This window comes from Phaethon lepturus, unplaced genomic scaffold, assembly GCF_000687285.1.
Source record: "Phaethon lepturus isolate BGI_N335 unplaced genomic scaffold, ASM68728v1 scaffold9247, whole genome shotgun sequence".
Classification (NCBI taxonomy): domain Eukaryota; kingdom Metazoa; phylum Chordata; class Aves; order Phaethontiformes; family Phaethontidae; genus Phaethon; species Phaethon lepturus.
Window position 1 is genome coordinate 5,065 of NW_010551129.1, and position 62,893 is coordinate 67,957.

The 62,893-nt window shown below is 37.5% G+C and overlaps 1 protein-coding gene across 2 annotated transcripts; it reads left to right on the top strand.

Moving 5' to 3' along the window:
* The first annotated feature begins 1,997 nt into the window (after nt 1-1,997).
* ARMC3 (armadillo repeat containing 3) lies at nt 1,998-52,753 on the top strand. 2 transcript variants are annotated; one of them, XM_010290783.1, is made up of 18 exons: nt 1,998-2,045; nt 10,703-10,820; nt 12,741-12,866; nt 14,772-14,840; nt 15,204-15,379; nt 16,760-16,954; nt 17,746-17,929; nt 22,610-22,762; nt 22,883-22,988; nt 35,473-35,722; nt 36,967-37,103; nt 40,540-40,708; nt 41,573-41,673; nt 42,750-42,845; nt 44,523-44,612; nt 48,286-48,483; nt 50,917-51,079; nt 52,544-52,753. In XM_010290783.1, exons 1-18 carry the CDS (start codon nt 1,998-2,000, stop codon nt 52,751-52,753), a joined length of 2,589 nt encoding a protein of 862 aa, XP_010289085.1. The 2 variants fall into 2 exon arrangements, with proteins under 2 accessions (XP_010289085.1, XP_010289086.1); XM_010290784.1 differs by lacking the exon at nt 44,523-44,612.
* The last annotated feature ends 10,140 nt before the right edge of the window (nt 52,754-62,893 follow it).

A 62,893-nucleotide genomic window follows, 5' to 3' on the forward strand; every position in this document is an offset into this window, starting at 1 on the left:
AAAATTGATGATGATGATGATGATGATGATGATGATGATAATAATAATAATGGAATATACTAAAACAAGTAATGCACAATGTAACAATTGCTTACCACCCGGTGACCGATAGCCCGTCCCCAAGCAGCAATTCCTCCCCTCCAGCCAACTCTAGTTTATGTACCGGGCATGACGTTATGTGGTAGGGAATATCCCTTTTGTCAGTCTGGGTCGGCTGTCCTGGCTGTGGCCCCTCACAGTGTCTTGTGCACCTCCCCGCTGGCAGAGCATGGGAAGCTTAAAAGTCCTTGACTTAGTATAAGCACTACAACTACTTAGCAACAACGAAAAACATCAGTGTGTTATCAACATTGTTCTCATACCAAATCCAAAACATGGCACTATACCAGCTATTAGGAAGAAAATTAACCCTATCCCAGCTGAAACCAGGACACCAATGAACAAAATATTTCTGAACATGTAGAAAAACATATAAGTTTCTTGAAAATATTCTCAGAAGTCGGATGTATTTATACAATGTGAATAAATATTTACAATTAAGGGCATTAGTTATTCACTGTCCTGAAATATATATAATTATTTGAATCTGTGAACATTAATGGCACAGCATTACAAATACTTTTACATTAATTAACTTTTGAATTTGTTTGGTTTAAACCTAATTAAACTAATTCAGAATTAAAATGGCTTTTCATTACTTTAGCTTAATTTGTATCTGAAATTAATTGAGCTGAACTGAATCATTCTAAATAGGTGTCAATATCTCCATACCAGGATTCAGCACAATTTAAATAACCCAGATTTCCTGAATGTCCTTGTAAATCTGATTCTTGTATGTGTGCATGATGCTTACTTTCTACAGTGACTGCATAAATCAGAAGGTAATATGGTAGTAGGAACAATACCTGACAAAATTCAGAGGATTCAAGAATAGCTCCAAATTCTTGTTGCACACAACAAACAATAGCCCTGACTTTTGTAACCAGCCAGGCTACAGCTCATATTGCACTAGAAAATAACCTCACACACAGGAAGGTTGTTGGGGTAGTCCTGGCTGAGGGTGAATGTGTGGTTTCCCTTTGAGAACTAAGCTGGGAGTTACTAAGGGGTACTAACAGTGCACATTTCACTTTTACACAGTGTTAAAACAAACCTAAGTTTCGCATAACTTGGGTTCTGTTCTATGCATAGCTAGTGCTAGTGGGTCATGTTGCTCTTTACTTTTGCCTGTAGCTTAGCTGGAAGGCTCTGCTGAAGTTTTGCAAGCCACATGAAATTAGGTCCACATGAGCTATTACATCCATATGCTTCAGAAGCTACTATTAGATGCAGCTGAGAAGGTCTTCCTGGTTCACGTGCACATGTGCTAATACAAAAAAATGCAGAAGACAGAAGCTGGACTTGGTGTAAATAGATGTAACTTTTTTAGATCAGTGAAATTTGTACTGTACAAAACTGTTTCTTAATACCTGCAGACCTGATTTTTGTCTACTGTGAAATATGAACAGAGAATTCAACTTTAATTTGAACCACATTTTCAAGGTAGAACTTATTTGTATATTCTACAGTTGTATAGAACATTTGCCAACATAAAATGTATAGACAAACATGGGGAAATACCTTAATAGGACCTTCAAGTTCATATATGATTTATAGATGCAGATAAAACTAACTTACAGAAAAGCATGTCCTCTGTATTTGTACCACATTACAACTTGAGCCTGTGATGTCTCACATCTTTCTTTTTAGTTATGTATTTTGTTGACAGATGTATTTTACCAAATGTGTTCAAGTGTTAGAAAGTTTGTTTTGTTTATAAGGGACAACTTTCTGCATAGAAATTACTATGTCAAAGAAATCTTCAAACTGATTAGGTGGGTCAAATGAATGGAAAAAGTCAGTCTTGCAAGCTTTTCTAAATCACTGGTAAACTGATTCCTAAAACACAGAAGGGAGTTTGTTTGTCTGCTTTTATTTTTTTTGTTTTTGTTTTTAGAATGGGTAAAAAAGTAAAGAAGGAAGTAGAGCCTCCACCCAAGGATGTGGTAAGTTTATAAACTGCTATGTGCTATAAAATAAACATTACACAATTATAGGCCCAGCTCTACCATCCTTGCATAGTTCCTTACTCTCTTAGCTTACCCACATTATTCTAAAAATGTCTTTTAAAGATGATTCTGTTTCTGCTTTTCTTGGACAGCATACAAACCAGAGTGACTGGGCATGTGTAGTTCTTTGTGGAGACTGTTGTCTTTGGCAGGCTTTGCAAATAATAATGTATGAAACAATCCAGGCTTCTTTTTATTTTAAGAACAGTATTAGCTTTCCATTTGTAAAAATCAAAGGAGAAAGGAGAAGAGCGACCTGAAATCTGCCTGTCTTTTCAACTGTGGAGACATTCCCTTTCTTTAAGGATGAAAGGGTTAAGAACCTAGACGGATCTGCAGTTTTTTACTGAATACAAAATTTTACAGATATTTTGAATGACAGTACTACATATTCTGGATCTTTTGCAAAGATATACAGTCCTTAGCAGCAGTTCAGGTTTTTGTGGTATCATTGGAAGTGCCACAGTGAGAAGTACAAGAGATGAAGCCAAATATGGAATAATGGTGGTAATGTGACTTTTTTCCAAAAAGTGGAGATTCAAGGTCTGACACTAGCACACTTTTCAAGAGTTTCTATAAATTCACAAGGTACAAAGAGACCCCCCAAAAGATAGAGGCTCAAAATATAGGTATCTTTAAAGTTTAATTGGCTTATTCAGAAAGAAGTAGAGGAAATAAGACAGAAACATTGAAAAGAGTATAATAGAAACTCTGTGCCAGATAATAACTAAGTTAATGAAAATCAGGACCTCAATGAGTCCCACAGAGGAGCATGAAACTAAATGCAAAGTTCAATAGATTGTTTTAAAACAGCAATGCATTTGTCTGTAAAGAGTGATGGTACTGCAAGAGCAAAAGGTCATAGAAAAGTTGATCAGCAAAAACTACATCACAATTTCAATATTAAATCAGCATAAATAATTTTGACTAAGACAGTAATATCCAATATCCATGATGGCACTGAGGCATGGCAATTGATATCAGGTTTTGCCCAACTGTTCTATGGAAAGATGAATATTAATATTAAAAATGTAATTCATAAGCTCCAATGAGTAATAAAGGAGATTTGACATAAAACTTCAACATGAGAGGATAAATTGAGAGGATCTAAAGCCATTTCTGTATGGAATAACCTAGAAAACCAGTCCGAGACACAAAGAAAGTATATGTGCATAAGACTAATTAAAACAGGCCTGAAGAATTAAAACTAATTACCTTTGCCGTCTAAGAAAAAAAATTGAAAGGCATGACAGTAGATTTAAGGCATACAGATGAGCTAACTCCCTCTGGAGTTAGTTACCTTTTCAGTAAATATCTAGAAAGTCACTAGAAGCAGCACCACAATTTCTAGATCCAAAAGACACCATTAGAGTTTCTGGAGAAAAGTATGGTACAGGCTACTAACTACTATAATAAACTGTGAATAATGTTAGAAAAGATATTCAACAACTGAAGAAATTAAACTTACAGAAAAGGTCAGCAAAACTAATAAAAAGGAAAGAATTGGAAAGAGTGAAGTCCGTATGCAGTTTTTGGCTTGGTTTTTACCCTTATTGTACTTCAGGCTAGCATATCTCTTCTAGCAGTCCTATCGGGGAAAAAACCCTGAATGTTGCATAGCAAAACAGTATTAAATATGAAAATAGATAATTGATTAGTTGTAGCCATCAACCAAGAAAAATTTCTAGCTATGACAATATTGTTAATAGTGATCATGTAAAATCAAATCTCAAACCTTTATTTCACCTGGATATTCCAGATAGCAGGAAATTAGATGCAGACAAAATACAAGACCTATTAGCTATTGTATTCTGATGGATAATCTGCTTATGAAAAAGTGAAGTGCAAGGAAAGAAGCCTTGAGATAATGTGGACAAGCTTATAAAAGAGGACCTTTGCATGTGTGGAATGCTCAGAATATATGGTAGTGCAGATGATGACTAATTTTTATACATTTCTAGGAACAGGTGGGAAATGCATCTCTTAGCCTAGCCACTGCTTATATGTTTCAGAAAGTATTCCTGAGGACTCTGTTTTCCCTGCCTTTCACAATTTGTCTTTTACTATTATCTGTTCTGAGAATTGGGCTTCTCTAGGAAAAATACTGCTTTGAGCTTCTATCTCAATATGGGTGACCTTAGACTGTAATTCAGGCAGATGAACTTTTCATATACCTTCATTAATTTGGGTCTAGACAATAGTACAATTTGATCATCAGCTAGGCCACAGAATTGAAAGGGAAGCCTAAGATTACCACTAGAGAAAATACTGAGGCATTATCACTGAAAGAAAGCTATAGATAAACCTACAGATACCTGAGTATTTTTGAAAATGGCTTCATTCACAACACTGATGATAAAATGGTGGAATATATGAAGTGGCACTGTCAAGTCCTGAAATTCAGTCTCCATAGAAACACCTTCTTTTGAGCAATTAATGCCTAAGTATTAATTTGACTTGACTTTAGGCTTTCAACACTGTCTTTCGTAATATCCTTATAGACCAGCTGATGAAGTACAAGAGCGTGTCCAAAGAAGGGCAGTGAAGCTGGTGAGGGGTCTGGAGAACAAGTCTTATGAGGAACGGCTGAGGGAACTGGGGTTGTTTAGTCTGGAGAAGAGGAGGCTGAGGGGAGACCTTATTGCTCTCTACAACTACCTGAAAGGGGGTTGTGGCGACGTGGGCGTTGTTCTCTTCTCCCAAGTAACTAGCAATAGAACGAGAGCAAATGGCCTCAAGTTGTGCCAGGGGAGGTTCAGACCGGATATTGGGAAAAATTTCTTTACTGAGGAAGTGGTCAAACATTGGAACAGGCTGCCCAGGGAGGGGATGGAGTCACCGTCACTGAAAGGACTCGAAAAACGTGTGGATGTGGCACTTTGGGACATGGTTTAGTGGTCATGGTGGTGTTGGGTTGATGGTTGGACTTGATGATCTTGAAGGTCTTTTCCAACCTTAATGATTCTGTGGTTCTGTGACAAGATAAATAGACAGTGTAAATGAATTGAAAACTAGCTGAACTGCCAGACTCAAAGGGTTGTGATCAGCAGCATGAGGTCCAACTGGAGGTCAGTCACTAGTGGTGTGCCCTGGGGGTTGATCCCAGGGTTGGTAACCTCTTCATTAGTGACCTGAACGATGGGACAAAGTGCACCCTCAGCAAGTTTGCAGAAGATACGAAGTTCAGAGGAGTGATTGATAGACCAGATGGTTGTGCAGCCATTCAGAAGGATCTCAACAAACTGGAGAAATGGGAAAATGGGGATTTCATTAAGTTCAATAAAGGGAAATGCCAAGTCTTGCACCTGGGGAAGGAGTAACTAGTACAGACTGGGTGACAACCAGCTGGAAAGCAGCTTTACAGGAAAGGAGCTGGTGATCCTGGTGGACATGCACCAGCAAGTGCACTTGGGGCAAAGAAAGCTGACAAAATCCTGGGGTGCATTAAGCAGAGTGTTGCAGCAATTTGAGGTAGGGGACTATAGTCTTCCGCTCCATGTTAGTGGGTGAGACCACACCTGGAGTGCTGTGTCCAGTTCTGGGTTCCTCAGTTCCAGAGAGACATGAACTGCCAAACGCTTGGGGCATTTGTCATATGAGGAGAGACTGAGAGTTGGGACTGTTGAGTCTTGAGAGAAGGCTTGGAGGACTCTTGTCAATGTGTATAAATACCTGATAGGAGGGAGTAAAGAAGGCAAGCCAAGCTCCTCTCAGTGGTGCCCAGTGAAAGGATGAGAGGCAATGGGCACAAACTGAAACCCAGGAGTTTCCATTTAAACATAAGAAAAAAAATCCTCTTTTACTGTAAGGATGATGGAACAGGTGGCCCAGAGAGGTTATGGAGTCTCCATCTTTGGAGATACTCAAAATCAAACTGTGTACAGGCCCTGAGCTCTAGCTGACCCTGCTCTGAACAGGGCAGTAGGACCAGATCACCTCCAGAGTGCCTTCCAACATCAACTCTCTGTGATTCAGTGGAATATCTTAGCTTTATATTGTTAATGTAGGAGATCAGACAATGACAGAACTGAAACAATTAACATGACCAGGTATATATTAAATCTGTTTTTCTAGGTAAAGGAAAAGAGGTTAAGAATATCAGAGAGTGGTAATGCTTCTAAAAAGTCTACGGAAGGTGCAGGGAGAAAGCAGACCTGTAATCAATTAATTTAAATTTAAAGAATTTTATTTTTAAATGACAGCATGATAAAACAATAGAATAATAGCAGATAAATACACCCTTCAAAAGGTGGGATTTGCATCTAAATGGGAAAACAAAAAAACCCTTGCACTCACAACTGAAAAGTAAAAGCACAGTGTCACAATGCAGCAAAATATTTTGGGAGAGAACTAGCAAGGGTACAAAAACTAGCAATAAAGGTTTTCCAAATTGACTAGAAGAAAGAAGCTTTTTGAAGGGATACTATTAGGTGATTAAAGTCATAAAAGAAAAGCAAAATGACTTATTTTTGTGTCAAAAGACAAAGCTATGTAGCAAATCACTAAAGTAAATGTGAAGAAATTGCCCAAATATGAATAAATAGTATTTGTCCAGGTCTTGTTCTAAGTGAAAAATAACTAAAATCTGAAATTGTGGTACTGTTACTTATGGTATTTAATGTATACTCTTTGTATGAGAGGAATGGAGGGTAGAAAATTTCATTTTCAAAAAGAAATATTAGTTACAGGCCAGAAAGTTTGTCTTCCATGCTGTGTTAATTGGAAGAAATAGTTACCAAAAAAAAAAAAAAAAAAGATGTATGGATAAATATGATAATAATGGGGGAGAATCAATATTGCTTGTGTAGAGCAGAGTTTGATCTCTGAAATCTATTTGAATTCTTTAGAGGAGTCAGTGAGCAAGTGGATAATAATGATCTGTTTGATACAGTTATTTAGCTTTTTCAAAAGTTTTTAGACCAGGCTCTTCCCTCACATAAACACTAAAGGGTAAAAAGAAATTCCTCTCCTGGCAATAATGTCTGGTTATAAAATAGAAAGCAAAGGTACAAAAACAAATTACTGTTCAGGTTTTGTAATGGAGAGAGGTTGCCAGTGGGATGTCATGTGGTTTTATTCTGCAACCTGTGTCATCCAGTCTATTAGAATTAACGTGGATACTTTCATGAAAATGGCAGCCAGTTACTAAGTAGGCAAAAGTGAATAAATACAACATTTCAAATTCCAGATATAAAAGGCAAAACATCATGTCACTAGCAAATCCATTATACATGCACATGTTGAATGCCATTGACAGTTCTGGTGTTTCCATCTCAAAAAAGGTACAGATGAACTATAGAAAAGTAGCAAGAAAGATAAGAAGAATAGTCACAGTGGCTTCTGTATTAGGAAAGATTAACAAGAGTAGGTTTCTTCATCCCCAGAGGAAATAACTGTGAAGAGGAATATTATAGAAACTAACAGAATGATGAATATACAGAGAAGGCAAATGGGTGTTATTTATTTTGCTGTTTCTTATGATGAATGAACTGTGGAGGACAAATAAAATTATCAGGTGACAGTTGTAAAACAAAGAAAAGGCACAACTATTCATATGACTGCTAAGCAGTCATACCTGTGGCTAAAATACAGATGACTTCAAACATTATTTAAGAAGGTAACTGGTGGAAGATTTTTCTTAGACTAAGAGGTAAAATCACTAGCTCACCAGTTCTCTAGGTTGCAGAGTGCTGGAGTCAGGGAGGGAATATAAGCAAAGTTTAATGGCCTGCTTGCCCACATCTGTTACAGGGCTTTGTCAGAGACAGGATGCTGGGCTAGATGGGTCTTTGATTTGACTGGAAACGTATTTTGTATTACCTTCAATTTCAACTAGATTAAGCTGATGGAAGCCAAAAAAACCCCAAATAATCTGCAGTTTCTAACGGCTTTGAAGTCAAATGTACACAAAAATCATGATGAAAAACATATCGGAGTTTTTGAACTATACCTTTCTTTTTCATTTAACTTGCTTTTTTCTTAATACAAACTGGAATGTTGGTTGCTTATAAACCAGTTAAATTTCTGTGTTTAATTCAAGGTTGTTTGTAACTTCAGGTGTATTATTCTAGCACATAATCTGTCCTGTATATGCCATTAAGGGAAGAGTCTGCAATGATGTATGAAGATTTAGGAGCAAGCCTTGTTTGTTTGTTTAAAAAAAAAAAAGGGGGGGGAACTCGAGCTATTCTGGCATTATGATAAACCAAAATCTCATCCAGTGCTATGATAGTTTTGATGAACAGTGTTACTTCCCAGCAAATCACTGATCTGCTCAAGCCTCTGACCTGTTAAACATTGATAAACGTTGATTTCAGTGACTCTTCATACTGTGTTTTCAGCACAAAACTGCTTATAATAAGAAAGTGCCTATTGAATATTTCAGACAGTGAATCTATTAGTGAATCTAATGTCTATACAAATGGATAAAGATTAGATCAATTTCACTCTTCTCATGTGCCAACCTGTCATTAAATCCTAGGAATTAACATTGAATTGTAGTTTATATGATTACTTGTGAACATGAGAGGCAACGAAAAAGAGCAACATAATAGTGTCTTTGGTATTAGATCAATGTAAATAAATAACTGAGATTTAAAACTCTTCTTTCATATTTCATTTCTTATTAAACTTCATCCAAGATCAATCTTTGTGTTTATTTTTCTATCGAGGACTAACAGCATTTACTAAAAATTACAGTTTTATCCCATCACCATGTGAGTATTTGGCCAGACTCGGGACATACGTCTTGTGCTTAAATCATAGCACTTATCTGGAGGATCATGTTCTGTCCATGCAAGGACACAAATATGCAGAAGTAGAGAAGTATGTAGGTGGCTAAAGGGACTTTAAGTCATCTCTTAATTCTTCTGTTTGCATCTCATATGGAGAGAATGAACAAACTGTGTAGAATGAATGTTGCTGTGATAAGTTGAATTTTTTGCCTCCTTACAATTTGAAAATTCCCATAAAGAATTCCATCATTTTAGGCCCATCATTAAGATGTAACTTGGACCAGTGTGCCACTATTTGGTTTATTTCTTGTTGCTAAGTCATCATTAAGCAAAATGACTTACGGTACAGTAAGCTGATTATATTTTCTTTAAAAAAGGAGCTTTTTTCCATGGACTTGTCCCATGCTTCCACCTTCTTGCAGAAAGCATGAAGCTGGACAGTGACTTCAGGTTTTCAGGCCTGCTTGAAGCTAGGGAGACCAGTTAAGCACATTAGCCAGGCAATCTCTGAACTATTAATAAACTTGGATCTTGATCTTGTAGCCTGTTAAATTGTGTGATATGCCTCAGGGAGGTTGATGAAATTATTTAGATTAAAAACCTACAAAACCCATGAATTTAGAAATCTGGGTACAAGTATTATATTTTGCCTTATTTTTAAACAAGTTTGAGGGAGAAGAAAAAAGCCTCCTTTTTGTTCATTTTCCTTCTAGTACACTCATTACTATTTTAAAGATTTGCTCCAAATAATTTCCTTGCTTGTCAACTGATTTGTATGTATCATCATGCCCTTATTGTTCAGTAACATGTGCCTCTGATGTCGCTATTAGAGAGTTTTTAAATGAATTAGAACAAGTAATAGACATTTTAAAATATATATGGTATAAGTATGCATTGTAATAATATTTTAAACTATTTGTATTGCTATCTTAAATTATTAATAATTTTTAAGCAATTTCTATTGCTACCTTAAATGATTAATCTGCTGTATTTTAAAAATAAATCATTGATACTGAGAGGCTGCATGACTCCAGTATCTAGTAGTTTCTGTATGTAACACAGATACTCTAGAGGCCTAAAGCATGAAGACAGAAGACAGTTTTTCCATTTTAAAAAATATCTTAAATCCAAATGAACTTAAAACTTTTTAATGGGTAGAATTTTCAGAAATCCTTGAGTTTTGTAAAGAATGAAAGGCTTTTTTAGAAGATTCCCTTTTGTCACGAAGAGTCTATTTAGAGGGTGAAAACTGCCAGATGACAGAGGTCAGAAATGGAAATTAACACTCTGTATAATTTCTAGCTAGATGAGGAGGGATTGTATCATGGAAATACTTCAGCTAGTACAAGATCATGGTGAGCTAGTGAACTGAGTTGATGAAGGCACAGGAAGGGTCCTTTTATTTTTTTAAAGCAACCAGCAAGTGTCCATGCCACAGAGTAACCAAATTCTCTTCCTTATATACCACCTAAGTTCATAGACTCTGTGCACAGCTACTCTAAAGAAACTTCTCGTGTTTGGTTCCAAAGCTGCAGGATGCTTTTACATGCGTAACAGAATTACATAGCTTGTTGCCTTCAAGAATTCCTAGATGTACAGTGGAGTGTCAGGGTTTTCCCAAAATCTTCTTACGGGGCATGACTATGTTTGGAAGTCACTTTTCTTTCTTACTTTTCAACAATGTCTCAAATTATTATTAAAATATTGGATTTCTCCAAGTAAATAATGACTCACGTTAATATTTCTAATTTAGTATTTAGTATAAAACTAAATTTTTTTAAAATTAATTGTGGAGTCTACTGCAGCACACGGGAAGCCTCAGTCTAAATCAAACTATTCTTTCCTTTTTTTTGTTTGTAGTTTGATCCTTTGTTGATTGAAAGCAAAACAGCAGCAACAGTTGTGTTAATGCTTAGTTCTCCTGAAGAGGAAGTTTTGGCCAAAGCATGTGATGGTCTGTATAAATTTGCATCAAAAGGTTAGTTTTTTTGTAATGAGCTTTCCTTTGCATTGCTTAGAACTTGATAGTAGTTCCAATTTTTTAGCTTCCTAGCACTGAAATCTTTATCTCAAAGGTCTCTGTCAAGGTTTAGAGGATTTTCTGAAATACCTGTCAAACCTGTATTTGCAGTTATAAAGAAGTCTTGTGGTTTGTGAGAAGGAAATTTTTATAATTTTGTTGTAGAATTTTATTTTCTCTGTCTTATAGAGCTTGGTTTAGATACAACCTAGATCTTTTTTGTTATGAGCAGCAGATCTGCATCTGGGAAAGAATTGTATTTTTTATGTTACAGTTTGAAACTTCTGTACTAGTGTAGGTATTTCAAGGTTCTGTTTTTAATGGAAATTACTTTTTAGCCTGTTTCTGTTATTTTTGCATATATCTCTTGTGTCAGTAATTCTGTAACAGATGATTTATTGGAGACTGCTCAGCCTCCTTTATCAAGCTTATTTCTGTATGTGTTGGGAATCTAACAAGTCTCCAAGATCCCGAATCTTCCAAAGGTCTCTGTATTATCTATAACTAAACATCATGTTCTGGGTACCCAGAAGACAACTGTATAACAAAGGCTCAAAATTATGTAGCACATAATTTCCTAAGTTGCCTCCTACCTATTCTAGGCCAGACACTCAAATTGATATACACTGGTAGCATTCTTGGTATAATTAATCTGTTTTAATATTAATTTCCATTTAATTTATGTTTTCTTTTAAAATTATGCCAATTGTTATACTGATGGCAATTGTCAACACTGCTGAAGTTGTGAAAGAGCTGAAGGCTTTGACAGTTGGCTAGGGTTCACTGGGTTCTTGAAAGATGCTTATGTTCAGCTTAATATGGCAAGCTTGGCTGGGGGCATGCAACCAAATTCTGAATATGAGAAGAGAGATTTTGGACTGTTGCAAGACAGCTATGAAACACACACCATAAACTCTCGTTGGCTCCTTCCCTGCTGTCCACAGTAACATATGGCATACTGCAAAAGGACTGATACTTAATTTTTCTGTTTCTAGTAAATGAATAATCCTTTAAATTGTTAATGTACATATTCTTGCAATCTCCCAGAAGACTAAACTGTAACTTTGCAGTGTGGCACAAGGGAAGGAGTTGTTTTCACTTTGCAGTTAATTTATTTCTTGAATGTTGCTAGTAAATTAAGTCCCATCCTGCAATAAAAAATAGTTCTTATATTTTAATTGCATTTTGGCCTGAGAATGAACATAGTTCTCCATTTTCTTTTCACATTGCTCACTTGTAGCCAGAAAGGACAGGCATGTTTCATTAGAAAATGAATTATAAAGCTGTTGTGAGAACTGAGAATAGGAGTAGGTTTGGGATTTTGTTTCTTGGGCTTTTTATACCACGATTCTATTCTTTGCATGGCCTGAGCCTATTCAGAGATAAAAGTGGTCCATTCTCAGGTGGCAGAAATCTCAGGTGGGATTTAATGATCCAGATCCTGGTAGTTGCTTCAGTTGAGGGGTAGTGCAGATCCACAGAATGAATTAACTGTTATTTTCAGGAAAATAAAATTGGAAGGCAAGAAAAGAAGAAAATAAAGTGAGGTTCTTAATGATAACATTCGCATATACTTGTCTACATAGAAAGCTGTCTTTTGTACTACCACTACAGTACAACAAATGAGTTGGGTGTCCAATAGACCAAAGCATCCTTTGCTTTACAAATGTGAATCAATCCTAGATGCTATTAATCCTTGATACTATTTGACACATGTTTATTTGAGGTATAGATTAGACCATCTTCCAAGGTCCTGTCCCAGGCCTTTATTCTTTGATTCTACAGTCCAGTAAAAGATGGCTAGCTTATTTACTTTCTTACATTAGAACTGTGAGTTTACTGCATTTTTACAGAACTTTTAATCTAATTACTCTTCAGGTGATGAAAATAAAGTGACACTTCTTGGTCTTGGAGCAGTGGAACGTCTATATAAACTCATCTCACATGAAGATCCAGTTGTACGTAGAAGTGCCATCATGGTATTTGGCATCATGGCTTCTAATCGTAAGAGTCTCCATTTTTTAGTATGTCTATAAGTGTGGTCATCAAAGCAATAGGTGGCCCATGTGAAAAAATCCTATGTTAAAGGCCCGGAATAAAGGAACAAATTCAGTCAGCGTGAACTCCACTGATTTTGAAAAAAAATTAGAAGAGAAGTTAATTTTCCTCCAACATCTGTTTTTGTTTTGATGGGGCCAAATTGAAACAGTTTAATAATGGAATTATGTCTATCAGGGAAAGCCTGACTATGTAAGATGCCCGCCAATGTGGATATGACACACTCTTTTACAAAAGTTGGAAGAGAAGGATAAAGTAGTATTTATCATCTACAGAAAATGTTGTGGTTAAATATCAGTTGTTACTTGAGGCATTAGTGTAACTACAGTGATAAGGGAGAAAATGTGATAAATTTAAAGTAGCTAACTCAAGTATTGATGACAAAAAAAAGAGCCCTGAACTATCAAGCATTGGCATGCATTATTTACCCAGCTTCTTTGCAGCTCAGTGCTGCTGTAAATGTTTTGTTGTCTGTATCTGAGCTAGTGAAAATCAAGCAGTCTTGAAGAGACATTGTGTGATTTAGGGGATGTGGTGGCTTTGGGTTAATCGTTGGACTTGATGATCTTGAAGGTCCTTTCCAACCTTAGTGATTCTGTGATTCTGTGATTTATGGCAAGGTAGTGTATCTACTGTAGCCATACCATTATTAAATGATTTAACTATGGTATATGCAGATTTTCTTGTGCCTTTTTATAAGGTGAGAATGAATGTATTACATCCATGCTGCATGGCAGAGTGCCAAATGACCAAGCTGCAGTGAGTGATATGTAGACATACCTGAAGGTGAAAGAGTAAGTGACGTAAGGTTGAGTTGCAATAGCTGTTATTTTTACATTGCTTTATAAGCCTACATCTAATTAATATAATCAGGTCTTATTTTGGTAGATGTTCTACCCAGTTGTCTTCCATGGTGATATCCTAACCATTATTTAAGTCGTTTCATCAACTGCTCCCTGCTTTTAATGTTGCACTGGACCTCATGCTCTTTACCTTACTTTCAACTCAACATTAGCGTATAGTCACTTCCTTCAGACCTTGGCTTCCAACACTGCTGCACAGCCATGGATTTGAATGACTGAAGATCTTCATTTATAATCACATCTTAATTGTTTTTTTTCTTTAAAAGTATATTCAGCTCATACCTTTTTTCTTACATTTCAACACTGTAAGTGTTAATAGTAACAACACAGCCCTGTAAGATCACATGAAGTCTGTCCCAAAGAATGTTTCGTTGGACTTGATGCTTTTAGGGGTCTTTTCCAAAGTAAACGGTTCTATGATTCTATGATTCAGTGGAAATGTTTTTTGATTGCTCTAACGAGTGGTTGTGGTTTTACTAATTTGCCATTGACAACAATAAAAATGCATACTGAAAGTCTTTGCTGTGATTTTAATAAGACCTATATAATTCATGTTTTCAATTTGCGGTGGGGGCTGTGTTAGCATAAAATTAGAAAGTGATAGCTTGAAAATTAAATAACGGAAGGATTGCTTCTAGTTTGATAATTTTAACCACAAGTAATTTTAACTATTGGGGTATGACTTCTTTGACAACTAAAACTGTGAAATATTTGATGAGAACCTGCTAGGTGCAAGTATTTTGAATAACATTTCAATGAAGCATTGAGGAACTTTGTATAGATCAAAGAATGTCATCTGATACTTGAAGATCTCCTGTATGTTTTCTGGGCCCATTATGGTTTGGGTATAACTTCAGCTGTGTGTCATTCCCAGTCAGGTCTTTTTGTTATTTGGGGAGTAACTATAAGTACATTTCCCTCGGAGCAGAACCTGTTTCATATTCATACTTCATATTCAGACTTCGTATTTGTGTTTATTTCATTACAGATGATGTCAAGAAGTTACTAAGGGAACTGGATGTCACAAATTCACTTATATCACAGCTGGCGCCAGAAGGTAGCTTGCAGTATTCATTCCTTGTGCAAAAATATACTCTGAAATAATTTATCATTGCCATTTGATCAGACAATTTACTAAAATCTTCCTTGTACCTTATGATTTGGCATACTACATGTTAAATAGGTAATTGCTTTTATAGGAGTATCTCTCTTACTGAGTAGTGTTTTATGTTGTACAGATGGAGCAACATGTTTATGGAGGTGTCAGGTATGATTAACAGCTATTGTTTATTGACTTCAAATTTATTGTTTGACTTCAAATTTATTGTTTATTGGCTTCAAATATTTTAAACCACTGCATTAGTGAACATATACTGTGCTGAGTAAAACTTAATAAAAAGATTTCTTTTTTTCCCCATAGAAGATGTAGTTATCCATGAATTTGCTACTCTCTGTCTAGCCCACATGGCTGTTGAACATACTACTAAAGTACAAATATTTGAGCAAGGTGGATTAGAACCACTTATCAGACTGCTTGGGAGCCCTGATCCTGATGTTAAGAAGAATTCAGTTGAATGTATCTACCTCCTGGTGCAGGTAAAGTTTATTATTGTTTTAAATCACAGAGGCAGATAAGCACTCTCCCCCTGCCATTCTCTGTGGGGTTAATAATTTAAAAATATTTGGTTCCTTTACTCTCCAGTGTTCATCAGTGTATTTGAAAACATTACACCCAAGTCCTTGATTGTTACATTACTTACGAAAATAGCTGATTTGCCTCTAATTCTGTTGAACTTGATGCAATTATCCATGCTGTACAGCAATGTAAGTCAGATCAGAATCAGATTCATATTTTTTTAATTAAATATGAATTTGTTTTCTTAGTTGGAAAATATTAATCTCAGTAATGAGCGTTATAACCTGTCTATCCAAAATATTGGAATAATCTAGTAAATTAAAGATTTAATTGCAATTGCATTGTGGCTTGTTTTGGCCAGCACGTCCATAGTCAGGATTTTGAACATCTTTCTAATGATAGGTGAATGCTGTCAACAGCTACTTTCCATACTCAGAGGAATAGACTTGTTATTGGCTACTTTCACACCCAGCACTAATGTCATCCATATGCTGCTTAGCAAAAGAATGGAGCATTTGTATGGCAGTTCTCTTCCATGGCTTAAGTGAATCAATTCAGTAATGAATTCAGTTTATAACTCTATCTCTTTTGGGGCATCAGAGCATGTCTATTCAGAATCGCATTTTACTCTTTCTCCTTTTTTACTATCTCACTGTCTTTGTTGCAGGGTATATCTGGATAACTGCACCTGGTGCTTGCTTATATTGATAAGGATAATTGCATGCTGCACATGTGCAGTAAGCTATTTAAAAGCAAATTGTAATTTATTTATTTTTTCTATTTTAATATATTCTACTACTTTTCTATTTTAATATAATCTGCTGCTGTTTTTTATTAAGCTGCATATACACTGTTTAAAGTTTAAATTTTAAATCATCATTTTATAATTACTAAAACAAAAGATGACAGCAAGGCAACCACAGTAGAGTGCGAAAACTATTTTCCCTCTACTGAGGTAAATAAAAATGATTAAACTAAATTTAAAAAACTTTCGCAAAGAAACATGTATGTTGAGACAAACTTGGCAAAAAGTAATAGTAAATTGAGTACACAGTAAATAGTAAAAAGACTAAATATGCTCCCTTAGACAGGACTAGATTCTGTAGTGTCTACTTAAGTCATGCAAAAAAAAAAAAGGAATTTAAGGTTGCTGGGGCTTGGTTATATTCAGTTTGATTCTTAGCTGAAAGAAAGAAATTTTCAGAACTGGAAGTTTTGGAATATTGACTCATTCTTGTATGCTTGAAATCAGATTTTTGGTGTTCTTTCTGTAAAGTCAGGGATTGATATACTATTACATTCTCTATCACTAACATTCTTTGTTGAATATTTTACTGCAGGATTTTCAAAGCCGTGCTGCGGTTCATGCATTGAATGTAATTCCACCCTTGCTGGAACTACTGAATTCTGAATACCCAGTTATTCAGTTGTTAGCCCTTAAAACCTTAGAAGTAATTAGCAAAGACAGAGAAACCAGGGTAATTCTGGGAGAAAATCAAGGATTGGATTGTCTTCTGAAGATACTGGAAACCAATGTACAGTTTACTTGCCTTAAATTTTTTTGTTCTTGCTGCTCATGTTGGTATGACTAATAAATTTTATTCATGTTATGGAATAGTGACAAAAAAAGAAACAGCTCCTTACTTGGAGCTATGATAGAAATAGGATAAGCTAGGATACCTAGCTTACTAAGAAAGGGAGCAAAGGGATTTACCAAAATGTTTATATTTGTTTTATTGCTTTATTGCTATTAGTAATACTGTTGCGCATTTACTGTCCATTTCTTAAACTGTTTTACAACAGAAAAATTCACCATATAGCTTTTTATACGTTGTTTTCCCTGAATTTTTGATTATAGGCTGAACTCTGGTGCTGGTTCCTAGTTTGAACACTGATATTTTTTCTGAATTTACTTTGCTATCAATGGCCTTAAATATAATTTCCTACCTTGGAAATTTCATTGTTTGTGTTGTTATGAGACTCATTTTAGTGCTTCTTGAGTTCAGATGTCACCATGGGAAATATAATATGTTGAGAAATTCGTGAAGTTTTTGAAATTTTAAGATGACAGGTCCTTTCTGAACACCTGCCTAACCCACTTTGATATAAATGAGAGACTTGGGGGTTTTTACTGGTTTTGTTAAGTTGTATTGCATCCTAAGGCACATCAAAGAAATTATATTAAACATATTAGTATGAAAAGCTGTACTTTGTAGTATAAATAAACTGTCTAAAAGAAAGTTATGACAATTATCCTACAAAGTTAAAAGCAAAGATATTTTAATCCTGATTTGAAGGTTATTTGTTTGGGTTTTTTCATTATTAGGAATTCAGTGATCTACATGTGGAAGCTCTTGCTGTGTTGGGAAATTGTCTTGAAGATGTGCATACTCTGCAATTGATTCAGCAGACGGGAGGCCTTAAGAAGCTACTTTCATTTGTTGGAGTCTCTACTGTTCCTGATATTCAGAAGAATGCAGCAAAGGCAATTACCAAAGCAGCTTATGACTGTATGTGACTTTTTAAAAATCCATGCATGTGACTTTGATTATGTAGTAAATTTTCAACCAGAATGAGGCCGTCTTATCTGGTTGAGGGTAGTACTTGTGCTGAGGAAAACACTGGCAAGAATGAAGTACAGTGATGAATCTTGGCAATCAGAGCAGCAATTAGATGCTAGGCTGTATATATATGAAAATTTTAAGATTTTGCCTCAATTTATTTTTAAATGTAATATATTATCACAAGATACTGTCATCAGAAAGGAAAATGGAGCTCTGAAAGTATGATCTTTATGTTCTGTTTAGTGATGCCAGGTAAGTGCCATCTTAAGCCACCTCTGCTGGTACTGTTTCTCATTGGTATCAGTTAAGACTTCATCGCAAGCTTGCTTCCTTTTGCATACAACTGCTCATCTAAATGTCAGGCAATTTCAAATTAAAAATCCTCCAACAGGGACATGAAAAAAGCCTTTCAAATGGCTTTCAGATTAATATTGCCAGTGGAGTTAAATAGTTTCATTGTCATCTTTTTATAATTATTCACCTTATAGTTCTTTTTTATACGCTTTTCTTTTATTCATCAAGGAATTCTGAATTAGGCAGAACATGCTGATCACTTTTGCCCATAAGGATGCTCTTTAAATAAATTTACATTTGAAATTCCTTCCATACATTGGTTTCTGAGTTGCAACATATGACTAGTAGTGCTATATAACAAAATGCAATGTAAGAAATAACATATTTCTGCCTATAGAAGATTTAATTATGTCAAGGGATTCTGATGGCAGTAACTATGACAGTAGAGCTTAAATATTTCATTCATATTTCTGTTATATTGTGGTTGAATCATGGCTTTAATTTAAGTGTATTTTACAAATATGTTATCTAATTTAATACATAGCTAAAATAATCTGTCCTTTCTACAGTATTTCAGACCTCCTTTCTTCGCTCCCCTTCTTATCTTTCCAATTCTTTTCTCACCTTCCTGAGTTTGACATCCTGAGTATTTGTATTTATTTGTATTGCAAATGATACGTGAAAAGAGTGGAATCTACCTTTCCTAGTATTCTGTGGGTTTCTGTATGCTTTTATCTATTGGAAGCTTTGCAAGTCACTGAAAATTATTTTCATTAATGTCTAGGTATCAAAGATAGGAAGGGACTTTCTTATGCCAGTATTTTCTTTGTGTATTTTCCTGTATTGTTATTTTATTATGCTACTTAGGACTGTCAGTATCATTTTTATAGTCCGGTGACAGGCTTGTAAGTAGTATGCTAAGCAGATTTATATTTGCTCCTACTACTTTCTACTGCATCTTACTCTTTTTTCATATTTATCTTCAAATAAGCATGGACTTCTTTTCCTCTTTCACACCATTTTCAGTTTTTGTGGCCTAATATTTTAGCAGCTGTTAACAGAAGCATGTCTGAACACAACATTTTTAAAGCACAGTGGCAAGAGCTACACATAATATATTACAGTACTGCCCATGATCTTATATCATGGGATGTTACCGTCAGTGAGAATGCATCGTCTTGTCATACTTCTTTACAAATGGAGTCAATGTGGTTTCATTATAAAGGTTTGCTCTCTTCTTCAGCCTATGACAGTTGGTATGGATGCAGCAAGCTGGGAAAATAGATCAAAAGAATATTTAAAATATTTGCTTCCAAGCTGTAGAATTTTGGTGATGACCAGTTAGACAAAGGACAACATGTTGTACTGGTGTAGTGGGAAACGCACTCCAGCAAACTTGCTCCTCAACATGGCCCCCAGAAGTATTGCATTTATTTCAGACACATAGAGATACTGGTCTAAAGTCAGCCTTCCAGTGGAAAGAAAAGTGAGATTGGGGCCATTGCAAGAAGTAGTCGAGTGCAAAAAGAAAGAAATATTTGCAGTTTTTGTTTGTTTGTTTGGATCCTGGTTGTAAATATACTAAACAGCCTATCCAAACTGCAACATTAATGTATGCTATACTAATACTTGTCTTGATGTAAATCCAATGTAAAAGAACACAGCTCTAAGTTCTTCTATGACTTTTTCATTATATTTGCAATAGCCATACAGTAGCCCACATTCTTCAGGTTTCATAATTGAGGTTGCATTTTACGAGAATTTTCTGCATACTTGAGGAAAAAAATACTGCTTTTCATTGAAATTAAAAACTTACTTCTGCTATGATAGAACATGTATCTCTCTGTTTGTTTTAGTCCTGGCAGCTGAGTATACAACAGTGTCTGGTTTTGAAATTATTATTGTTGTTAGATGGAATTTAGTTTTGTTTTTTTCCTGATAGGTGTGATCTTAGCAAACAATTTTGTGTTATGCCCTTTTCAGCCCTTTGGAAAGGGACTCCTGTAACTTTCTGTTGTTGTTTATAAAACAGATGTACCCCTTAAGAGCTATTCTTAATCTCAGAATAAGTTAAATGATATAAACCCTATATTTAATTTTAAATAGCATTCTTAGGATGCTGCTCTGTTTAAATAAATTAAAATTGATCATGTTTCTATACACAATCATTATCCCTTTGCCTCCGAAAATTTGTTTTGTTCTGTAACATAATTTTGAATTTAATATATTAATTTGTCAATGGTTTTATTTTGTATGCTCAGAATTACAGTGGTGAATTTTACTGTGATTCCTTCCTTGTCCAGCAAATAATGCAGTCATTTCAGAATGCAAAACATAATTTAATGCTATAAATTATTGAATATCTGTGAGTGAATTATCTGGACTGTTGATTAAGAAGGGCCTGGCTTTCCCCTGACAGACACACCAGCAACAACAAAATGCTACGGAGAGTATATAAAGTGATGATCATGCTTGCTCAAGTTTGGCCTTAGTCTGCCAGACTTCTGGTTTGAAGCTGTTCCCATTCTTTACATGTATCTAAATGCAAATCTTTCCAAAAGGGAGCATACTAAAGATGCTCTGTAGCCTGATTAACGTATGCTTTTTCATAATACAGGTTTTTGTTCATCTGAGTTATCTCCACTCCAAACCAGTTAGTCATGATACTATTCAACATTAACTTTTTTTCATTTGAAATTGGTATAAATAATTCCATAAGGTGATGACAGTGAGCTGAATAGTTAATCAGTAGAACTCTGATCACAATTTTGGCATAAGAAGGGGAAATAGGAAAATACATTGAAAAACAAAGATTGGCTCATGATGGGGGTCAGTGCATGAAAAATTAGACAGAAGTGTTAGTACTCCAGACGCTTTTAGTTGGGTGTGCCCGAGTATTTTACTTTGTGTTAAATCAACATATTGAGTTTACTCAGGGGTCAAGAAATTCATCACTGTAAATATGGTGTTGGCACTGACATGAGAATTGAGTACAAAGGATGCTTTTCAATTGTACATTCTTTCTTTTCTATAGTAAAAGCCAAAGGAAACAACTCATACAAACAGAGAGTATCTGCCGAAAATATTCATCCCTTAAATAGAATTGGCACCTGGATCTTAAAATATTAATAATTTTCATCTATCAATCTAGCTAGCTCTTTCCTGTAAATTCAAATCCAAAATATGTTTTTCTACATTATTGAAAAATATTTATTCTGTTTAACATACTTTAAACCACTATTTTCACTCATTCAGATTAATTATTCATAGTATTATTTCATATAGGCATAAATTTAAAATGAAATGCTTATGCATCATCACACCTGCCTTTAAAAGCAAGAATAATTTTTGAGAAAATCTGTATAGTAATAAGTAACTTGCTGTACAAGAATGAAATTACTGAGATATGAAGAACCTCTAGAGATCATTGTTAGGGATTATGGACTACTTTGGCAAGCAACAGGCCAGTGGCATACTTTATTATTTCTCAAAATGGTCTGTAATCCCAGTTGAGGCCTCCTCTTGAGAGCTGGCTGATAATGCGTCAAGGTTGTGGCCAAGGTTCTGCTGACACTTAAAATACTCCCTGTTTTATTTGTGATTTCAATTGTTTATCTCTGATGATTCTAAAAGTATTTAAAATTGAGCTAGAGAGGAGAAAATGGCTAGCCATCTCATGCATGTACATTGAGTCATTTCTGCTGTAACTAGGTTTTCAGTCAAACTTTCTTTTCATTGTCTTTGTGAACTTCCAATATTTTTATTTCATTTTTAAACTTTTTATTCATAAGACAACAGTCCAAATAAGGGAATGATCCCTCAAAATATTAGTAAGCACTGGTAAAATTTCCAAATGTGTCCAAGTCCTACTGACTTCTCAGTTCCTGAATTTCTTTGATACCAAATTTTACCATGTAGGTGTAACTTGCAGCACGTAATTAATCCACTTTAAACTATGCATAAGGTTAAATGTTTATTGACCCTTGTAACTGTAGAGCTTCTATGCTGTTCAGTGCCTTTCTGGCTGAAAAAGTTTCACTCGGGCCTCTTTCTAACAAACACCTGCACTTCTGTTCTCATCCATTTTGGGCTATGTATGTTTAAAGCTGCATTTAATAGTCATCTTTTGGGCTTGATTCAGAGTTCACTGAAGTCTAAAGGGTTTTGGATTAGGTCCTTCATGCACATTCCTTAATTGCTGCTGCCTCTATTACAAAATATTTCCATTTCCATGGTATCAGAAGCAAGTGTTATGTTGGAAACAACTATATGTCCTTTCATCGATTCGGAAAATTAATGCAGAATAATGCTATTGTTCTTTTTCGTTTAAAGCTGAAAACAGAAAAATCTTAAGTGAGGAGGAGGTTGAGAAGTGTCTCATAAACCTTTTGGAAGTTGATAATGATGGAGTTAAAGTTGCTGCTTCCCAAGCAATTTCTGCCATGTGTGAGAATTTAGCTAGCAAACGTGCATTCGGACTCCAGGGTAAGTAAGGTGGGAAGGGATTGAGAGTCTGTGCTTTTCCTTTTATAAGGAACATATTATAATTTTGCATATTGTCATGGTTTATTTAAAGGTTCATGTATACAATTATTTCTTTCAAAGGGATTCCTCAGCTAGTACAGTTGCTAAGCAGTGACAATGAAGAGGTAAAAGAAGCTGCAGTGACAGCATTAGCTAATTTGACAGCAGCCAGTCCTAGTAATGCAAGGTGAGTCTGCAATAATTAGCTTATAATTTAAAACACTAGTCTAATCTAAAACACTAGTCTGAACATAAGTGAAAATATTTTGATTTTTAAAGAATGCCTCATTTTGTCCTTACCCCACAGGGCAGGTCTGTTCGAATTTGACTATAAGGCACTTTTTGGTGCTTATGAGTCATCTGGAATAGGTTGGTTCTCATCAGTGTTACAAGAGTTACTCTATCTCTACTAACATTTGCTTTATTAAGAAAAGGTATGAAGCAGATGTAATGAAAGCAGAGATATAAATCATGTTTTGAAGACAACATATGAGGAAAATATGCTACATAATCTAAGACATTTGATAAGGGATATTTTTTGAAAGTTCAAAATCAGTAAGGTGTCCCCTAAAATTGGATGGTTCATGCAACTTTTTTGACTGATTTAAACCCAGTCTTTGAGGGAGATAGCACTCAGATATTCTGGCATTGTTTTTCTTTTTTTATTTTTTCCCAAGTAGTAGAGCATGTTTCTAGTGCATTATCTAAAAGAAAAGAAGTGTAACTTCAGTATGCAAAATAACTAACAAAGGGTGGTTAGCGGACTATAAGTTCCAAAATAATTGTATCAACTAAATTCTACTGTCAGTTGCAGAGTTCTGTTATCCCAACTCTATTAAAAGTTCTGTTCAGGGAAAAGAAACAGAGCAGTCTGACGTATATGAGCAATCATATGTAACCAACAAACCATAAAATAAAATTCCTTAAAAGTTTCCTGGAATATACTCAAGGAAGTTGTAATCCATTCACAGGCATTCTTTGAAGTGAAAAAGTAAAATAACTCACCAAATAAATTATTTGTTTCAATTTATTGATTCAGCTCTAATAGTCACCAGTATTCACTTAATGTTACCAGATGGAGCCATAATTTGACACAAGAGAATAATATTCTGTTCTCAGATTCACATAGTAGATTTTTTTGGTCTGATATTCTGCTCTCCTCATGTGCATGACTCTTCAGTTGGTGTCAGTGGGAGTCATACACACATAAAAAGAGCACAGTACTGGAGTCTAGGGGTCAAACTTCCAGCTCCGCTACAGCTGTTTTTCGTAGCACAGCCCTTTGAGGTTTCATATTGTGAAAAGGGAATCTCTGGAGAGTTTTGACTTGGTATAGCAGCTTATGCCAGTTTATTTTGCCAAGGAGATAGTCAGGACATTGTTTAGCTCAACTGCTAGAACAATTCTCTGAGATCTCAGGCAGGGAAATAGCTGTCTCTGTTCCTCTGCATTACAATGGAGTTTGGATTTGTTTCTTGCTGGGCAGAGTCAGGAAATTGTAAAGGTGGCCTATGTACACTTCTCTCTCTTTGCAGTCCAGCTCCAAGAACAATGTGGAAGCACCAGATAATCTAATCACACGTCTTCTGTGAAAATCAAGAAGCAATAATTTACATTAAATATGCATATTGGATGAATGCCATGTGACTATATAATTACTTCAAAGCTTCATTTCTAAATCAAAATCATTAATAAGTCATAGAAAGGTCCAAGTGTGACTAGGATCTTTAAATGAATATATAGAGTTGAACCCTCAACTGATAAAATTGGTATAGTTCCAGCTCACTGACTATCTCGCCCATGTTTATTTTACATTCTTATAATAGGAAAAAAAATAATTTGGAGAAAATGCATTCCAGATTGAGTTACCATAAGCATACTTCATACTGGAATATTTTGTGTGTGTGTCTGTAAACCACTGAAAATAAGTGTACATATAATGAAGGTGGTGATATACTTTTACAATGATGTGACTTTGCTGTGTAATTATGGTGACAATATTCTTGTCCCAAATGAGGCTAATGAGACTAGTGCCCTTTTATTGGTTATATATTAGATTCTTGTTATAAACCCTCCAAGAACGTTAAATCATAAAGCTAGTAGTAGCAGGTAGACCTTATGTGGCAAGAACAAAATGGCTAAATTACAGGAGAAGACTATTTACTATAAATGTTTTCACCAGCCAGCCAAAAATCCCATCTTGTTGAACTCATATGCATGTGTTCTGCCATATTTCATTTCATGAGCATTTTTGCATGTATTGTATTGATTGAAGGTTGTGTATTTTGCCCTTTCATTTTGTACAGTACATATTATAGAACATAAACAGAGTACAATACACTGATATTTTTGCTGAAGATTTGTTGTTCCTGTTAGGAATATTTGGTCAAGAATTGTTGTCTGCTTTTCATATAATGTGAAAAAAAAACCCAAGTTAAAACAAATTGGATAATTAAGGCTCCCACAATAGCTAGCTTATAAGGATAAAGTCTTCCATTGATTAATAACACAAGAACAGCATAGGCAATGGGCAATACTACCCCCCACTAACGTATATTAACCTTGACCTTTAGGTGCTTCCCCACAGCAATGAAAGGCTAGTTCTGTACCCTTACCCAATCAATCCTTTGTTTCTCAACTGAGGAAGCTAATAAAGGTGTCAAATATGGTGGAGGTTTTGTAATTAGAACACCTGTTCACGATGAACGGGACAGAGACCAGCTTGTCATTTCACACAAGTCCCCAAGCAACCTCAATTTTGCAAAAGTAAGTAACTTAATGAATGACTCTGACCCCCGTAGTATTTTAACCACAGATCTAGAGCAGAAGAGAACATGAGTCCCATACCAACGTTTTTGAGTTTTCAGGTTTACTGGAAAACCTGGATTTTCAATATGATCTCTATCAGAACACATTAAAAATACTGTAAAGAACTTTAAAAATATCTCAGCATTTAAGCTTTTGCTGCATAGCTGATGTTGTGTCATGCTTCAGTAGCATACAGAAAAAAGTATGGTGGTCAAATGCCTCATTAGTTTACAGATTGACAGCCCCAGATGATGCTTTTATCAGAATTTTATCATAAAGTAATGACAGAATTTTAATGCTGCTGCATATTCATGATAAGTTCTTTGTAAACTTGTCAGTAATTACTCTAAATAAAAATAAAATTGCAAAGTATACTGCAGTTTAAAATCCCATGTGTTTATTCTAGCATATGATAAAGAAATTATTTGGGGATATTACTATCTGTATAGCTCTGAGGCCATCCTTGATATGTGTGTCAGAATTTCTTTCCATGGGTCTGCTTCTGGGAAGAAGAGAATTATGTTCAGCTGGATATTTGCATCCACTTCACATTTTTTAATCCAGAACACTAACTTGCTTTATTGAAAACTGTATGCAATTATTTGGGCAGCAGAATGCCATTTTAAAGAGTCTGTGAAATCTGTCTATTTTTGATGTGTCCAAGCATTGGGAAATGTAGGCACAGTCACTTCAATAATGTACATTATGCACAAATTGAAAAATTGCATACAAACAAAGAAGCAGCAGTGCCATCTATTGGAGAGAAAAATAAATTATTCTGTGCTTTACAACTAACTACAGACCAAACGTTTTACTTCAGCCTTTGCCTATTTTTTCCCATTTAAAGTATCATCATTTTTGCTTTTCATGTATTTAGGATAAACTAATAGTGTTAAATAGAAATATTATATTAGTTAGAAGTACTGCATAGAAATAAGATCTCAAGTGCACCAGTTAGACATTAATTTGACCAATTCTTTTCTTCAGTATTGTCATAGTACAAATGCCATTTCTAATAGCTGTCTTCATAAATCTGGCAATGTCTGAATTCTGGGCACCTAATGGAGTTACCACTAAAGAAAAACATATGCTCTGAAATTTAGAGCTTTGTACTGGACATGAAAACTAATTAACAGCCTCAATAATATTTGTCTTGAATTGTTTATTTTAAGTGCAAAATTTATAGCATTCAGTTAGAGCTTGGTCTGGGGGAAGAAGGAAAGGGATGATTTTTGTTCAGCTGTACTAGGGGCTGCAGGAAATTGTGGTACATGACAGACTTATGACCTGGCAGAATATTTCTCCTGGGGTTTATAATTAGTGTCATGTTATATATTTCTAAGTATTATATCTGGATTCAAGATAGTAAAGTATCACCCCCAAAATTGCAAAGTCAGAAAGCTTGATGTTACTTAATTTTGTGATTCTTTAATTCTTCACAGAAATCAGTGGACCAATTTACATTAGCAAGATTATGACCATAGAGGCAGTTACAGGCATTATCACAGCATCTGAATGAGAGCTTTCTCATGTGTGTCAAGATTTCCAAGATTTGGAAGTAGATTGGGGTTGGGAAGATAGGTTGGGAACTCATTGGTTATGGGTAGTGCCCAGTGAGGAGTTGTTCCCTTGACTTCAGTGGGTGTTGCATCTGTTTCAAATTGAAATTCATATACTGATCTAACAACCCAAAATACATCTCAGTCTGTTCCATGTAGATAATGCTTACCTGTAGGGAGAGTCTCTCACCCTCTTAAATGGAGATTTTCAGTATCCACAACAGATATTTATTGTTCTTAAGATGGGTGTGGCTGTCAAGGAATAAATTTAAAGAATATCCATTTTTCTTACATTTCAAATTTTGTTATTATCATTAGGAAGTTATTATTATTACCACTAGGTAGTAATCCTCCCTGTTAGAAAATGGGAAACGTAATCATACCTTTTCTCTTTCAAGACTGTAGATGGAACCTAATTCACATAAATGGATCAATATTGAGGCATTGGTATTACATAAGATGATACATTTGCATGAATGTGTGTGTTAATTTATGAGAACAGGAACAGAAATTTCTGGTACATGAGAGCTACATTTAAGAACAGGAATATGTAATAATCCATTGTATAGGTCTTATCTTTTTTATGGTTTAATTTCTTCTTTATACATAAGTTTGTGTTTCTGAAGGAGGAAATCAACAATAGAATGCCACTAGCTGTATTGTGTAAAGGTAGTATGTTTTCATACTGACCCCTAGTGACAGAATTACATTTTTGAGCTACTGTTCTGCAAGGTGAAGGGATTTTGGTGGGGTTTGTGGTTTCGTTTTTTATTTTTTACATTAGTGGCCATTCTGCTGAGCCCTATGCAAATACAAACAGTTCACTCATGCTATGAACAGATTCCTGTTTTGGCTTTCTTTTACTGTATATCCATAGTGTGATGAGTGCTTTCTAAAGAAAAAAGACAACACGGTCATTACCCAAGAGCTCACAAGCTTTTTCTTACAAGTTACATATTGACTTGTATTGAAAACTGCAAAATGTTTTACAGTAAATTTCTCCCTTGGCAGAAAAGCTGAATCAAGTCCTAATGCTGGGATGTCATTCAGAAATGGGTTCCCACTATGACTTTAACATCACATCAGATGACTGATACGCAACCCATGAACAGTGGCATAAATCACGCCCTGCTGGCAGGTGCAAAATGTTTCGCTCAGCCACCTCTCTTACATTCGTGAAGGTGTGGCTATATGGAAGAGTCCCTTTATAGATTCAGACACTGCAACTGCATTTTGTTGCCAGTTCAGCTCTTTGACAAAAAAATTTAAGCATTTATCCATTTGGTTTTTTGTTTGTTTTTAAACTCTGTTGACTATCAGGAGTTATGTTGAAGACAAAGACCAATACAGAGCATTCATCTCTATCTAAAACAAATCTCATATCACAGCATCCTGAAGTGCATGAGAACCTAAGTGTACCCAAAATAGTTTCAGACCAAATACAGAACACTTCTAAATTGGGATAACAGCAACTGTATAGAAGTTCTGCCCCTAATAGATACAGCAAAAACTTTTGGGCTGTTTATACTCTCTTGCCTTCAAAGCTTTGCAGTATGATAGGTATCTTAGCTGTGGAAAGTTGTGGAAAGCTGGAAATTTCACTCAGAGCATGTGTGTTGTCACCTGTAACTTCCCATGGTAGATTTCTGTGGGATCAGCTGAAACTTTTTTTTTCCTGGATAGAGACTCCTAAGCCTGGGAGAGAAAACGGCATTTTATATAGTGGCACAAGTACAATGATTTCTCTTGAGTGTGTATCCCTACAATGACATTCAGTGATATGCGCTGAGATGAATTATACTTTTTATGAATTAAAAGTGGAAAGGGTTATTCTACATTTGAGTAAATTTCAGACAAATGTATTGGTGCTTTTACATGCACATTTTCTTTGTAGCATATTTCTAAACTAAATGCAAATTATTTAAGTATATGTTACAAATTTCTTTAGGATAGTGTGAACTTATTTAAGTGTATATAACGGAATTGCAGGTTTATGGCTGATCATGCAAACTTAATTCTGTCCTGCTGTGAATTTAACCTGCACACTTGACTGTGGCATGTTGTCTAATTGAACTGTCATACACACAAGGGGCTAAAAATCAGCTTTCACAAGTAATTTCAAACCTTTTCACTTGCAAGCTCAGTAATTTTACCTTAACATAATAGTGTATGTGTACTTTCTTAGAGATTTAATTTTGAGAGAAAAACAAATGCATAATTTTCTCTGCTCTGAATCATCATAAAAGCTTGAACCTTTAGCAAGGCAAACAGATTGCTGCCATTTGAGGTAAGTTCGCAGTTGTACAGAAAACACTTACCCAGAAGTGAAAGATGGGGTCAAATTTCACAATCCGAATACTATTTGTAGAGAGACTGACTTGGCACAGACTTTTTGTCCTTCCTCAGCTGGTGCTTCCAGCTTCATTCCAAAGATGAAGAGGAGCCACTGTCTCCTCAATCCCTGTGTTCAGATGAGTTGTGGGGACCCTGCTCTGGCTCTTTCTTGCCTTCCACTACACCTCCATGAAGGCTGCTCTGGCAACTCCTGCATGTTCCCTGTTATTTTGCTTTTGTAACAATGTGGATTTCAGACTCTCAACATTTGTGCCGAGTTACTGATTTTTGTATGCACAACTTCCTGGATTGGAAAAAGGAGAGAGGGGGATAGTGTCTTTTTCATGAACTTATCGTGGCTGAAGCTACACAGGATCTTTAATGGAAAAAAGGGTTTCTATTGCTGAATTTCAAGCCTTTCTCATAACAGTGGAAGTGTCATAAATTCTTAATACAGTTTGCAAATAATACTATAATTGAAGGGCTTAGATATCATGAATAGATAGTTCATTACCAATGCCCCTATAATATTTTGAATTAAGTATACTGCAGTTTTAGAACTGGGATCTATGTAACTTTGTGAGATGAGTTCAATGACAGACTTTAGAAGATCTTTCACAGAATCACAGAATCACCAAGGTTGGAAAGGACCGTTTCCTCTTGTTCTGTCACTAGTTACTTGGGAGAAGAGACCAACACCCACCTCACCACAACCCCTTTCAGGTAGTGTAGAGAGCGATAAGGTCTCCCCTCAGCCTCCTCTTCTCCAGGCTGAACAAGCCCAGCTGCCTCAGCCTCTCCTCATAAGACTTGTTCTCCAGACCCCTCACCAGCTTCGTTGCCCTTCTCTGGACACACTCCAGCACCTCAATGTCCTTCTTGTAGTGAGGGGCCCAAAACTGAACACAGGATTCAAGGTGCGGCCTCACCAGTGCCGAGTACAGGGGCACGATCACTTCCCTGCTCCTGCTGGCCATACTGTTGCTGATGCTTTGTATCACTAAATGAGAGTCCGGTATTAGAGTCTCTGCTAACCCAGACAGTTTAAGGTTTTATTGCTTCTAGACTGTGAGGTTTATTGAGTTTGGGGTTTATTGATGTTTTAACAAGATACTTGTCATTAAAAAATAGGAATAGAGGGTTCAGTTCCTGAAATGAAAAATGAATACGGTTTGTCGATATCAACATTTTTACTGGAGCACAAAGGGGCCCCAAATTGCAGGACAGAGTCTTTTGAAGAATAAACATACTGACATTAATTTCCCATGTATGGTGAAGAAAATGGAAGTAATATTAGTCTTTAAATAAAAAAAAAGTGACTATATACAACAGTCAATTGCTTTTGAAAATAATTACATTGCAAAGTGAAATTTTTGGTAAATGTGGAAGATGTTTATTGGATGTGATTTTTCTGATGGCATAACACGGCAAATGAAGAATACTAGTACATTTAAGGGATAAAAAGGACAATATTTCTTGAGGTTTTTCAAACTTCTGGTTATGATATTCTTTCTCAGTCAGAAATTACATAATAGAGCTGGATCAAAAATACCTTCTATGAAAAAAAAGTCATGTGATTTAACACAGATAGACTTGATTTTAAAAATGTGTGTAATTAGATGCATAATTCTTATGCATAATTTACATGTAATTATGTATTAAAATGAGATACGCACAGGCATAAATGGCTAGCTAAGCACCTCACACACAATCACAGTAATTTTGCACAGAAACTAAAGATGCGGTTGCAAATCCATTTGGAAAATTAAGTCCATAAGGAGTCCAATGGCCTTTGTAAGTAGGAAAAATTTGAATTTTTTCTGAACAGAAATTGTGTTAAATCCTCAGTCAGAAGGGGGAAGAAGAAGCATAGAAGCAAATAAAATTGTAATTTAATGTCAATTACTTTATGTTTACTTGTGGTAGAAGAAGCAAAACCAAACATAGTTTACTATTTTATGAAATGTCACTCTCACTAGTGTAAATTAAGCACAATCCAGAGTAAGTAGGAGTGTGAAGCTGCACCACTGCTCTTCCCCTCTCTCTCCCCTCTGTGGGAGGCTGCTCAGGTTAGGGCTTTGGGGAACAGTCTCAGTGGTTTTCCATCAGCTCTCTGAATGCTGATAGTTGCTTTCGCCGTTCTGCTGAACCTTCTCTGCAGGAGGAAAAGCTGGCTGGAATCCCTATGCACCTGAGGAAGTAAATAATCTGTGATCTTCCTTGCCATGACTAGGAGCCTTGCTCAGGGACCAGAGCTATTATGCTTGATGTGATGCCAATAAAGAGGTGGTTCTTGCCCCAGAGAGCTTACAGTCCTAAAAAAAAAAAAAAAAAAAAAAAAAACCACAGAGTTTTGGTGCATTTTTTACTGGTGATTGTTTTCACAACACTCTACCAAAGTCTGAGCTTATTTCCTATAAGCAACGAAATATTCAGTTCAGTGAAACTCATCTCCAAAGTAACTGTTTAAAAAAAGTTTGTTTTGTGAAACTTTTGGCAATGATTTTGTTGTCCACTTTTAATTTAGTTTTGCAGGGAAAAAAGACATTTGTTTTTCTCAAACTTTCAGCATTTATTCTTTGAGTCCTGAGTGATCTTTTAGATAATTTTCAAGAAAATCTCTTAACAACTTGTTACGATGTATATTTAAAATTAGTCATTTAAATTAAATATTTATTATATGACCTTTTAATATTTGCGTCTCCAATGACACCTGACAAAAATATTTTAGCTATTCTTGAATACAGTCATTTGAATTCATTTGTAATCAGAATTTTACTGTTTCACTACAGAGCATGGTTAAGGTCATTAGGGTACCTGAACCATGTATACCCTGGTTAAGTTAAATGCCTGACTCTGTTAGGCACTCTAATGATCATAACCATGTGCTTATAAATCATAATATTTGAATTATTTTAACTTTGGTTTCAGCTCTGTAATTTCTACACCTGCCTTCTCTGGGCTTTTAGGTTGGTTTGTTTGTAATTGATAGTCAGCTTCCACTTTTCAAAAAACCATGGTGATATTGCAAATGCAACATCCTTTTTTTTCCCCCCTTGTCATTGTCTTCTTTCCTTTTCCCTAATCTTTTCTCTCTCTTGTTAAGAAAATTGATGTATTTTGAATCTTTACACAACATGGAGGGAAAAAAGCTGTGGATCTATATAACTTAATGCTTTTCCACATCAAAAAGTGTATACTTTTTTCAGCTAAACCAAGGCTTCTTGGTTTGAGCCTTCTTCCGTGAGGATGTAGTCCTGTGGTGGGAGCACTGATAAAGTGCACCAGCTCAGTAGGATGTGTCTGAAGCAGAGTGTGTTCTGGAGGCAGAGAGAGGCTAGAGCTGATCTACATTAGGCAAAGACAATGCTGGTAAAAGCTTCTTCCTCTGACTTTTGTTTCCTTGTAATAAAAAAACTACACAGTGCCTATCTCTGCCCGAGATGGAACGGAACGAGGACCTCCATACTTAGATCTTAACGTTGTAGTATTTCAGCACCTTAAAAATTTAAGCATACTCATTCTTTCAGCTCCCTTCTGAGGTCAGGCACTGGTCTCTCTAGTGACTGGGGCTCCCTGGCCCAGGGTGGCAGCGCTATTTCTGGGTTCTCCGGAGGGCTATGGGGTAGGGAGAGTTGAACTATGGATTCCTCATTCTTCCTTCTTCCCTCATAACCTCTTCTGTACGCATCTGTTATCAGGACACAGCGCCCTCTTAAAATCTTATTCTCAAAGGTATTGGTTACCTTCAACTCTCGTTACCTGCTGTTCTTACTTCTAACATGAATTCTTTTTTGCCTTGTGATCCATTGTGCTACTTGATTAAACCATATTCATGAAACTGTGATTTCAAAAATGAATCTGCATAGATGTAGAACACAGTATTGAAATAAATATGTATGATCTTCTAAATCGGTGGTTCTCAACCTTTTTGGAGTGGCACTTGAGAAAATTGGCTGGGCTCTGTACCTTGCTGAGGTCAACTCTGAACACACGAGAAGCTGTCACCTTGCTCTTTTGTCAAGTACTTGTGTACTTGCTGGCTTTATGAAAATTGTAGTAAATCTGCTTATAATGTGATCGGCTACGTCATTCAGTGTATCCTGGAATCAGGCTGTTAGGGACTATATGTTTATTAGGATTTCCTACAGGAGAATACGTGTATTATTGGGTATAGTATAGGAATAGTAGTAAGTCCTATACTTACTGCAGAAGTATTGGATATACTACATCTGTGAGATGCAGTGATGCATTTTATGAGCAGTGGATCTGTCCCATAAATCCTGGAATTTCTGTGTATCCATGATACAGGAAAAATTGTTTGATTCCCCCCACCCTGGGTAAGTTATTTGTGTACATACTGTGTAATGCTGTAAGTCTGATAGCTTATGGACATGCCTTACTGTGCATGGCTGTGTGCACGTACGGTCCGTCTCTCCCACACTTCGCCAGCAGGTACATTGTTACATGTGCTATGAATGTGATGTTTTCCGGAAAACTTGCAGTACATGTGGTGTATAACTGATCCTTACATGTGCAATCAACATGTCGAGGATTTCTCCATATAGAGCAGCCCAGATGGAGCTACGGAACTTCTGAAGCTGGAAATCTGAATAAAATTTTCATGGGGAAGAAAAGACAATATTAGCCAGAGAACCTACAAATACAGTGGCCTTACCCAAGTAAAAAACCAAAACAAAACACAAACCAACTGCCCTCCCCATGCCCCTTCCCTCCCCCCCAAAAAAACCACCAACCAAACAAAACATTTTCAGCTCTACTTTATCTGGTCAAGGAGGGAAGGGGAGGGAGGACACCCAGATAAGGGGAAATCCAGCTAATTGAAGACACTCTGAGGAGTACATTGCAGGTCTGAAAACATGGGATTCACTTCTGAACAGAGACTGAAGTGCTTGCATTAAAGTTACTGATGCTCCAGGAGGAATAATTCGCCAACACCATACCGGCCCTATATAAAATTACAGATAGTAAATTGGACATATGCCTCAAATCGTTTGATCAAATTTTATATACAAACTCAGAAGGAAGACAATTCAATTTTTATAGTGTGATGGTTTATAATGACATTGGAAAAAATACCACTGAAACAAATGTAAGATGATCTAGACTTAAGACGATATAGACAAAGAAATAAGTTCCCATTGTTTAGCACCTTCCAACCATGGCTGCAATGGTCATCTGGGAGCAAAGGGAATATTTAAGTTGGAGCTGCTGCTGATAGAGTAGTTGCTGTGGAACCACAGTCACAGCCAGCCCTAAACTTTATGCCAATGTGTCTGTTGCACTCCTGCCGTCTACATCAGCTTTATATGTACAAAGGCAGCACAATAATTTCTACATTGCACTGAACTGGACCATATACATCTACCCTGTGAGAATGGCAGAAGCTTGCTGTACGATGTTTGTGACACCTAAGTAACTGATCACAGAAATATATGGAGACAGCACAAAGAACATGTGATATTCCATGCACTATAATCCTCATTAGAAACAGTGCTAGAATTATTGTGGGGAGAAGTAATGAAACTGCAGAAGCATTTGCCTGGGACTAAAGATACAGAAATTCTGCATCTTTGAAAAGATGCAAGATTTCATTCACTCTGAAATCTCAGGAAGAATCCATGTCCTAATAAGCTAAAGACTTCAGAAGTTTGTGACTTAGCTAAAGACTAAGCAGAAGTTTTTTTCTGCTTAGGTTGTGCCTCTTGAGCTTCACGCTGTGAGTCAAATATAGGTAAGGCATCACAAAAAGGGGTGCCACTGTTCAAGTTTTAATTACAGTTTCATACTATATTTTAGAATATAAACATGTCTTGCAACTTATTGCAGATAAGCAATATTTTATATTCTTGAAATGTAATACTAATTTAGTTGGCAAGTATAACACACTAAGAAGAAAAAATGATCCTAAAATAACAAAGATTTCTTTTTTCTCCTTCATTTTCCTAGTGCTGTTGCTGAGGCTGAAGGAATTGAGCCATTAGTAAATACCTTGAACTCTCTGAGAGATGGAGCCGTTGCTAATGCTGCCACAGTGCTAACAAATCTGGCCATGCAAGAGCCATTCCGCGTAAATATCCAGAGCCGTGGTATTATGAGTGCGCTTGCAGAACCGTTGCGCTCGACCAACAGCCAAGTGCAAAGCAAAGCAGCTTTTGCTGTGGCTGCGTTTGGTTGTGATGCTGATGCAAGAACTGAGGTAAAATACTTTCCTAGCATCTTTGTATTTTGTATGTCTGTCCCAAAGTCCCAGGGTTTCTAGATAGTAACCAATTTTTCACTTTCATCATAGGCTTGTTCAGCTGAATTTAGCTCTGTTTGTCATGAGAACTTGGAAAGGGTTTTCTTTAATTTGTATTTTTACTGATGTATTTGCTCACACCAAATTAATGTTTTATAGCTTTCCAGTGGCTTCAGTGAGCGTTAACCAGGGCTATATCTTAATGTTTATGAGCATTAAACATCAAGGTTTCTCTCAGCTGCAACCGTCGGCTGTATTTTGAAGATGAGAAGTTCTGTCCTCTTTACTCTCCCTCAGCATTGTTCTATTGCCCACTTTCAAGGCCTGAACAGCAATGTCTGATCTTGATTTATAAGATAGTGGATGTGCATGGAGTAAATGTAATTCAAATAAAACTCAAAATATAATTAATCCCTTGATCGGTGGCATCCAGGAAGTTGAACTTTTTGCTGTTTATCAATGGTCATATTATTTCCTTTTCATAAATAAGGATGTTCAAAAAACACTTTGTGGATGTGGCGCTTCAGGACATGGTTTAGGGACAGGGTGGCGCTGGATTAATGGTTGGACTTGATGATCTTGAAGGTACTTTCCAACCTAGTGATTCTGTGATTCTGTGATTCATAGATCATGAGCTGGGGATTTCTCATGGGTCAAGGCTGTTAATTAGGACATGAATAAGGGGCAGAGATAATTAATCTACCTCTTTCAGTGTCCTTAAAATGTCTTTCTCTTCAAAAATCCAAATGAGCAATATTTCCTCCAGCGTGTATAGGAAAGATACTGTAGCACACAAGAGAATAGGATGTTAATAAGATTGTCATACGTACAATACAATACAAATTCAAATATATTGTGATGTAAATTAGTTGCTAGGAGGCAGCTAGAACACAGAAAAAGCTGTGTAACTCTCCGTGGCAGTGTGGAGTTGCATAGTCTCTTCCGTTTCCACACCACAATCTAATAACTGCAAAGCAAGCCAGAGCCAGAAGGGATGTGTGCCTTGAACCACTCTGAAGCTCAGTTTTAGCTCCAGCCTGCGCAGGGTTCACAGAAGCAGAGAACCCCCATAAATGGCCTTTCTACCAGCCCAGCATAGCTTGTCTACAAGGCTTGAATGTTTCCCAAGGTGAATTTCACAGGCTGTTCTTGCTGAGACAGATGAAATATATAAGTGGCAACGTCTTCAATTTTTTTTATAGTTAAGAAATGCAGGTGGACTGGGACCACTTGTTGAATTGCTGCATTCTCAGAATGAAGAAGTCAGAAGAAATGTCTGTTGGGCTGTTATGGTCTGTGCAAGTGATGAATTAACCGCTGTTGAACTGTGCAGGCTAGGGTGAGTAGAAATAGTATCAAGGGGCAGATGGAAGATTTTGATGAGAGAACTCTATTAAGTTGATCTTTACATATTTATAGCAGAATAACAAAGTTAAGCTATACTTTCTGGTAAGCAGAAACTACTTTTGCACCACAGATGTAACAGATGAAACGGTATTGATTTTAAGTAACAGAAGTCTTAAAAAAAAAGCAAGCCCAAAGAGAGAACTGTCTGGAATTACAAAAACATTATTGTTTCAGTGACTGAATTAGGCTTTATAGCAAAGCTGTGCTTATATCAGTCAAAATTAGGCACTACAGTGCCCCATACATATGAAACAGAAATTAAAGTTTCTGGCCAAGTTCAATATACAGTAAATTGTACTTATTACACACAGGCTAAATTTTATCTATGAACTGGTTAACTGCAGGTGTGCTGAAGTGTCATGTAAAAGAGACTCTATTTTATTCCTTCTTAGAAACTGCAAGTTCCATATATTAATATCTGAATTACAAAAGCTGTTTTATGTTCTAAGAATTATGGCACAGGGCTCCTTATAAGGGGTCACTCTTTTGCTTGTTGTTAAATTAAAATATATGTAATTGTCCTGCTCCCTCTGCTGGACATTTCTCTGATTACTGTACAGATACTTGAAATCCACCTATGGGTGGATTCTGCAGAGCGAGAATCTCAGAAATTTAGGTCTGCAGGGGACCTCAAAGGTGATGTTTTCCATCTGCCCACTATAAGACTGAATCCGGTACATTGACATATTTTTGCTTGTTAAGTGTAAATACCAATTCTGAGGGATTTTCACAACTTTTCGAGGTAACCTGTTCCAGTACTGAAGTATCCTTACAATTAGAAGGGGTTTTTGTGTTCTAAATACCCTTTACAGCAAAACAATTCAACTACATGTTGTCCTACTTTCAGCAGGATTGAATAACCACCTTTTTACAGCAATCTGAGTTTAACTTATTGAATTTTCTCACGTTCCATGTCCCCCTCTCAGTTTCTTTTTCATGACAAAGTAAAAGTGTTAAACTCCTTTCTGTTTTGAAATCTTGTAGCATTTTGTCACACATCTCTGAATTTCTCTCATTTATTTATGCCATTTTGAAGTGCTGTCTCCCAGCCTGGATGAGGTACTTCAGCTGAGGTCATACCACCATCAAATAAATCTCAGTAATTATTTGCCATATCTTGCATATAGCACTGTTCTTATTTAATCCTTTCTTTGTGACAGTATCAGAGTAGGACTCTAATTTATGTGTCCTTCCAGTTTGACAGCATATTATTGATAATAATACATTAAGCATAGTTTTTCAACCAGTCAGGCACTACTTCATGTTATTTTCATGTAGATCATATTTCCCTGACTTGCTCATGAGTATTCAAGTAGGAATACATGAAAAGACTTATTAAAGTCAAAACATATCTCAAAGTCAACTCGTATCTCACATGTACTTCTTCTGCCTATGCATTAAGTCGGTTACCCTATCACAGAAAGGATTAGATTGGCTTTACCTGATTTATTCTTGACAAATACATAATGGCTATTTCTTACCATCTTATCTCATGTTGCTTGCAAACTGATTGTTTAATAATTTGATGTGGTGTCCTTTGGACACTGAAATTTGGCTGAATGATCTCTCTTATTTCCTTGTTCTTCCTTTTTCAAATCTAGATACTATCTTTGCCCTTCTCCATTCTCCTGGCACCTAGTCTGTCCTCCCCGAATTTTCAAATATCATTATAAATAGTTCAGAGGTTGCTTTTGCCAATTCATAGAGTACTATGAGATAAGTCTCCTCAGGCACTGATAACTTTGCCTTTTCAAACTTATTCTAGACATGTTAAGCCTACTGTTTCCACTCCTTGTTAATATTGCTGCCAGGCATCTGCTCGCAACCTTTTTATGAAAACTGAAGCAAAAAAGGCATCAGACACTTCAGTCTTTTCTGTGCCATCTGTTATGAGTTTTCTTCCCGCATTGAGTAATAGGCCTACATTTTCCTCTCTGACTTGCAGCATATGAAACATTTATTTTTGTTTCAGTCCCTGAATAGTTGTATTGCACTTTTCCTCTGGGCCTTTCAGTTTTTTCCCTTACTTTTTCTTCCCTGTTGGAAGTGTTTCCATTTCTGTATGAGTCCTTTTTTGGCTTTTGGGTCTTCACAGAATTTTTGGTGCAGCCATATTTGTCCCTTTTTGGCTTGTCCTTCTTCCACATGAGGATGATGTGCCATTGTGCCTGTAATGTCATCTGTCTTCAACACTGCCGTACTCACTAGGCTTTTCTTACTCATTTTCCCCTTTAAAATTCTTCCCTGCATTACTTGCTGGTTACCTGACTTTGTTGCAGGATGCTGTATGACAAATAGCCTGTACTGCTCTTCCACTATTTTCTCCCATTGCTGTCTTCCAAGAGAAGGTTGTCATTTGCCTTGCCTAAAAAACTTGTTCTCTGGAATCCATCTGTCATACCTTCAGAAGTCTACATTGTAAATGTCCACAGCTGAGGCTCCCTGTGTAGTTCACAGAGGGAAACGGGCAGTCTAAACATGGAGTTCATTATATATATATAAAAAATTGATTCCTTAGGATGCAAAGAATGTCTGCATGTGTGTATAGACACACACAGATATACATTTGAATATACATACACACATATTAATATATTTCCTTTTTTCCTGTTGTTTTCATTCCTAAACAGTTCCAAAACTGCACTGTGTTATGTTCTCCTGATTCTGCTTCCTTTTTCTTCTTAGTGACCTTTTCCTAAGTTTCTCAGGTCAGAAGTTATCAGTATGTGGGTTTCAGCACCAAAACCACCTTAAGGAATGAATTCCTGTCCTCCCGTGTCCCCACATGATTATTGTTTCTACCTCCATGCTGCAAAATTCCTACACCTGGTGATGCTGGCACAACTGCTTTGGTTTCCATGCTCATCTGTGTGTTGCAAATCTCTGCCAACCATTACTCCCCAATCACAGTAACAGTCCTAAGCTAGAAGGATTCACAGATTGTGTAATGGAATCTGCAAATTGCATTGCAGGTTGGAGAGAGGTTCCCGAAGTGTATCATATGGTCAGCTCTGAACATTTTTCTTTCTACTCTGCTTTTACATCTTTCTTTTTCTCAAGTTCTCTGTGGTACCTAACATCGTTCTGATGAAAGGTTGTGGCATCCTGGCACACAATGGCATACATTTCTTTACGTAACTGTTTAACTGCCTAGAAGAATTGCTTTTTGCTTTTAAGCACTGCAAGGCATTTTCCTCCCCTAGAGAAGGAATTCTGTGCAGCACAGCCAGCTCCTTGCTGGCCCAGGGGTCAGCAGGCTGGCACTTGGAAATTAATCTGTCTTGGCTTTGTCAATGCTAAAAACCAATTGTACAATAACAATTAATTGGTATTTAATGATGAACTAGCCTTTGTATTCTGTTTAACAGTGCTTTAGACATCCTAGAAGAAATTAATCTATCAACAGGGCGCAAAAATATTTTTAGTGAAGCTGCTCTGGAAAAGCTACTTGATAACAATCTTTCCCAAAAGTACAGCCGCATGGGATATTTATCATCACATAACATCATTACTGACAGATTCTATGATTGTGGTCAGGTAAGCTATTTTAAATAAATTACTCTACTAGAAAGAGTAAAATTTTCTCCTTGATTTAGAAAAGGTATTATAGCAAAAGCCAGAATCTGGCTACATAAAATGCTTTATTTTCTTTTCTTGAAGTTTCCCAGCATTTATACTAATTTCTTTTAATTATCTTTCTTTGTGGGTGAAATCTCATCATCTTCATGCTATCCCCTCGTTGCAATCTTCTTCCCAATGTAAGCTGTGCAGCTCCCAGTTCCTTTCCAGATCCTTTCTCAGACCTTAGTTCTTCTGGTCTCTACTTAATACTAACCTGACACTGAATGACCTATGAACTTTTTATTTGGTTAGTTTTACATGAAGAAGGAGAGAGTTCGTGTTTTCACCTTGGTCATGATCCTTTCTCTCACAAAGCACTGTTTATATATAAAGAATGACTCCACTCTGTATCATTTGTTAGTGCTGTGTTCAGTTTAAATCTGAGAAGGACTTTCAAAAATGCCCAAATGAATTAGAAATACCAGTCTTACAGAAAATCAGTGAAATACCTGCTCCTAAAGCAGTTGGTTGCTTTTGAAAATTCTATCCTATATCGTAGGCAGGAACATTTCTTTATTCTAGAACTGTTTAGAATGACATAGTAACAACAATTACAAGTTAAATTATTTATAAACAATCTTTTTTAAGAACATTAATGAAGAAAATGCAAATGAAGAAGAAACCAATTTCATGTATTTTAAATGACTTTATAAGTTCTTATGTAAGTCTTCTGTTAAGGACTCAGAATTTTAAATTACTCATTAGGTATCTTTTAATTTTTTTTTCTCTTCATCTTTAACTGAACAGAACAGCTTATCTTTTATTCTGATTTTCTTGTAGATAAAACCTGGGGTGAAATTTTTATCTTTGGAGGAACTGAGTATGCAAGAGCTTACTGACCGTCGGGCCATAATCTTCATTAATGCTAAGCCACGAGAAGAGTGAGTTCTGTTTGATCTACCAACATTTATTGCAATAGCTCATCTTTCCCATCATTTTCACTGTTTCCAGTAAAAACTACTGTACTATATATATATACACTGTATATATACACACATATATATGAAAAAGAGAGATGTCAGCATAGAACTTCATGTCCTAGAAGGCATAGATTTTCTATTTTATAAAGTAAGAATTTGGAAAATAACTTCTTTTCCTGCTAGACAGAAAAGATTTATTCAGTTGAGTTGCTTTTTTTTAACATAGCCATTAAGACTCAGTATTTAGCACCCTTCCTGATGGTGGGACACCCAGTGTTTTACTGTTTCTAACAAAGCTTGTCATCTGCCATGATAATTATGTCATCTAAGCTGAATATCAACATGCGACAATAAAACCTATGATTTTATGATCTTCTTGTACAGATAAATGCATGGAATTTTAAGCATAACATCCCAAGCATCAAGCTTTCAGACTTGATAAAGAACCTGTGTCCATTTCTTCTCTGTTTAAGTTGAAGCCAGCCTAACAAATCTCCTTAGATTTGAATGCAGGAAGTTGGTATTGGGCTTCTTTAACCTGGAGTCATTTCCTGTAAACAGTCTTACAGATCAAAGAATGCTCTACCAATATTTTGCAAGTCCAAAACCTTCTTCTCTGTCAACACATCACATATTTGGTTTACAGTATCATTATCTTCCCTTTTAAGCTTGTATATGACACCATAAAGATGTCTGAGAATATCTATGACAAATTAAACTTCCATGGTCTTTGTTGATTCCTAGAGTTGTCTTTAACTATCAGGTCTTCTTTCTTTGACTTTGATACAGCTTCTTGCCTTTGCACCTTGGCAGCAGTCTTACTCCCCAGTTACTCATATCCATCATTTGGTATTCTGTATTTCATTTTTGATCCCTGAATCAGTATCTGGTTTATTAGTGGTTATGTTATTTCTTCCACTTATGTAATTCCTATGAATATATTTACTGTCCTTTAAGATCAGAACTCAATTTTCATAGCTTAACATGCAAGTACTATCTCTGCAAATAATATGCAAAAATATCTTGTTCTGTTTCAGTGTCCTTGCAGTAGAGGAGAAGACACAAGATTCATTTTATGAACAGACTATCTTGTTGCCTTCTGTTTCCAGAAAAGGCAGTAGAGAAAAAGTAAGGTATGGTCTTAAGATTTACTTGTCAATACTCTGTTACTGCTTTCTAACATTAGAAATAGAATTCTGATTGAAAATAGTTATAGAAAATTTCCTAACATAGTACAAATGTTCACATACATTGTTAAATATGTTTTTGGAGTCTTTCTTTCACCTCCTAATTGCAGTAATCTTCCTTTTTCTATCTTAGTACTATTATTTGTCCTCCCTCCTCATGCTGTATTTGAACATCTCATATTTATTTGGCTGTTCTTCCTTTCAATATCCCTAGGAGGCAGTGAAATGCTGTTATTTTACAGCTTGGCAACCAAGACACAAGGAAGTTAGGGTACAAGTTCTTTCTCAGTTTAGAACCTAGACCCACAAAAAAGTTCCTACACTGCCTACACACATCCTTATTTCTAGAATAAATTTCTTCCAGTGAAATTCCATAGATGACTAAAAGCTGAGAAGGGTGTGCTCAGAACTGTCCCAGCAGTTCTGACAGCAACAAACCTAAAAATGCCTTTCTCTTGCAGCGCTCCCTCCGATCCCTACCATACACTAGCTACAGTCCTGCAGTCCTTTCTGTGGAACTGATCTGGTGGGCATGTCTGCTCATACCCAAATAGGTCAGAATCTCTAACCTTGTTGTGGGAACTTAATCTCCTGCTTTTACAGAAAGAAGATCTGAGCCTGTCCCTCCCACCCGCAGAGAGCTGACCACATGCCATTTGGGGTTTAGCAGTCTCCTCCTGGGTCGTTGTAGCTGTTTACTAATGAAGAGGAATAATGAACAGAGCTTTCTACTTCAGCTGTTAGGGCACTTAGCTGAGAGAGTTGAGACCAAAGCTCTAGTCCTTGCCTTGATGACTTTTAGTATAAATGCTTAACCCTTAGTTTGTTCCTGTGGAAGAAAACTGAACCCTCGTCTCCCAACTGAACTGGTAACTCTTTATGTAAAACAGCAGCACAATCACGACCACAACAGTACCTTTCAGAGAAGGCAGGTATACATGCCTAATTCCAGGGGAATGTTCAGGATTCCAAAACTAGTCCAAATAGAGGCTCCTTGCCATCAGTGGGATGGCGTCTAGTCCTTCACAGGAACATAGAATCATAGAATATCTTAAGTTGGAAGGGACCCATAAGAATCATTGAGTCCAACTCCCTGCTCCTTGCAGGGCTGCCTAAAACTAAACCATATGACTATCAAAAGATACTGAAAACAATTTTAACTGGCAATGTCTTGCAGAAAATGTCAAGCTAGTTTTTGTAACCTACAACTCTCCTTGGCTTTTCTGTTAGCTAACAGTGACCTGACCATTTATTATGCTGGTTTCTGTGGGTCCCAGTCCTGACTTCCTAATTTTCCTTATTTTATGGCATAGGGGGCCTTGGCCATGCTTCAGGGCTGTTAATTCTAGTCAGTGGTGGGCATTACAAAATGCTAAGTGCTGCAGGGTTTGAAAAGAAGGGAGAGATGGAGGGTCTGTTCTAGGAACGCAGGTACTGTGTTTGCAATTTTTAGCTTGGAGCTCATCCATGAACTATGATATTCTACTCTCTATACAGGCATTTTATTGATAGATAATGGTTGATTTCTTAGACTGCTTATATATTTCTGTGTATGTATGTATCTGTGTGTGCTTGAGAGATGAAATCAAGAGAAAATTGGAACCTGCTTTGTTATCTCAATAGTTCAATGGTATCTCCAATGGAGGCAAAGCAGGAGTCATCTGGACAACGGACTTCACTGAGCAAAAGCAGCGCTAGAGAAAAAGGCTTAAGGTATTATGCTTTGAATTATATGTGTATCAGTTTGTTTAAAACTGACATGCAAATTGTTGACAGATAATAGCTACTGACTGTGAAGAGTTGAGGTTCTAACTTAAATCAGGACCTGAACTGTGAGATAAGTCTATCCAAAAGTTATTGACTTACAAGGCAGATGTTTACATTCGACTAGTTATTTGGATTGCAAGCACTTCTGGAATTCAGTTTAAATCATTTTGTAGTAGATACCTGCAATGGTCCATATGAATTGCACTGTGGAAGGTTCCTGTTTGCATCCTGAAGGATGCAGAAGAGTGCATCTTGAGTGTCTTACCTCACTTACCTACTTGTTCTAGCTTCTAGCTTACCAAGTCCTCCTGATGCCCAGCATGCTCTGGTCATGACCCACCTTGTATATGCCAGTTTACTCAAATGGAGCAGGAGGCAAGGAGAAATACTGACCCCCAGTTATGTTTGCTCCGCACCAGTAGGGGATTCCAGTAGGAGATTCCTTCATCTCAAAAGATGCTCTAGAGTCATAGACCATGTTGCATAGTCTCAAGCAGCTTTGCAGAGCTGAGACACCTGTTCTGACAAGATAATATATTTGTTTATTATAGTGTGAGATGAGGATACCCTTGAATAGTTGCTTTTTAATGTCATTTATGTCAATTACACAGTAAATGACTGCTCTGTTAGCACCATAACACTTCTGGAAAGCAAAAAATTTTATTTAGGAAAAAACACCACCTGGCTCAATTTCCCATAGTAAACTTGCAGGGATACAAAGACTTCTTCAAGTATGAAATAATTGCTTTTGAATGTCATGATCAAGCTGTATGATTTATAACCCCATTGTCATTCATTTTGAATCCATAATTCATACATCATTATTATTATTAATTTGTGAGATATATGGGAGTTACTTGAAGGTCAGTATCTGACTCCAAGTCTCAAACATGCTTAGACTTTTTCGTACATATTTTGTTCCTTTGATCATATATTTCTGTTCATCATTATTTTGCAAAGTACTACTGAACACAGTTTAAAGCCATTGTTTTGAAAAAGTGATACTACTTTATATAAACCATAGTTGAAAGCTAAGAGAAAGGGCAGTTGTAATTGTCTGCTGGAATTGTTTGAATTAGATGTAGAGGAAGTGCCTAGTTGATAGTTTGACATATATTTGCATAGACAGCAACATTTTTGATCAAACAGTTGCATATCTGATATACACATTGACTGGGCTAAAAGATAATATTTAATGTAGACTGATAAATGGACATTTATTCCATGCTGTGTTCCAGTACAGCATTTAAGGAAATACTTTCCAATGCTCATTCAGTCCTTTTCTAAAGACAGCCAAAGCATTAAGCTAGGCAAAAAAAGGAAAGAAAATAGGTGTCATGGCTGTCTTTTGGTGGTAGGGTATCATATTGGCTGCCTTCTTCCTCACACTGACCCTCTGGTGACCCATTGGACTTCTGTACTAAAGTTGCAACAGGAATCAGAAACAGCTTGGAGACTGTTAACTACCAGGAGTTCTCATTTGCAATGTTCCTCTGCATCTGCGGCAAGTATGTCTCAAAAGTAGTGAGACAGCTTTGGGAAAGGGGAGTGATTTTTTTCTGATGTCGTAATTCCCATTGGTAAATAAAACAGGAATAAAAAAGAGGATAGGAAAAAGATAGCAGAAGTCTACTGCAATTGTTACTGATTATTTCATAGCACTGAGCTCTAAGACAGACATGGTGAACTGAAGAATTGAGGAGTAGGGTAGAGGTGGGGGTGGAAGACAACCTTATATCAGCCATTCCACCAAGGAACAGAACATAGTCATACCTCAGAGAAATAAGGAACAGAAAAAAACAAACAAACCATTGTTCAAACCTGTCCTTCTCAGGTTTTTTCTTACTGAAAACTGAAAAGAAGGAGAATAAGAGTGATTCAAGAGTCATTTGAGTAGACAGGAAAAGGGAACAAATTCTGCTATAGCACTATAATTTAGCAGTGCACTTTTAACAGGGAAAAGAAAGTACTGGGAGAATAGAAGGGAAGAGCAGGGCACGAATAGAGAAAATGGCCAAGGAACAAGAATTATACCATTTGTAGAAATAGTTGTTTTGAAAACCTGCTAAGTAAGACACCAGGGAGGTGGGAATAATTCATTATTTTTTTTAAACAGGGTATTCTTAACCATAATTGTAAGTATAGAAATGGAGAATTAGGTAGCTGCTTAATCTAGCATTGTATGGTCCCCTGGCTATAGTTAGATAGAGTCACATTAGATTAAATAAAGAAAACTGTTTGTCTGCTTTTTTCAAGTATAAGTGTAATTAATAACCAGAGCAGTTTATTTAAGAGGGTGGTGAATTTTCTATAATTTGAAGATAAAATCTTAATTGGTTATCCTTCTAAAAAAATGTGCTTTGTGAAATCTATGCAAAAGGCTTTTTGTGAATATGATAAATCTCAGTAGGTAAAAGAAAAGTTTGCGAAGTATTCTGAAGACAAATTGCTTGAATTAGATTACTGATAAAGGTATATGCCCTTCTGCTTTGTCCAGTGCCTTCCATCTTAAGAGTGCTGTTCATCGTAAAAATTTTAAGAATAAATTGAAAAGCATACAATAATGATAGTGTGCCCTGACACCATGTACTCTAGTGGTCCTTTATTTCTTTTTTTTCCTTCCAAGAATGCCAGAAGTATTGTGGATTTTAAAAAATAAGCCAGAACTGTTAAATGAGGAAAGAAATTTTGTCATATTTCACATTAGAATTATTCAGGACCTATGCTGAGAAAAGACATAATGCTTACAAAACACAAGTTCCATGTGTTCCCACAAATAAAAAATCCTAAACTGTCTGATTGTATAGGTCTTAACAATACCTCTGGTAAGATACTGATTTTATAGTTGCTGCATAACTTGTGAAATGCACAGTATTCTAGCTAAGCAGAACAAGCATTTCATTTATACCTCTGCTAGGTGCTTATGATGCCTATTTAGGATCACAGTCATTTTTCGGATTCTGAACATTAGTGAAAAATGTAGCGTGTACAATGAAAAAAGTCAGCAAAAACAGATCTCTCATAAAATCTTTGTTTGACAAACCACGTTGTAGTTTGTATAATGCTCGAAGTACATGGATTTGCAACTACAGAGACTACCGCTTGGCACGTCCTGTCAAGATTTCAGCCATGCTCTTCATATTATTTGTTCCTTTATTTGAAGTCCAGATTTCTATTGAATAAAAACTCATGGGAGTTCATGATTTTTAATTCACGACCATACGCAACCAAACTGTAACTGTCTAAAAATGTTTCCTATATGCTCTCTAAAACCTTGTTCTTATTATTATGTAGCTGTATGTAGGTGTCTTCTCCCCTGGATAATCCATACATGGGAAAAGCATATCAGAGCCACAGACAAACATAAAATGAGAAGAATTTACAGGAATATTAATACGGTAGTGTCATTTGGTTCCTAATCATCTGCAGAGGGCATGTTCCACAAATATTGTCTACAGCTTTGTAGATTTTGGACTATTCATTATGAAGAGAAAAGATTTCCCCTACCTTTCCCCCAAACTCAGTTTGTCTAAAATGTCCTGTTGGAGAACTACTGTATTAGAATTTGGACTTAGAGATTACAGTATTCTAAATAAGTGTATATTGTTTTCTATGTAAGAAAAGGAAAGGGGAAAAAAGAAGAGGAAAAAATGAAAGAAGTTATTCAGATTATATCTGAAGTCCAGGATGGATTAAATCTAGAAAATTCACATTGGCTACCACCACCTGACTTCATTTTACTGGATTACATTAATGATGCTTCCCAAACAATCCTACCACTAACTACTACCCGGGAACAGGTTGTGGCTCTTGCACAGTGAGTACTGAATTGTATTTCCATAAATAATGCAAATAAGTTATTTGGTAAAATAATGGTTTTCTCATCCAAGGGCAACTTTGACAAATCTGTTATTTTTTGTGTCCTTAACCAGCTTTGGTCCAGAATTTTGACATAATTTTAGTTTTTAAGCTTTTTGTTTCTAATTTTGCTTCAATTAGTTTAATTTTTTGAAAATAAAATATCACTTGCAACAAAAGGCTACAAATTTCTCATTTTGTAAATATTCACATGGACGATTTCAGGTTTTTTCATATTTATAGATCTGTACTGATCCTTTCCAATGAACACATCAGCTGCATATAGCATCTATATCATCAAGGAACAGGAGAGACGCAGGTGCTGCAGAGCCTAAATACCCAGGCTACAACCCTAGCCTAATACTGAGACTCTTGCAAGTTGTATGCGTCATGTCCGTTCTTTCTCTTACAATCTCTTGCCTAGTTGGTTTGGAAACCCCTTGGGACAGAAACTCTCTTGTATTTTGTTCTCCTTTGGAGCCCAAAGCATGAGACATTTTTCTAGTGTAGTTTTTAGGTGCTACAGTAATTAACATCCTGATGATTTAATAGTGCCAGAATATTGCAACGGTGCGTGTACAGACTGTTGTTATCAATGTGTGATTCATTAGTTACACTGACTACTCGGCCTGGACACCAATCACTGTCATCTCCAAGCCGTGTGTCTGCTTTCATCTTCTCCTTAGTTTAACCTTTACTATCTTAGCAGTTTCCTGCTGCTTCCTGAATCTGGAGAGTTTGGCGTCAGATCCCGCTGAGTCTCACAAAATGCATTTCTTCTACTAACTCTCATTTTTAATGAAGTGGTCTAATGTGATATGAGGAATGACTTTTCTGTTGATTGCAAAATTTGACAGGACAGATACTCATCCTTAACTATCAAGCTGCATATAAATCATGCTGCCTTCCTCAAGGTGGAATCCATAAAATGCTCTTTCAGATCCGCTCTTCAAACACACCAATGAAATACTTGCAGACACACAACCCAGCAAAACAATCACGGGAAATTTAAGTAGAATGTTTTCTGTGGGGATTTTAATGTGTATGTTCCATTTTAAGTGGCTGCCTGAACAGCGTCTGTTGAGTAGGAAGGGGAGGAGGAGGCAGCTGCGGCAGCCCTCAGCAGCCTGGCAGCTTGAGCAGAGCTCCTGCTGTGCTCACCGGGGAGGGAGCCAGGCAGATGAGGGAACACACGATAGTGCTGGCTCTCTCCTTTTAAACAAACGCAGCACATCTTTGTGCACACACAAGAGCGGGTGCACGTAGGCTCAAGAAGCTTTGCACTCTACTGAGGGCTGGCTGTAGGCACAAGCAGCACAAGGGACTGGTTGGAGCTCCCCACTTCTTCAGGCTTATCCAGTAATTCTCAACTTCAAGATACAATGTCTAGCCTGCTCAGTGATAACTCCCTGTAGCCATGCTGTTGCAACCAGCACCTCCTCACACCCTAGGTTTTGGGAAATACAGGTTTTGAGGTTGCATGCATGTACTGTGAGGACAGCACCTGTTCACAGTTACTGCAGATTCTAGCTCCCTGTCTGAAGCAGTGGCTTGTGATTCCCATGTCAGCTCTGCAACACCTTGTCCAGAGGGAGAACCCTCGATAACACTTGTGCCTGTGGCTGAGGACACTCGGAGGAACAAAGGTCTTTACATACAGGAGCCATGCACAGGGGAGGCGGAGGTGTGTGTATGAGGAGGCATAAGGACTTACAAATCAGGGCTTGATCCTGTGTGTGCACAGTCACCCAAAAGACACACTTCTTGCAGTGTTAGCACAGATTGTGTGTTCTGATCTTCTCTTTCTTTGACTGAGCCATTCTTTTTAATGGATAAATACACACCCCCGACCCCCTGCAGTATAAGAAAGCACATGTAGAAGTTGAAGTACCCTTTCTGGATATAGTTGCTTTCCTATGTTGGGATCATTACCTGTGGCTTTATTTTTGTCATATATATTCTCATGTCTTTATTACTATTCCAAACAAATGGAAGGGCTAGGGATTGTAATATGTAGCTCATGTAATCTGTTAGCTGTAAGGAGGGAGACTAGCTTCCGAACTGCTTCCTCAGTAATTGCATTGTTATTGATGATTTTCTCTGAGGACTTTGTGCCTATACTAGACCTCTCCAGAATCTCTGCTGACAGCTGTTGCACCTTGCTTTAGGTCTGTGACAAATATGAATGACCTGAGTTATGGCTACCTGTATTTAACAGTGATCATATTTAAAATACCAGTTACTAAATAAAATAATTAAAGTCAACATAGAAAAAGTATTAAAGTCGTATATGTCATTCACTTATTTCTTGTACGCATTTCATTTTGCTACATTTTTGTGATAAATACAGGAGGAATTATAGATGTAATTATCCTGGTATACATTGGAACAGGTTTGTTGCAGACAAGATGGGTGGCCCGATTGAAAGAGAAAAACTGCATGACTTCAGCTGGGAACTTCACATAAGTGAAATAGAATTTGAACTGAAATGCAACATTGTGCCTATCGGGAAAGTCAAAAAAGGGACGTTCTACCACAGGGCTTTACTTTTCAAGGTACATTAATTATTGATGTTAAATGGATATTATAAACTAAAGTATACACCAGTGTAATATTTATATGCATGCAAAAGCTTTTGTATACACTTAAGTCATTTTTCATTGGCAAAGTTGACTTCCCAGTGAATAAAAGCCAGCATTGCTTCTTTCTGTAAACATTCTTGTTGTCATTAAATTGTCTTAAGTGATATCAGCAGAATACTTGATAAATGGCAAAAAGCCAAAATATTTGATTGGGAATCAAAACATTTTACATTTTCTGTAAACTGTAAAATATTGAATTATGCAGCTTCCTTTTTTTTCCATGCTGCAAATGTAAACTAGTTGGGAAATCTTTCTTTGGTATCTATCCAGTATTCTATGATAGTGTGTAACAGCTTTTATGTTGCAGTTTTGTAGACTGGGAAGATTAATTGCTTCTGTCTTCATGCGAAGACGTACTGGTGCAGCCTGCTTATCTGTCCCATCCTTTTTCCTTGGCCATTGGGTAGCTGGACTTTTCTCCTTCTCGGATGGAAAGGAAAAGAGAAGCGAGGGCCTAGCACATTAAGTGGGAAGGACCTGGGAAACAGTATGCAAGAGAAAGAGCACAATCCTAAATTTATGGTATCCATGGGGAAGGAAAGTTTCTGATGTATTTTGTAGAGGTCGGAGGGCACGACTTAATTGTGCTGAAGCAGCACTGATGTTCACTTATCCTCCACTGTCCTAAGAAACCTTTGTAGGGATGGATCATCTCTCTTAAAGCCACAGCAGTCTAAGCAATGGATATCCTTGTCCATTTGTAACAAGTTAAAGTCTTTCAGGGTTTCATTCCTTCACAGCAGATGCATTCTGAGAAAGCAGTTTTGTAGCTGGAAACCATTATAGGTTTGTCAGTGATAGCACAGCACAGAGGAAAGGCAGGTGTTTCATCTAGCAGGCGTTTGCCTCGCATTTCATTGCTTCCCACGTTCGCGGGACCGAAAAGCCAGAGGCGTGCTTTGGAGTGGAGCAGCAGTCCTAAACTTACACTGATAAAAATGTTACATTTTTACACTTAGTATTTCATACTAGCTATATATGTGCCATGTACCTGGACAGTTCTTCTAAGTGTTATTCAGAAATAAGTCTTCCAACTAGAACAAAAACTTTGCTGGGTACCATGGGTATTGCACTTCATTGAGATCTGAAGGACTGGCTGATAAACAAATGTGGCTGAAAAGAGTTAAAATGAGTATTTTTCATGTTGTGCATAGAATATGGTAGAAATAAATAATATTTAAAAATCTACACTTTCGAAGCAGAACCAACAGTAAAGATTTGCAGTTTGGAACACTTTAGAGGTTGATGAAGTCTGTTTCAAGATAGCTCTTGGCCTTTCAGGTATTTGCTTTCTTTTTAAGTATCTCTTAGCCTTACTGTATGTCGGACAAGCTACATGTGTTAACTGTGATTAACTCCTTTTTCTTTCCTTTTTAGGTGATAGCAGACAGAATTGGCATTGGCTGTAGTTTAGTTCGTGGCGAGTATAACAGAGCTTGGAATGAAGTTAAATTGGTTGATGACTCTCCTCAAGGAATAGCTGGGCTTCTGCTTCCTCCTCAAGAGTATATTGTAGATCTAATGTTTCAGCCAGGCTTTTTGATAAAACAGGGAAGTGCAGAGGCAGTTCAGTACAAACATATTTAATTATCTTGACAATTTTTGCCAAAATAACTAATATTTATGAAACATAAGGGGTGTCAAGTCCAGCTAGCAAAAAGAAGCGTATCTGGTATGTTGTCCTAAATGTTTAATTAAACATATTTCAGGTATACAACTTCAATGCTTAGAAATTTTGTTAATTTTTTGGTACTATTTTAAGAATAAATGGTAAAACTATAAAATAAAATTTGGTAGATCAAGAATATTTGGTATGTGTTAACATTATAATGCTTATTAAATAGGTTTAAATTATTTCCAAAATACGATATATTATTTTTTCTTATGTTCCTTCAACTCCCATGCACATTTATAGGAATTATACACCCATGAAGCAAGAAAATGTGACATCTGGTGAAATAACAAGTCACTTAAAAACAACTGGACAATTTTTTGTGTGAAATAACCCAAGAACTGAGAGTTAGAAGAACTAAGATAACAGTATACTTTCAGCCTCTGTAGAAAACATCCCATTTATATTTCTTGGAACTTGGCAGAGTTAATAATACAGATAATAACATAGTCTGGATGAAAGTAAATACTGTTTGTCCTGGCACAGGGAAGACAGATGATTGATAAGTTATTGCTTGCAATCGCCCTTTATATTCTTCATTTTTCACTCGAAGATAAAATGGACTCTGAGAAAGCAGCAGTTTTAGACAGGGAATTTGTATTTCTTGCAGCCTTGGGTAACGTGGCGCTGCTGAAGCGTGGTGGTGCATCTGAGAGAGGTAAAACACTGGCTAGAACAATCCTGTAAACACTTTCTGGTGAAGCTGTCAGGAATGTCCTGGAGTATTTCAGGGAGCACCACTATGAAGTAAGTTTACTTTATTGTGGAAAACTGAGAAAATGTCCTGTACAGAAGTTAGGCCAATGCAGGCAACATTATGCAAAACTGAATTTCAGAAGACCAGAACACCAACAACAAGGCATTTACTTCTGCCGCCCCTGCCCAAATGTGATAAAGAAATTGGGGTCTGTGTTCTTTTATGTTTTTAATGTTTATATAAGCACAGTCACTTGTATAGTCTGCTTTGGTTTGAGGAGTTTTCAATCTTTTGTATTAATTACTGCTTATGAGCATGATCCCACCACTCCCCCTCCTTCCTCCTCTGACGTGCAGCATGATTTTCTGGTAGCCCTTTGGGGAACATTTTATCTTTCTGTTGTAAATTCACTTATCTGGCCTCATGTTCATTTTTTTACCTTATGTTCAGCAGTACTCTAGACATCAGCATGAAAAAGAACTCTGGAAACAAAATACGTGATACACTAGGAGAACCGAGTGGAAAGGGAGGGTGTGTTTTTTAGCATTGCTATGTAGCAATTGCTATGTAGGGACTGATGAAAAGTGGTACGCTGTCACTGGCAGGAATAACTGGATATAGAAACATGCAACTTTGAAAGTGCAGTAAGTGGAAGTAAAATAAGAATTTCCTACTAGCTGTCATTTTTTATAGTTTTCTTACATTATTTTGTATTGAAACCATAATGCTAAAGTGTGACTTATTTGGTCTGAGAAAGTCTTGAAAAACAAAGCCATTTCTGTTGTTTTGAATAAAAGTCAATATTTTAAAAAAAGACAAAATGTAAGTTTTTCAAAATAAAAATTGGGAAACTTCTATTCTAGATATACAAGCTTACTTTACATAAAATGATTAGCTAAACAAACGAAAACATACTACCTGGCCTTTTATAATGCAGACGTTGATGATCCAAAAATGTTGGACAGAGGTTCTTTTATGTGTTTCACAATTTCTAGCTTTGTATTAGCTGAGTTCTGTCACTTGAAAATTGTAATGCATTTGGGTGTCAGAAATGAGATCTAAGTAGAATATAAACACTTAAATCCCAAATTGTTATTTTGAAAACTAAACTGCAGTTCAGTTGTCAAGTAAGTTAAGAGATGCCACACTTTTTTATTTGATGCTTCCCAGGGATCAGCAGCAGTACCCGTGCTCTGGTGAAGAATTCCCCCAGCCTTGACAAAAGCAGCCCAGCTCCCATTCATTCCAGATCTGAATCAGAAAGCAAAATGTTCAAAACTTTCTTCAGGGCTCAGGTGGGCAAATATTCCCAGGACATGCCCAGCATGGCTTGGGCCGTGCCTGAGTGAAGTGATCCTCTACCTTGTTTTAAGGAGGAGATAGGGAAGGGCCTCATATTTCCTTTTAAATAATAGTTCATTGGGCAGATCGGTCACTCAGGACAGAGTCGTCAGGCTTGATGCCTTCCTAAGCATGAGCAAACCAGTTTGTAGCTACCTAATTGCCAGTATATATTCTAGGCACTAAGCACTCTTCATTCCTCTTTTTGAAGTTCTGCTATTATGTAGAAAAGAATGTAGGAATAATAGGCTATAGAAACTGAAATGTTGAGCAGCCTTTCAGCCTAATATTGGGGTAACAATGAGGTTTTTCCTTTAGTAAAAGAGTCTGGGTCTCCAGTGCCCACTGCCAGAAATGTTCTTATAGTTTACTGAGTGTCTATTGCAATATGTAGAAACTGCACCCCACCTAGAACACCACCCGGCTGGTTAGGCGCTCTGCTGTGAGGTGAAAGGCTCTCTTAAGCAAAGACAGAAGCTGGAATGAGGTTTATTCCTCCATAGCTGTAACCACTGGGCAGTTACACAGAAGTAGGCATCATGGCCAGCAGCTGTGCAGAATGAAAACCAAATGAGACATGCTCAGCTTCTTGAAAGACAGGGTATGTAGATGATTATCCCAGGACAACGATGCAGGCAGTAGATCCTGATTTGAAAGAGGCATCTCTAAGTCATTCTTACTGTGATGTCTGTGCTTCTGAGAGAAGCTAGCATGAAGACACCATAGTCTTGGTTCCTCTGGTTCACTGGAACTACCCAACTTCATACTGACTGTGCTGCACTTAGGTAGCACCCTGCTCAGCTTGCTGCTTACTGCAGGGTCTATTGAAGGCATCTGGAACTGACACACCACACATGCATACGCACACACCTGCCATTCATTTTCATAAAAAAGGATTTTGGTTTTGATTTGGCATTGAAAAACACAATGTTTAATATGAAGCACATCTGCATATCAAGAAATACAAAACTGGACTGTGTTGATGAAAGGTCAGACGTGATTTCTAACTTTCTAATGAACACGAACCAGCAAAGCAGCAGACCAAAATTGGTGGCACTGTCAAAGTGGCTTCAAGTTTCAGTAGAGCTTTTGGTATGAGAGAGTCTAATGCTTTGACCCTGCACACTTCTCTGCCTCTGCTTGTTCTGCGTTTGCCAGAACCATTGAGGCTAAGGGGATTCGAGGTGGATAATGTCAGGCTTTTCAGACCAGTTTTTGGCTGAGATCTGCTTCTGAGGGGTGCTTCTGGTAAACATCTTGCTGCAGAAATGGATTCTTCTGTTTTTCCCAAGCAGGTGCAGAAGCACTACAGATTGCTGGCAGCAGCGGTACCAGCACTTCCATGCTTCCCTTCTGTTGCCCTTGATCCCTGAGCAGTAGGAGCACAGAGATTAACTTACTCTTGTTTTATCTTTATACTAGCAGGGAGCAACTGCTGTGTGATTGATAGAATTAACACATTTCAAATAGTTTGATTACCCACTGCTAAACTACAGCAATGGCAGAACATCACCCCTTCAAACTGTGTACTCCCTTGCATAGTAGAAATTGAAACAAGCTCTTCCTCCAGTACATCTCTGTTGCTGAGTAACTCTGGATCCTGAGAAGGATCCAAGGCTCTTAGAGCAAAACAGGTGTTCTTTTCAGTTCCAAGAGGAACTTCTATTCTGTTATTTTTGACATCAAACTTGGCTTTAGGGAAAAACAAAAAATATTTTGTTAGTAAACACAAGTTTTGAATAGTGACACATTATTTCATCCATAGCTTCTTTGCATGAATCTGCACTCTTCTACTTTGTGATTCATTTCTCCATAAATCCAGCTCATTATCAACACAAATGGAGACTGTGCAGAGGCAGTAGACATTTACTGGCTAACATACCAACTTAGTTAAGATAGAAAATTGCATTAACACATTTATTATATTCATAGCTCTCTTGCTGGTTTATACAAGGGTCTTCTCCCCAACAACTCATTGGCAGTACCTATTTCCTTTCACAAGACTGAAAATAAGAAAAAAAATCCCCATATAATTCAAAGCCTGAAGACAGCATATGCCATCGCAGGAAAGTAGAAGAAAAAAGCATAAAAATAGATGTCCAGGCTCCAGCACAGAGTCTGTCCAATCAAGTAGCCCATCTCCAGCGATGGTCAGCATAGAAAAGGTTAAGAACATGGCACAAATATACATTTCCAGAGTACTTTGGTAGTGTTCAGCAGTTTGCAATTCGGGGACTTGCTCTGTGCCTATGTATTTAATAGCTCTTACAGTTGTCCAAAGCAGCATCTTCTTTCATTTATTCTGAACTTGTCATCTGCTGCTTTCATTTAATATCTCCTAGTTTTTGTGGTAGAAGAGACAGTGGACATTCATTTCCTACTTAGCTTCACCATAAGGCTTGTGCTCTTTTGGGTCTCCATCCTTTCTTCCCTCAGTATACGCTTCCCTAATTATACTTACATGCAGGGTATATTTAATCACTTCATGTATGGCCTCTCACCCATAGATTTGGTCATTGTGCTGTTCCTTACTTGTCTATCTTTTAGTTATACTGTATTTTTAGAGATGAGACTAGACCTCCATACAATATTGAAGAGTTTGTGATGGGTTCTCTTTTTTTTTCCCCTAAAAGCCTGTAATCATATACAATTGACAATGTCTGAACATTTAGCTACAAGATTTCCTAGAATGAAGGGATATGGAGGAGCAAGTTCAGCTCTTTTCGAGAATGTTACTATGCAAAGTCCAGTAAGGTATCTTTAAAATTCTCCAGATTAGCTGCAAAGTCAGTGGTTACAATGGGAAGCCTAACCTGTATCAATATCATAGATCTCATGATGCTCTGTAGAGCTCTGTGGTTTTCCTGAACCCTAACATGAGTCAAAGTTTTCTTATGATTCCATGACAGATAAATCCATTGCTGCGCAATAAGTAAACAAGCAGAAGATACCAAATTGACTCATCACCATGAAAAAAAAAAAGCATGTCTCTGGAAATTATATGCTCAACGTGACATAGTGGGTCATCTTTCCAGGCCTTCAAAATACACAATGTCCTTATGCAATAAAGGATTTGGCCATAATACTTTTGTGCCATCCTGAGTTGCTAAACCCTACAGTAAATGACAGCTCTTATCCTTCACTAGGTAGAAGGTCCAAATTTCCAATAGATGCCTTTTTGACTCCATGGACTTAGCCCATTTCATGTATATGCTCTGTTACTTCTGAACTTAGAGAAAGATAAAAGAAGGCACACTGGAGAAAGAGGCTGAAGAACAGGATGTATCCAATAAAGACAAGTCCAGAGTTCAAGGAAATGATAATAAATACACAGCTCTTTATACCTCTGGTATCTTCCTTGATTAACTAGAAGAATATATCCTCCAAGCTTCATTCCTTCATTCTGTTGTGGTTTAACCTGGCAGGCTACTAAACACCACACAGCCATTTGCTCACTCCCTCCCAGTGGGGTGGGCGAGAGAATCAGAAAAAAAAGGTAAAACTTGTGGGTTGAGACAAAGACAATTTAGTAGAAGAGAAAAGGAAGGGAAAATTATAATAATGATAAAAGAATATACAAAACAAGTGATGCACAATGCAATTGCTCACAACCCACTCACCGATGCCCAGCCAGTCCCTGAGAAGCAGCTGCTGACCCCCAGCCAACTCCCCCCAGTTTTATTGTTCAGCATGATGTCATATGTTATGGAATACGCCTTTGGCCAGTTTGGGTCAGCTTTCCTGGCGATGTCCCCTCTCAGCTCCTTGTGCACCCCCAGCCTCCTTGCTGGTAGGTCAGTATAAGAAGCTGAAAAGTCCTTGACTTAGCGTAAGCACTGCTCAGCAACAACTAAAACATCAGTGTGTTATCAACATTATTCTCATCCTAAATCCAAAACAGAGCACTATACCAGCTACTAGGAGAAAATTAACTCTCTTCCAGCTGAAACCAGGACAATATCCACCCCTTATTCCATACCATTTACGTCATGCACAGGTCCCACATTTTCCAACATATCCCAATTAATCACCACCACCTCTCCTGTCTTTTGATATATATACACAGATATTATTCCCTTAGTCTATGGGCCATTCCTCTAACATGTCCATTGAGTTAATTTAGTTCGTGACTTTGGGCTCTATCTGTCATAACAGTCCTTCAGGGCAGGAGAAATGGTGTGTGGTATTGGATTGTTGCATGCTGAAGCCAGTTCTGGTTCCATCATCGCTGTGCTTGTCTGGTTCTATCATCACTGCCCTTTGCTGAGTTTCATCAAAATTCATTCTTCATTAATTTAGGTGATTCTTTCCATAATACCTTTGAAACGGCATATAGAAACTATAGTAGTGATGACATACAGTATTCTATAGCAATTAACATACAATTCAAATCATTGGCTATTGTCCCTCAAAATCAAATCCCCTTGAGGTAGACATCAGACTTCCCCATCCTGCCGCATCACCCACCAAGTGCACCCAGGTTTTTGAGCAAAAGCAATCCCACAAATGGGTTTGCCTTTGCCTGAGGCAGGAGTAACCCAGACTGTCTTCCCCAGCATATTTATTACATGCACCACAGGGACTTTATCCCCTTCTACAGTACATAAAAGTTTTGACTGGGCAGGGCCGGTTCCATTGGTAGATCCTCTAGTATTGACTATCTAGTGACCCAGCCTAGTGTTGACTAGCCACGTGGCTTTTGCTAAATGTGTATCCCAATGTTTGAATGTCCCACCACCCATTACTCTCAATGTAGTCTTTAACAGTCCATCATATCGTCCAATTTTCCTGGAGGCTGGTGCATGACCAGGGACATGATCTACCCACTCAATGCCGTGCTCTTTGTCCCAGGAGTCTATGAGGTCATTTTGGAAACGAGTCCCATTGTCTGACACAATTCTTTCTGGGGTGCCATATTGCCAGAAGACTTGTTTTTCAAGGCCCAGGATAGTATGTCGGGCAGTGGTATAGGGCACGGGGCATGGGATGTTTCCAGCCATCCGGCGGTTGCTTCCACCATTGTAAGCACACAGCGTTTGCCTTGGCGGGTTTGTGGGAATGTGATATAGTCAGTCTGCCAGGCCTCCCCATGTTTATACTTCAGCCATCGTCCTCCATACCAGAGAGGCTTTAACCTCTTGGCTTGCTTGATTGCAGTATATGTTTCACATTCATGGATAACCTGTGCAATAGTGTCCGTGTTCAAGTGCACCCCTCGATCACAACCCCATCAATATGTTGCATTCTTCTTTGATGGTCTGAGGTGTCATAAGCCCATCAAGCTATAAATAATTCACGCTTATGTTGCCAGTCCAGATCCACCTGAGCCACTTCAATCTTAGCAGCCTGATCTACCTGCTGGTTGTTTTGATGTTCTGCAGTGGCCCGACTCTTGGATACGTGTGCATCTACAGACTTTTACAACCAGGTTCTCTACCCAGGCAGTGATACCTTGCTCCAATGCGGCAGCCCAGATGGGTTTGCCTCTGCACTGCCAGTTGCTCTGCTTCCATCGCTGTAATCACCCCACAGGGCATTTGCCACCATCCATGAGTCAGTACAGAGATAGAGCACTGGCCACTTTCCTCAGTCAGCAATGTCTAAAGCCAGATGGATGACCTTCATTTCTGCAGATTGGCTCGATTCACCTTCTCCTTCAGCAGTTTCTGCGATTTGTCATATAGGACTCCATAGAGCAGCCTTCCACCTCTGATGCTTTCCTACAATAAGACAGGACGCATCAGTGAACAGAGCATATTGCTTCTTATTTTCTGGCACTTTATTATACAGTGGGGCCTCTTCAGCACACACCATCCCTTCCTCTGCCGATATTCCAAAATCTTTGCCTTCTGGCCAGTCTGTGATCACTTCCAAGACTCCCGGGTGCCTGAGGTTTCCTGTTCAAGCCCGTTGTGTGATTAGTTCAACCCACTTACTCCATGTAGCATCAGTTGTACAATGTGTAGAGGGGACCCTCCCTTTGAACATGCAGCCCAGTACTGGCAGTCAAGGTGCCAGAAGGATCTGTGCTTCAGTACCGATTAGTTCCAAAGTTCCCCTTCATATGCTGCCAATATCTCTTTTTCAGCTGGAGTATAGCGGGTCTTGGATCCTCTTTATCCCTGACTCCAAAACCCTAGGGGTTGACCTTGAGTCTCCCCTGGTGACTTCTGACAGAGACTCCAGGTAGGGCCATTCTCCCCAGCTGCAGTGTAGAGCACATTTTTCACATCTTGTCCTGCCCAGACTAGCCCAAGGGCTACTGCATTATCTGTTTCCTGTTTAATTTACTCAAAGGCCTGTCATTGCTCAGGCCCCATTTGAAATTGTTCTTCCGGGTCACTTGACAAAGAGGGCTTACAATCAGGCTGTAATTTAGAACATGCATTCTCCAAAAACCCACAATGCTTAAGAAAGCTTGTGTTTCCTCTTTGCTAGTTGGTGGAGACATAGCTGTTATTTTGTTGATCACATCCATTGGGATCTGACAACATCCATCTTGCCATTTTATTCCCAAAAACTGGATCTCCTGTGCAGGTCCCTTGACCTTACTTTGTTTTATGCCAAAACTGTCTTTCAGAAGTGTTTGGACTATTTCCCTCACTCTCCCAAAACCTCTTCTACTGTGTTGCCCCATACAATGATGTCATCAGTGCATTGCAGGTATTCCAGAGCCTCACTCTGTTCCGGTGCAGTCTGTATTGGCTCATTTTTTGTGTTCAAAAAACGTGTGGATGTGGCACTTCAGGACATGGTTTAGGGGACATGGTGGTGCTGGATTAATGGTTGGACTTGATGATCTTGAAGGTCCTTTCCAACCTAGTGATTCTGTGATTCTGTGATTCTGTGATGGCTACGTTTCCACCCCTGGGGCAGCTGATTCCAGGTGTACTGGACGCCCCTTTGAGTGAAAGCAAACTGTGGCCTGCACTCTGTCACCAAAGGGATTGAGAAAAATGCGTTAGCATATTTGTCCCCCTGGTGTGAGGAATAACTAGCTAGCCAAAATGGGGAAAAAGGGTCTTTCACGGTAATCTTGACTATTTCGGTTTATAGGGTTCCACAAGCTCCCAAAAGTGTTCTCCAGTTATTATTCCTTCTCTGCCCTCAGAAGCTGGTTGTAAAAAGGGAGTTTCTAATCCTGTGCTGGAGTTCTCGGTGCTACAGAGCTTCAAGCAGCAGGACAGAGGTTTAAGCTCCATTTAAAACCTCAAGGGTTTCATTCATGTATGATAACGAGCAGCCAGCAGAGTCACATTTATTGATTTAGTCATTCAAATCAATTGATTTTATACTGCAAAGGTTTTAATTCTTCATAAGCCTTTTTTTTTCCATAACAAGGTACCACCACAAGACACCTACAGCCAGCAGGGACGTCACGGTTCAGATAGCAATAGCAGGTTTGGGCCCCTGGGCTATTTGGTGTTAGCATGAGGGATTGCCTAAAACTTCCTGCAACAAAGATCAATTGTCAGGACCCCAAGTGAAGCAACAGGCCTTGATGGCCCTGACCCATCTTGCCTGGGACCACCACCACCGCCCCTGCCTGCAGCCCAGGACTCCATTTCAGCCCAGCCCCGGGGGCCACCAGCTCCTGCCCCAGTGATGGAAGTTACAACAAGTAACCAGCATGGCCTGTTCAGTGACAGCTGTCACAGAGGAACAAGGCACAAACCAAAATGACAGCCTCTGCAGATGGTAAACTGTTTCTTGTGTCAAGCCACAGGCAACATGAAGCAGCATTCTCACATCCAGTCTGTGTACCCATTACAGAATCACAGAATCATTAAGGTTGGAAAAGACCTTCAAGATCATCAAGTCCAACTGTCCCCCCATCGCCACCATGTCCACTAAACCACGTCCCAAAGCACCACATCCACATGTTTTTTGAATACTTCCAGTGATGGTGACTCCATCACCTCCCTGGGCAGCCTGTTCCAATGCTTGATCATTCTCTCCATAAAGAAATTTTCCCCAATATCCAATCTGAACCTCCCTGGCACAACTTGAGGCCATT

Bases quoted from the DNA above. Each gene is read 5' to 3' on its own strand.
- ARMC3 (XM_010290783.1), top strand. From the start codon at position 1,998: ATGGGTAAAAAAGTAAAGAAGGAAGTAGAGCCTCCACCCAAGGATGTG. The intron at 14,841-15,203 runs GTAGCTTGCAGT...TTTTCCCCATAG, and splicing joins ATCACAGCTGGCGCCAGAAG to AAGATGTAGTTATCCATGAA. The intron at 48,484-50,916 runs GTGAGTACTGAA...ACATTGGAACAG, and splicing joins CAGGTTGTGGCTCTTGCACA to GTTTGTTGCAGACAAGATGG.